This window comes from Jaculus jaculus, chromosome 2 (assembly GCF_020740685.1).
Source record: "Jaculus jaculus isolate mJacJac1 chromosome 2, mJacJac1.mat.Y.cur, whole genome shotgun sequence".
In the NCBI taxonomy this organism is placed as follows: domain Eukaryota; kingdom Metazoa; phylum Chordata; class Mammalia; order Rodentia; family Dipodidae; genus Jaculus; species Jaculus jaculus.
Window position 1 is genome coordinate 62,627,333 of NC_059103.1, and position 72,089 is coordinate 62,699,421.

A 72,089-nucleotide genomic window follows, 5' to 3' on the forward strand; every position below is an offset into this window, starting at 1 on the left:
TTGAACATAAAATTTCTGCTGAGTGAAAACATAGGCTGCAACTGCAGGTCCCGAGACAGCCTTCCCTTTGTAATGACTCTGCTCCTCCTCAAACAAAATGGACAATGGGAGCCAAGTGCTGATCAGGATGGGATGATTGTCCCTGTGGATCTCTGCTCCCCAAGTATGCAAAAACCTGGTCAGTGCAAACCTCATAGGGCCATTGCTGCAGTCTGTCTAAGTGTGCTGGTGAACCATATGCTGGGACAAAATATCTGACAAAAATCAGTTTATGTAAAGAAAGGCTTATTTTAGCCCACAGTTCCAGGTTATAGACCATTATGATGGGAAAGGCATGGTAGCAGGAAATCAAGGGAGATGGTTACATTCAGTCCAAGGTCATAAAGCAGAGAGTGATGAATACCTGTACTCAGCCAGCTCTGGCCTTTTTATTCAGTTCTGGACCCCCAGTCCATGGAATGGTGCCACCACAGTTAAAGTGGGTCTTCCCACCTTAATTACATAATCTAGGTAATGCCTCCTCATATAGGATCCTAGGTCCTATTAACTGAAATCAATATAAGCATTACAGCCAGCTTACTTGTGATCTGTCTTCTCCTCTTCTCTTTGCTTCCAGATACTTAATTCCTGAATGCATTCTCTGGGGGGTGAAAAAAAAGAGCAGGTACTGCCTATTACCTTCTACCTCAGCTTCATGAGTACTGGAATTAAAAGCATGCACCCCCACCCCTGTCAAGGACTGTTATATCTATGTCTATGCTAGATACCAATAACTACATGTACGTTCTTACAAGGCTATTGCAAGGTTTCTATCATGAATCATGCTGTCTCAATAGAATGATCTAGAGCAAGATTTCCTGCCCTCTTCATTCAATACAGCACAATTATGTTTCAAGTTTCAGTAGGATATGTTAAGAAATTTTCTTTTACTCTTGGAATTGTAATTTTTGTTCTTTCCTCTTCCTCATCTTCCTTCCTCTTGAGTTTTCTTTCTAAGTCAGTTTTTATAAAATAACTTTGGATTTTTTTTTTTACTTTTGTTTTTATTCTTTCTTTTCTATTCCATTAACTTTTGCATCTTTACTTTCTTCCTCATGGGTTTTTTGGAGATGGTTAAACTGTTCTTATTTTTCTTATTTCTCTAGCACCTTTAGGTTATGAAATTGTTTGTTTCAAGTATAAACATATAAATCTCCCCAAGCTGCATTCCACAAATTTTGATATGTTATATTCTTCTTGATAATTGATTTAAAAATACATGCTCATTCTCCTCGCAGTATCTTTCTTGTCTCATGTTGTACATCACTTCATGGTAAAACATATGGAGGCCTTCTGTCTTGTAGTATTAAATTCTAATTTTATTCTACCACATCGTGCCATTGTTCACATCAATACACTTGCTTATTTTTGTTACTATTCTGTCAGTTTCTAAGACAGGAGCATCAGGTCCCAAAGAGTGATGTGAATTCTCTTTGCTTCTTTTCTTTGTATCAGTATGCTTTCTACACTTTAAAGTACCATGTACACCCCAGAGACCACCACTGTCTCCCTGATGGGCTGATCACATGATCATTGGATGTCTCTGGTATATTTCCTACTTGGCAGTTTTCTTTTTATTCTATTTATGTAGTCATTCCTGGTTTCTTATGCTTATTTGCTAGAGCCAGAGATAATAAAATGCCAGCTATCAGGCTGGAGAGATGGCTTAGTGGTTAAGATGCTTCCCTGCAAAGCCAAAGAACCCAACTTCATTTTCCCGGGAACAATGTGAACCAGAAGAAGGTCAAGGTGGCACATGGATCTGGAGTTTGTTTGCAGTAGCTGAAAGGCCCTCTTGCACCCATTCTCCCCCCCCCACTCTCTCTCTCCTCTTTCCATATATATATATATATATATATATATATATATATATATATATATATATATATTAATACCACTGTCAAGTGGCATTGTATTTATTACTTTCTTGTTCCTGGTACAAAATACCTGACCCCTCCCCCCAAAAAAAAACAGTTTAATGGAGGAAATGTTTATTTAAGTTTATAGCTTCAGGTTATAGTCCATTATGGTGGGGAAAGCATGACAGAAGGAGGGTGCATGAAAACTGGACACATTCTGCCCACAGTGAGGAAGCAGAGTGAGGAATGTGGGGCTCACCCAGCTCTCCTCTTCTTTTACAGTCCAGGACTCCAGCCATGAAATGGTGCCATCTGAAGTTAGGATGGTACTTCCCAACTCAATTAACCTAATCAGGATAACCCAAAAGGGATTATCATGGATTTTCTGACAGTGATCTGGAGGCTGATTTGCACTTCTTCCATCAAAGATATTTTATCTGTGGAGGCTTCAAAGTGCTCAGTCTTGTCCAGAAGAGCAGAAAGCAGAGCAAAGCCTCCAAAATAAAGTTCCGGCTTTGCCTGAGATGAATGACAGAAAAGTAATGGGAAGTTAACCAAGTGATCAAAACCCTCACATTGCCCAACATGGATCAATCTAATAATGTGGTGTGATTAGTCAATATTCACCTCAAACACTTATCAGCCAAGTTTTAGGAGGTTTTTTCATAATGTTGATATATGCAAAAAGTATATGTAGCTTTTGTTTGGGATTTGAAATATAATCTTGCATTTTAATTTTCAGGGAATCAAAAGATACTTTAAATGATTTTAAAGCTGGAGGGAACTGTTTAAACTTTAGCCTTTATATCCTTATTCATTTGTTCAGGAAAAGAAAATGTTTACATGTATATTATATATATGTAGAGAGAGAGAGAAATTTGCTGAGTGACTATAGAGCCAAGCTTTTATTTCTTTTGTTCAGAACTTATTCCTTAGATTAAAATCTTCTTTTCTAAGAAGCCACCCCATAATACATTGCTACACTTATCATGTGTCTTTAATGCATTACAATTATACCAGCAGATATGATTGACTTCCCATAATTTTCCTGTGAGGTTTTCAATGTCAAACAAATGAACAAAAATCAAATGTCAGTATCAAAAATGGAGGAGAGCCTGACTCTATAAATAACTAAAAGATCATCATAGCAACCCCAAAGGCAAATGCCTTCCAGTCATCCACCTGTTACATATGCAGGGACTCCAAAGGAAAGACCACCTCTAAAGGAGGGGCCACCACAACACTGAGAATAGGGAGGGTGTGATGCTGGGAACCCCAGGAAGGCTGACTTCCCTGAGAAACTGCATAATGCATGGGTCCAGAGAACCAGAGAAAACTGTATTTAAGAGGTCATTTTGAGGTAAAAACCAACAAAGTAGGCTGAGGAGATGGATTAGCAGTTAAAGGTACTTGCTTGCAAAAGCTACTGGTCAAGTTTTAATTCTCCAATACCCATAAAAAGCCAGATGCACAAAGTGGTGCATGCACATAGAATTCATTTATAGCATCAAGGGGCCCTGGTTGGCCCATTCTCTCTCTTTTTCTCCCTTTCTGTCCACAAACATATAAATAAAAATATTTTAATACTTTTTTTAAAGGTTTTTTTTTTTGTTTTTATTTAGTTATTTGAGAGTGACAGACACGGAGAGAAAGGCATATATATATAGAGAGAGAGAATGGGAGCACCAGGGCCTCCAGCCACTGCAAACAAACTCCAAAGGCATGCACCCCCTTGTGCATCTGGCTAACGTGGGTCCTGAGGAATCGAGCCTCGAACCAGGGTCCTTAGGCTTTACGGGCAAGTGCTTAACTGCTAAGCCATCTCTCAGCCCTTTAATACTTTTTTTTTTTAAAGGAGAAAAGCAAAATTGCTTTATCAGTCCCAGGTTATAAACACACACATACAAAACAACAGTTAAGATGAACTTTTAAAAATGCAGAAATCTATGAAGAAAGCAAAAGTTTTAATAATTCAGCAGACATGTCAAAAAGAACACATTTCTTTTTTCTCAGATACTAGACAATTGCCTCCAGATGAGGAAACATGTTTTAAACAGTGGGCGTATTTGTCTGCTTACTTCTACTTTTCTATATAGTCATGACCTCTCTCGAGCTTTGAGTTCCTTCCCTCATGCCTCACACATTATAGAATTACTGAGAGTTTGAAGTTAGGAAGTAATGAATTGATCATTTACCCAAAATATTAAAGTTTAAACTACTATGAAGGATCTTATGGGTTACTTAGTCTAGAATCAAGTTCTTTGTCCTGGAAATGAGAACTGAGACCTGCACAGATCAGTTTCCTCACAGCCTAATGAAGCATGCATCTCTCCAAACTTCTTATTACTAGGAAGTATTTTTTACTGTGTGTAGAACCCACTAAGGAATCCCAATGATGACATTGATGTGATATTTATTAATAATTAGCTTGATTAATACAAATTTCCCAGTACACCAAACATTCAAATACTTCATATCAATCCGAGTGCCAAATTCATATGGTCTTTTCAAGTTTTCCTGAACACAAGGCCCTCACTCTGCAAATAGTATAAAGGCCAAGAGCTTGCTCTCTCTCTTTCTCTCCCCTCTCCATGTGCGTGTGTGTGTGTGTTGTGCATGAAGTTGTGTGCGTATATGTGTGGAGGCCATAGGACAACTTGGAATTTATTCTTAGGGACACCATACACCTTTTTTGACTCCCCCACTGATCTGAAGCTCACCAATTAGGCCTGACTAGATGGGTAGTGAGCCTACAAGTTCTACTGTCTCTGCTTCCCCAGAACTGGCTCATGCAGTCACAGTCAGCATTTTTAGGTAAGTGCTGGATTGAACTCAAGTCCTCCTTATTGGGAGGCAAGAACTTTACCCACTGAGCTATCTTCACAGGCCCCATTTTTGGATAACAAATAAATCCTCTGTGCTCAAAGATGCCCTTATGTTATGAAACAGAGACTGGAGAGATATTTCATCTGTTTTGAAGAAGTACATATTTATTTCTAAATCACTTTATATATTTTAAAAAACCCTTCTAATGATGAAATAAGTAGAGGTGATTAAAACTTGCATTTTATATCACTTTATTGGCCTTTATCCAGATGAATAAAAGGCTGATGCATTCTAGAAAAATAAATTGGAAACAGATTGGTCAGTCTGTATCCACTTTTTCCAAAGTACCATGTCTATTTGCTGGTGAGAGCTACAGTTGACAAATCTTTGAAAACCCAGTGATGAAATAGACTTCAAGGCATCAGGATGGCACTTTACCTTCTTAGAAAGCTTGTATTTCATTAACTTGGCCATACCAAAAGCAAATTCCACTAACATAAATCACATAAGTGGCATTTACCCTAATCCCTGTGCTCTTTTCACATATTAACAGCTAGAACATCTGCATCTGAAGGCAACTTACTGGAAATGGTAATTCATAATTATCCTTAGGAACCTTTTTCCCTTAGCCTTACTGATTCATAAAATCATAGGCTCTGTAAAAATTAATATCATTTTTTATGTTGCATAACCAGTGGATGGTGAGAATTCTGCAGGAGTCAGGCATTATTTGTGGGACATAATTTCTAAGTAGATAAACCTATAATTAGATCTAAGTGGCTAATAATGTTACAATGCCCGAAAATGTCTGGACCAAGAAGTAGGGGAGGGTGGGAGCTTAGATAATGACTAGTTTTCCAAGCAACTCAGCTAAGGGCCAAGTGGAGCACTTGTTGGGGAGCTATCCCACAGAGCAATGCTTCCAAGGGGAGACCTTGCAGGCTTCTGGGGCTGGGTGGGACTTGCTGGCTTAATGAGAAGCCACAGCAGTAACATTTATTAAGTTACCCAGGTTGAGTTCATCATTGAATTTCCCATTTTCTTTCTCCCAGAGCCTCCTGGGTTTTGTTTAATGTTCCAGACAGATGGTGCTGAGGAATTTCAGGTGTGTGCTGATGACTTTTTACTTTTCCTTGATATTTTTCCAAGTCCATTAAATCCTAGAGTAAATCATTTGTTTTGTTGTTGTTGTTGTTGTTTTTCCCAGCATCACAGTCTTCTTGGTTCCCTAGTACACCAACTATTTGATCCTTCAGCCACAATTATACTTCCTACCCAACCTCCAAGTCCTATCCTGCCCTGCCCTTCAAATGCCAACACCATCTGGCAAACTGATATGGGAGGGAAGTGAAAACTAGTTTCATAAATGTTGCAACTGATTAGGTATCAGGTGGTATATCATTCTTTTATCCCTGATTATGATATAATTAAGGATATCTATCATATCCCAAGCTCTACACCAGCACAGTGCATTTCCCTTTTTCAGGCAGGAAGGGCAGTGCCTTCTAGCATATATGGAAGAAGCCTGCAGGCTCCCAGCACTGCAGTTTGAACTTCAATTTGTCCCTAACAGGCTACTGATTACTGGATACTGGTCTTCTATAAAGCTTTGCATAAAACCATTTCAAACTTCTGTTTGCTCTGAAGTAGGTAGAAAGGAGAAAAGACTATGTTTGGGGTTTTTGTGTCTTCCTGGCCTCAGCCTTTCCTGTCTTACTGAATGAGCTTCAGGAAAGCTTCTGTTGCCCTCAGCTTCTGGAAAACATCCTCAAACCCTCTGCCTGAAGGGCAGGTGTCAAGTACATGATAGTGGGGTAAAGACAGGATATGCTTTTCTAGAAATTTGCTATGATGAAATCACATGGACACTTAGCTTCATCCACACTCACATAGTGTTTTGGGGGAAACAACTTGTGTTGCAGCCTGTATGGATAGATTTTTCCTGAGCAGAATTCTACATTCCATATGCCCATGTTTTGTTCATCCTTTTGCCAATTAATGGACATGTTGTTTGTCACCAATTTTTGGTTAGCCATAGTTATATTACAATGAACATTCACATGTCATTATCTGGAACCAAGAAATTATTGCTCTTTGGCAGATATCTCAGACTTGCATTGCTGAGTCATATATTATACTGTCATATACTCAAGGGACACAAAATAACCTGCCAGAGCTGTTGACCATTTTCTCTGGTCCTGGTATGTTTGAATATCTCATTCTTTCTTTCCTCCTTTTTTTTTTTTAAAGTAAGAGTTAAGCCATAGGTTTAATTCACTTCACACTTCAAGATACAGTATAAATAGTCACTACATCTTAATTGCTGCATTATGCTATAGGTCAGCAACACACATAAAGTGTCATCTCATGATATCTGTAAGGAAACCTTTAGTTATACCTCTGATCCTTATTTAGGTTTTAATTAAAATCCCATTCTTTATGATCCTTTCACCTCTGGTGTTGTGAGAATTTTTGAGAATGGTGTTGATAGAGGGTAAGATGAAAGTTGTGAGGTAATGTGGTGGTTTGATTCAGGTGTCCCCCATAAATTTAGGTGTTCTGAATGCTAGCTTCTCAGCTGATGGAGATTTGAGAATGGATGCCTCTTTGAGGGAGTGTATTGTTGGGGGCGGGCTAAGGGGCATTCTAGCCAGTGTCCCCTTGCCAGTGTGTGCCCCACTCTCCTGTCAGTGTTGTCCACCCTCTGCTCATGCCATCGTTGTCCCCTGCCATCATGGAACTTCCCCTCAAGTCTGTAAGCCAAATAACCTTTTAAATAACCTTTTGCCTTTTGTCCTTGCCTTAGAAATACAATGGTTAAGGTGAAAGTTAGGGCTGAAAGGTTAAAGTCAAAAACACTGGGAAAGAAGCATACAACCAGGTATGAGATGGCTGAGCTGACCCAGCAAGAGGGAGGACGGCTCTTTGGAAAGCAGCGGAGCCCGTCTCGGCTGGTTTTCCTTGATATCCTCTAACCTTTGCTCAGCAGTGTTTTGTGGCTTTCAGTGTAGAAACCTCACAATGTGTAATTTTCCTTGTTTAAATTGCTCTTGGTATTTATTCCTTAGGCTTTATTGTGAATAGGATTTATTTACTTTTTTTCATTGCTAGTATATAGTCACAATTTATTTTGTGTCTTGATTTCTATATACTATGAAATTGACAGATTCATCTTTTTGTAGAATTTTGGGCATCTCCTTAGGATTTTATGCAAATATTTCATGCAAATACAATACAAACAATATTTTGCTAGTGCTTCTTATAATGTTACTCAAGACATGTATTGGTTCTAGTAGCTTTTTAAAATAATTTTTTTAGTATTTTCTATACGTGTTATCACATAGTCTCTAAATAAATACCATTTCTTTCTTCTGGATTTCTTTAGCTTTTAGCCTTATTAAATTTGATAGAATTCTGGCAAAATCTTGAATAGAAGTAGTGAGAAAAGCAATCTTTATTTCAGGCTTTATGTTGAGGGGAAACATTCAATCTTACTCAGTTAAAGAAGATATTAGCCTCAGGTTCTTCAAAAACCCCTGTGTTGTTTACAAGATACTCTCTTCCTGACTTCATTTAAAAGAGGTTCTTAGTAAAGGGAAGAGAAAGGAAGGGAGGAGGATACTTAATAGGTTGATATTGTATATATGTAATTACAATGATTGTAATGGGGAGGTAATATGATGGAGAATGGAATTTCAAATGGGAAAGTGTGGGGGTGGGGAGGGAGGGAATTACCATGGGATATATTTTATAATCATGGAAAATGTTAATAAAAATTAAAAAAGAAAGAGGTTCTTAGGCTGCAGAGTTGGCTTGCCCTTAAAGCTTAATGACCTGGGTTCAATTCTCCAGAACCCATGTAAAGCCAAAAGCACTAAAGTGGTACATGCATCTGGAGTTTGTTTATCTCTCTCCCTCTCTCTGTCTGTGCTTTCAAATAAAGAAAGTGAATTGTATGGCCACATTATGTGTTGGTACCATCATTTTCCCTACCCTCTGCCCCCAATCCATTGAGGACCCACCTCAGTGGAGTTGCTGTTATTCCCCGTGGGGTTGTGGCTTATGCATTATGAGAGCAGAAGACAGTCATTAAGGCAGGGTTTGGGTATGCCCTCCCAACCTGTGGCTCTTATAATCTTTTCCTCCATCTTCTACAAAATTCTCTGAGCTATGGTTGGATGTGTTTTAAGTCTACTTCAGTGTTCAGCTCTCAGGAGTTTCTGTATTTCTGCTTTGGTAAGTTTTGAGTATCGTCAGTGTCTATCTCTGTCACCTTGGTGCAGATTGTCAGGCTCTCCATGGAAGGAGGACTCTTGTTCATCTCACCAAGTCCTTTGTGATTTCACCTGGCCCTTGACTAAAGTGAAAGGGGTGGTTTATCTCCTCAAGTCTCAATACCTTCTGTAAAAGAACAGATTCTCCAACAGAGAATGAAGTAAGCAAAGTTAGATGGCATTGTTAATTTAGAGAGGTTTTGATGGATGTAGCCCCTCTTTTGGCCAAAGACTAGAGAAAGCTTACTACTGGAGACCATAATCTTTATTTCCATGGGCTTTTGACCTGCTTCCCATTTCCAATGACAGGTTCCTTTCTACTGAGCAGATCTCTTAGCCAATCAGAAAGCGACTGGTTACCCACCAAGGCTGAGGGCCACCATTGCACTGATGCATACATCTTGTCAGGCTGGTTGTATTTGAGTAGCTGTGACCCCTGCTTGCTCACAACATTGTTGGCCACTTTTCCTTAGTAGTCCATGTAATGTTTTCTGGCACTAACTAGGCTAACCATCTCGGGACTGGTTCCCTTCCAGATTCCAGCTGGGTCACTTGCTGTTCTGTGTTGGCAGCATGTGGTGTCTTTAGGAATAGGGTCTTAACTTTTACCTCAGTGAGTAATCAAGTACTTTGACAGTAGCCATCTGATTTGGGGTATGTTGTGTGTCTCTCTGATCAATACCTCAATGTGAGTAACAACTAATTTCTGATATGGGGGTGTGATAGTTAAGGTGTTGTCAACATGATCTGTTTAGTAATCCACAGAAATCCCTGCTAGGTGGATCCTTGAGGTTGCTTCCAGGAAGGATTAACTGAATGAAGAAGTCCTTCCCCCAGAGCTAGAAGCCCTGCTCAGAGGGGGACTTCATACAAGGAAGCTCTGGGTGAAGAGAGCCCCTCCCTCCTTCCCACTTGGCTGCTGTAGCTGCTTGCTGCCTTCCAGGGTGGATTGAACCCAGCATGGACTGAAAACCAGCATGGATCGAAACCCATCGGCTCTCCTGGAAGCCTCCAGGCCTTCCCGCACCATCTGCAGTGCGGGGTCAGGACTGCTGAGGCATCTGGCCACGTGGACTGAGCAGCTACCAGGTTCCTTAATTCTTGGGCATGCAACTGCTATTGGACTACTGTAAGCTAATCCAATAAATTTCCTTTTTAAAATAATTTATTCGGGCTGGAGAGATGGCTTAGTGGTTAAGCGCTTGCCTGTGAAGCCTAAGGACCCCGGTTCGAGGCTCGATTCCCCAGGACCCACATTAGCCAGATGCATAAAAGGGGGCACATGCATCTGGAATTCATCTGCAGTGGCTGGAAGCCCTGGCGCACCCATTCTCTCTCTCTCTCTCTCTCTCTCTCTCTCTCTCTCTCTCTCTCTCTCTCTGCCTCTTTCTCTGCCTGTTGCTTTCAAATAAATAAACCAAAAAAATAAATAAATAATTTATTCTAGCAGTTCTGTTCCTCTAGAGAACCCTGACTAATACAGGGGGTTACAGGCCAGAGTCAAACATTTTAAGGTTAGGTTTCATCCCCTATCTCCAGGCCCTGCTTACCAAGTGATCCCCCTGATACTATTGCTGAAGGTTATATCTTTTAGTCTTCTATCAAGGAGAATGTTTCTATGGTACAAGCTCATTTTGGGTTTAGTTTTGTGTTTAAATAACATACTTTTTGTTCATTTTATTTATATACTTAAGAGTGACAGGCAGAGAGAAAAAAAGGCAGAGAGAGAGAGAATGGACACGTCAGGGCTTCCATCACTGCAAACGAACTCCAGACTCATAGACCCCTTGTGCATCTGGCTAACGTGGGTCCTGGGGAATCAAGTCTTGAACAGGGTCCTTAGGCTTCACAGGCAAGCACTTAATCGTTAAGCCATTTCTCCAGCCCTAAATAACATATTTTAAAGGAAGTTTTTAGCATAAATGTGTGAAGCACTTTGTCAAGTGCTCTTTACATCCACTGTGACTGTTCTTGTGATGGTTAACTTCCTGCTACTATAAGAGAAAGACATGAGAAAAATCAACTTGAAGGAGAAAATTTTTATTTTGGCTCACACTTTTCAGATTTATTCCAGGTCAGCTGCCTCTGTTGCTGTGGGCTTGAGGCAAGGCAGGACATCCTCATGTAAGGAATGTGTGGTGGACAAGGTTGCTCACTTCATGGCACCCAGGAAGCCCAGAGTCAGAGAGAAATAGGTCTAGGACAATATATACCCTTCTAAGACATGCATCCTCCAGTGAGGCCCTACCTAACTGAATTCACTGATGGATTAACATACTAAAGAGGTGAGCACTCTCAAGACCAGATAACTTCTCTGTAACACCACAAATGGGGGAGGGAGGGGGGTCAAACCTTTTAACTATTTGTAAATGGACCATTAGGGATATTTAGCATAATCATAACCATCTTAATCTATTACTAAGTATATTTGTGAATAAATTTCATGTAAACAAACTTGATAGGCCTAAAATACATCCAGCTTGTTCTGCACATCTAATTGTTTTTAAGAATTGCTGAAATTAGTTTGCTCAGTTTTTAAAAAATTAAAGATTTCATTTCTCATAAGTCAATTGATATTTTTTAATTTTTCTTGAGTCATTTCCCATAATATGACATTTTAGGATTGTTTCCCATACTTTGTCTAATTATAATCAAAAAAGAATTTCAATGTGTTCTTATGTTTTTGATTTATATAAAATAATGACCTTTCTTTCATCTCTAATTTTGGTAAATTGCAAATTTTGTCTGCTAAACACTCACTTGTTTGTACTCCTTCCCACTCCCAATTCATATATTGGAGTCTAATCCAAACTTCAATGCTATCTGTATGTGTGCCTTAATAATTAGATGTTGAGGAAGGAAGCTTTCTGAGTACAGTAAGTGCTTCCTTCAAATATGTGAGGACACCTTGAGACAGACACAGTCTGTGACCAACAGAAGGCCACAGCCTGACTATGCTGATATTCTCACTTTGGAATTTCAGTGTCAAAACTGTGATAAAGAAATATCTGCTATGAATAAGTCACAGTGTTTTAGCTACCTTAGCTGACTAAAGCATTTCTTTTTCTTAGAGTAGCTAAAGGTTTACTGAGATTTTTAAATATATATTGTCAAAAAATGAATATTTTTATTTCATTAACCTAGTATACTTTTTCTATTTTAAAAATATTTTATTTGTTTATTTAACAGAGAGAGAGAAAGACAGTGAGAGTGGAAATGGGTCTGCCAGGGCCTCTTGGCACTACAAACAAATTCCAGACACATACCTTATGCATCTGGCTCTAAGTGGTTATTGGGAAATTGAGCCCTCATCATCAGGCTTTGAAATCAAGAGCCTTTAACTGATTAACTTTCTCTCCAGCCCAAGTCCAACATCTTGAGGCTAGCCTGGGCAATGTGTTGAGACTATCTCAACAAAACCAAAGGAAGTGATGCATAACCTTCAGTATGGTTCCCAATGATTCCTATCTTTATTTCAATTTTTTGTATAGTTGCTATTTACACTGTATATACAGTTGGCCTCCATGACCAATAGAATATGGTTCAAACAATGGTGTATGACCTCAAGTCAGAAAAGCCAGTATTGTGTATGTCCTCCTTTGCTGTTTTGTATCAATCATTCTGGAATAGGTTGGCAGGGAATGTCCTGTATACATTTGTTCATTTTTTTGACATCACTACTAAAAACTTGGTTTTGTTGTTGTTGTATTCACATTAGATAGATAGATAGATAGATAGATAGATAGATAGATAGATAGAGTGTATAGAAAGAGAAAGAAACAGGTTATACTCATTTTATCCCTTTACCCTGATTCCCATTACCTTGGGGACAATCCTCTGTAGGGTTATGGTATTCACTGTGGGGTCATGAAGGCATAAGTCAGTACCTGTGAAGTAGCAGGAGGACTATGCCTCAGAATATTCCTAGCCACTCTGTGGCCTTTACAATATTTCTGCCCCTCTTCCTCAATGTTCCCTGAGCTATGGAAGGCCTGTTGGCAGCCTGATTTAGTGTTGAGTTTTTTGTAGCTTCTGGATTTCTGCTTTGATAGGCTTTGATTGATCACCATGTCTATCACCATCACCCTGGAGCTGGCTGTCAGGCTAGCAATGAGAGCAGTATTCATGTTACCACTTCCTCTGCAATTTCTCCTGAGCCCTGGCAGATGAGGTAGAGATTGTTAGTCCCACAGTGGAAATTCAGCTATCTTCTCGTCTTATCAGTGGATCTTGGCTGTCCTCCATTTTCTCTACCACCTGTAAAATAAAACAGATTTTCTAACCAAAAGTGAGAGCAGATTGGGTTAAAAAAGGCTTGCAAAGTTATTTGAGAGATTTATGGATGCACACCCACTCTTCTCCAGAGAGCAGAGGGAGCTTCTCTCTGAAGTCTGGTTTTCCTGACCATGGGACTATGACTTTGTTATCAGTACCAGATAGGAGTTCTAGCCCACTGAGTGGTCCTCATTTCTAATCAGAGGACAGTTGATTACCTGCTGTGTGCCACTATTGCACATGTGCATACTTCCTGTCTGGCTGGTTGATTTCATAGTCTGCAGGGTCCCCTGCTTATTCGTGTTGTTGGTAACTTGTCCTCTGGAAGCTCTAACAGGGCTCTCCAGCAGTACAAGGGCTAGCCAGAAGGGAGATAATTTCCCTTTTGATTCCAACATAGTATTTCAATGTCCTGTGACTTCAGATTGTGGTTTCTTCAGTAATAGGACCTTACCTTTTAGCTCTGACAAGTAATTGTTTTGACAATGGCCTACATTGTTTTAGAGACCTCCCTAGCCAACAGCTTACTGTGAGGGGCAACCCAACCCTGGACCGGGAATTTACCAGCCGAAGTCCATGGTTTTAAGGTTAACCTATTTCCTTTTTCTGTCTGGACTGTCCTCTCTCCCCACTTATTGGTGGTTATATCTTGTAGAACGCTAATTTTTTTCTCTGCTGTGATTAGAAGTCATGTCTTAATTAAATATTGACATATCAAAAGTCCTTAATTTCCCACTTGCTTGACTTTCCTTTGCCTGCTTTCTCTCTTCTCAATGGATGGTCTGCCTTAGGTCCCTTAGAGCACTTGCCTCAGTGATCTGCACTCTTCTTAACTAAGGCAACCACCTTCCCTGACTGGTTTTCAACTTCAAATCCCCACAAGACAAGGAATACAATGAACAGATCATCACAAAAGAACAATTTTAGAGGATTTCATAGGATAATACTTTCATTAATTCAAAGAAAGGCTAAAAAATAATAAACCAGTAAGGCTACAATTTTAGCATGAATCAACAAGAGAGTAATGATCTATTTAGAGGTTTACCAAAATATGTGATTGAGTCTAAGGCAGTAATGTACCTAAAAGTACAGAGAAATCCATTCAACATCTCTGTGCAAAGTTCTAAGGAATGGCCTTTGAGATTATCACACTGAAGTCACCAAGGCTGCTTTTTACAGCCTGTTTTAGAACTAGGATAACAGTTCAGGAATTTCTTAGCTTAGTGGGTGGATTACCATACCAAGAGGAATTGGAAGTATATCTCATCAGAACTGAGTTTCTTCTTTCAGGTCTTTTTAAAACCCACCCTTGCTTCTTCATGCGTGTTTACCATCTAATCTCCATGAAGAAATATGATGAGCTCTTTGCTTCTGGTTCTCCAGCTAAACCCTTTTCTCCAAGTTTTTTACATATTTTGGCTGTGACAATGACCCCCTCTGGCAGGATACCAACTGAATAGGTTAGAAAACCTTAGGAAGAAGTTGCCCAGCCTTAAAGCATAGTGGGAGGAGCTCTTTTTCAAACCTCTGCCCATTCATGGGAGGTGTGTTATTCAGCCTATGATAACTTCACAGTAACCACATTTCCATAGAGAAATAGTTTAAATGTCAGCAGCACATCAGATTTGAGTCTTTTTCCATGAGTTTCTTTCAAAACTAATTGGTCAAAATTCTTTTTGACTCTAATACTCATAAGAAAAAATTATATTACTGTACTAAGCCCAACACCCAATCTTGTTTACAAAACATTAAAAAAAATTTAAACCATGTTTGTGTCATTAATTTGCTAATAAAAGTCCACAGGTTCCTCTAAAAGTATAAGCCAGTATGGTGTTGCACACCTATAGTCCTAGCATTTGAGAGGCTAAGGCAGGCAGATAAAAAGTTTCAGTCCAACCTGGGCTATATAGTAAGACCATGTCTCAGACCTTATTTAAACCAACAGCTGGAGATATAGGTCAGTGGTAGACCACTTGCCTATTTCAAAAATAAGGGAAAGATAAAGGAAAAGAAGAAATAGCAAATTTTCTTTACATTTACATTGTTTCTCTTCATTGAATCCATCCACAACTTTAATAAAGCAGGAAAATGAGAAGGATTTTATTCAAATTGCCACTTACAGATAAAATTTATTGGCAACTATGGGCTCCCTGAAAATTTGTCCTCAATGCTTTTCATGAAATATTATTTCTTTCCCCCAGCATCCCACATTCCTTTTAGCAATTATTTTTAAAAAAATAAAACAGGGCTGGAGAGATGGCTTAGCAGTTAAGGCACTTTCCTGGAAAGCCTAAGTACCAAGGTTCAATTCCCCAGGACGTGTGTGACCCAGATGCACAAGATGGCACATGCATCTGGAATTTGTTTGCAGTGGCTAGAGGCCCTGGCATGCCCATTCTCTCTCTCCCTCTCTCTCTCTCTCTCTCTCTCTCTCTCTCTCTCTCTCTCTCTCTCTCTCTCTCAAATACATAAGTAATTTAAAATATAAATAAACCAAAAAAGTTCTTCACACCTTTAATGGGGCCATATAAACTCTAGAAGTTCAAAGACATTGATCCTATCTACTCTGTTAGCACGGCTTTAAAAGTCCAGGAGAGGTTATATGATTTTTCTCAAGGTCACACAACTGGATTAAAAACACCACAGAATTCTGGTGTTTTGACCCTGGATGTAGTTCACATTTAATTTGTAGATCTAAGAAGTTATATCCTAGAAAGATATCAGAAGCATTTGTTCTACAAGCATTGCTTAGAGACATGTCTTTATCCACTCAGGACTTCATATACCATAACTTTCAGAAAATTATGTTCAGACTCAGAGAGGTTTAACCTCCTTCACCATTGCTACCTTCACTGGTCCTGACACCTTGCAAGGTGGCTTGCCCAGAGCAGCATGGCTGGGGCCTAGGCCAGGGCATTTGTGCAGGTTTCTTGCAGCATCACTCCAACTCCTCTTTGTATACTAAGGTGTATTTTAGATGATCCATGAACTCATAGGTAGGGACATTTAAAAAATATGCATAAGACCTATCCTGTGGATTTATAGATCTGGCTTGCATTTTATCATATATACATATATGTATCATGCTTGCATAATACAAGCCGAATACAAGGTTCTTGATGCCTACATGCAGGCTGATCCCAGAATGCTTCTCTTCTTTACTAGGTTTATAGTACTTGCTCCTATTTTGAATCCAGGCACATGTATCCTCCTTCCAAAATGTTTTCCACCCCCTGACTAATGTAAATGATTATGGGATTATGGGATACTTGAGTGGGAACAGATATTATAAACTTTTCTTATTGTTTTGAACTTGCTAATAATTGTCTGGGGTCTACTCAATTTTTTAAAACTATATATTATTTTATGTTACCAGGATGAATACCACAGTATCAGAACATAGTAGAATGGCTAAGTAACCAAACGAATAACCGGAATTTCTCCATCTCGTCTCCCTTGTGATTTGATTGGTTTTAACTTGAACAAAGGAAGGGATTGTTGCTTAAAAGAAAATGCCCTTAAAAGTGAGCATATAAATTGTATCTCAAGAATCCTGCTGTTTACTGTAAAACTGAGAAAATGTGAGTGCTCATTGTTTAGGAGAATATGCTGGTGGCTTTCCTGTCTCCAGTGGCTCTCTTCCTGTAGAAGGCTGAAGAACCACATGGGGCCATTCAAGACCAGCCAAGGTCACACAGAAAAAATGTGTTGGCTTCTTCTCAGACGATCGCCAATTGAGTTGAATAAAGTTGCAACTATATACATTTGGCTCATGCAAAGCCTTTTAAAACTAAGACTCTTCAACTTCAATTATAGGACCTGTGAGCCTAGAGCTTCCCCATCCTAGGACTTTTATTTTCAGCACAGATCTGGCATGTTAAGACTCACAGGAGTCTTGAAGCAAAGGACCCTGAAGTGCATCACTGAATTAGATACTTCCTGATTCCCAGAAAGGTGCAAAATTTATTACATCCAGTTCACAGAAAAAAATAAATCCAGATAAGCATGTTAGTTTCTATTTTTGTGTCATTGCAATTCCTGCTGGTGCATTGCTAAGTTTCCAATGAGCCATATCCTCATAGTGAGTTTGTTAAGCACCTTACTAGCTCGTAGTTGGCTCGCGTTACTGAGTCATGACACAATTACTCTGTACCTGGGTGAGATTGACAGTGAGGCATGCTGGTAAGAAGCCGAGGATGATTTGGGGGATTTGTGTAGTTTCTTGTTTATTATTTAGGGAATGTCTCTAATCACAGGGGATTTTAGTTTAAATAATAGAGAAATGGAAATCTGCAGTCAGAAAGGGGAAAGAAGTTACACTGAATAGTGCCTTTAACAAAAGGATCTGTGACAACATCAAACCACACAGGAGAATCATTTATCCATGACAGGGAGACCCATGTTCCCAGAGCCTTGGATATTCCAGGATGACTAATACCTTGGGAGGACAACATGACACAGAGCTGCAGCTCCCAGGCTGGAGGTTTCTATCTCCCCAAAATAACATCAGGCCTGCAACTGCCACTTGGACCAGACCAGGGCATAGACCAAAGCAAGGGATCCAGTCTCAAGATCAGAAACAGTACAGGTATGGAGTCTTTAACCCTGACAGCTACAGATCAGAGGGGAAACAGAAAGGACCATGCAAGGTAATAAAAAACTCCTCCATTCCCCTTCAGCAGGCAGTTGGGAATATTGTGGTTGAGACTCCTCTGTAAGTCCAAGAGAGCCTTTCTGTCCATTAATTATCACTTCAGTCTTCCTGCCTTCTAATTCTTCATAGCCTCAATTATCAATAACAGAGATAGCCAGTAGAAGCAGAAGACAGATTCTATTCTTAATTCTCCACAAAGTCCCAACCACAAAAATTGTTAACCTTCTAAAATAGAAAGATATTTAGAATGCTTATGTACAGGCATAAATCTAGCTTTGATTATTTCAAAAAGTTCATATAAATATATTGAGTTGTTTTCAAGGGTCTCTTATTCTACAAAATTCTATTTGAGCCTGCATTGTCTCTAGGATTATAACTTTAAAATAAGAGAAAATAATTATGTCCTTGACATAATATCACATTAAAATTGAATGTTTTTGAACCCAACATGGCTCAGGGAAATTTGCAGAACAGGGGCAGAAAGAATGTCAGAGCCACATGTTGGGTCATGATACACAGAGACATTGACTTCTACCCATAACTGATGGCTAACCCCACAAATCACAACCCATATTCCCTAATGAGGAGGGTCCCTGCAGAGGGGAAGAGGGCAGGGAGGAGGCCAAAAAAAGAAAAAGAAAAAAGTTGAATGTTCTGCTTCTTTAAAATTTGTAGATAAGCCTTTGCACATCAAAATATTTTCAAGGAATATCCAGATTTATATTTTTACTTCCCTTTATTAAGATACAAAAGAGTTGCTCTGGAGGTTGCAGCACATGGAATGAGTAATCCAGAGATCCCAGTTCCTTCCTACTTCCCAGTTCCCTGGTTCTAGCATGTACCCCCTGCTGCTGGTTTGGAGCTTCCAGAACCCTGCTAAAGCAGGCCTTTTGCTCCTCCTTCCTGATTAACCTGCCACTGAGTCCCCAAATTCCTATTCCCATAGCCTTTTGCCTCGGGTTATACAGCTTTCCAGCTCTAGGTTCCACAATTGCTGGTTGCTGACAAGTACGCAAATGGAGTGAGTAGGCCAGAGCTCCCAGTTCCCCGCATCCAGTTTCTTCAGATACTTTTCATCTACTTGCTGTCACCACAACCTGCGGATCTGTGGTTATCACCCCACTCTACATCAATTTGGTATGCTTTTAAAACAGAAAACGTACTGAAGATCCCACAAAGACAAATGCTTGCTTCCTCCTCAATAAAATAAGACTTCTCCCCCCGATGGGTAGACTACAATGCAGGGAAAAAAATGAAGGTCAGAAAACTGAGGGATCTCCAGCAAAGATGCCTACTCAACATCAAGAATTAGACCAACTCGGGCTGGAGAGATGGCTTAGCAGTTAAGCACTTGTCTGTGAAGACAAAGGACCCCAGTTCGAGGCACGATTCCCCAGGACCCACGTTAGCCAGATGCACAAGGGACAGGGGGCACATGCATCTGGAATTCATCTGCAGTGGCTGGAAGCCCTGGCATGCCCATTCTCTCTCTCTCTCTCCCCCTCCCTCCCTCTCCCTGTTTCTCTGTCTGTCACTCTCAAATAAAGAAATAAAAATAAACCAAAAAATAAAAATAAAAATAAAAGAATTAGAACAATTCCTGGAGACTGAACAACACAATTTTACACAATAAATGGGTTGTGGAAGAAATCAAAAAATAAATTGTAAAATTTATAGAATTGAATGATAATGAAAACAAATCTTACCAAAACTTATAGGACACAATGAAGGCAGTCCTAAAAGGATAATTCATAGCACTAAATGCCTTCATAACAAAGACAGAGAGATTCCAAATTAATAATATAATCATAAAGGCTTTGGACAAACAAGAACAATCCAGCCCTAAGAGCTCAAATGGAAAGCAATAATCCAAGCCAGACATGGTGGTGCACACCTTTAATCTTAGCACTTGGGAGGCAGAGATAAGAGGATTACCATGAGTTTGAGACCACCCTGAGGCTACATAGGGAATTCCAGGTCAGCCTTGGCTACAGTAAGACCCTATCTTGAAAAACCAAAAAGGTAAAAATAAAAAAAAATAAAAATCCAGATAAGAGCAAAAATTAATGAAATGGAAACTAAATGGAACAATAAAGAAAAGCAATGAATCAAAAACCTGGTTATTTGAAAAACTAAGAATATTGATAAATCCTTGGCCAATTGGTTAACAAAAAAAAAAAAAAAAAAAAAAAAAGAAGTATTAAATTAGCAAAATCAGCAATGAAAAGGGGAAGGTCACAACAGACATCAATAAAATCAGAAGAATCATCAAGACATACTTCCAAAACTTCTATTCCACAGAACTGGATAGTCTGTAAGAAATGGATGAACTCCTAGTCACATCCCATTTACCAAAACTAAATTCAGAGTAGATTAGTCTCCTAAAGAAACCTATAACATTCATACAGATTGAAAAGGTAATCATAAACCACTTCAGAAAGAAAAGTCTAGGACCAGATGGCTTCTTGGCCAATTTCTATTAAACCTTCATTAAAGGATTGAGACAAATTTTTCTCAAACTATTTCACATAATTGGGGAACAGGAAATTAATTCCACCCAACTATTTTATTGAAGGTAGCATCTCCCTAATACCAAAACCAGACAGAGATCCAACAAGAAAAGAAAACTATAGGCCTATATCCCTGATGAACTTAATGCAAAGATCCTGAAAAAAATCCTTGCAAACCAAATTCAACAACACATCAAAAGCATTATCCACCTTGATCAAATAGGATTTATCTCAGGATGCAAGGTTGCTTCAACATATGGAAATTGATCAATATAATATGCCACTTAAACTTAATCACAAGAACCACATGATCATTTCAATAGATACAGAGAAGGACTTCAACAAAATACATCATTTCATGATCAAAACACTGGAGAAAATGGGCATGGCTAGTTAATATTTCAACACAATAAAAGACCAAATAACACTTAGTGGGGAAAGACAGAGTTCCCATTAATATTAGGACAAGATAAGGGTGTCTGAACTCACCACTGATCTTCAACATAGTACTAGAATTCCTAGCCCAAGTAATAATACAGGAGAAAGAAATAAAAGAGATAAAAATAAGAAAGAAAGAAGTCTAGTTAGCCTTATTTTCAAACAACATGATCCTATACATAATGACCCAAAAGTCTCCACCTCAGAATTCTAAGGGTGATTAATTCCTGCAGCAAAGTGACAGGATACAAAATCAGCACACAAAACTCAGTAGTCATTCCATATGAAAAGGATGAATATTCAGAAAAAGAAATCAGCAAGCTTTTTCCATTTTAATGGCCACAAAAAATTAAATACTTTGGAATAATATTAACCAAGGATGTGAAAGACATATATATTGAATAAAAACACTTAAGAAAGAAATTGAGGAAGACTTCAGACGAAGAAAGTCCGCCCATGTTCCCAGAAAGGTAGAATTAATATTGTGAAAATGGCAATTCTACCAAAAGCAATATTATTTAATGCAATACCAATAGACATCCCAGCATCATTCTTCACAGAGACAGAAAAAAAAAAGAAAAAAAAAAAGATCTCAAAATTCCTATGGAATAGCAACAGACCTCAGCTATCCAAAGAAATCCTCAGCTAAATAAACACCTCTGGAGGGATCATCATACCTGAGCTAAAGCTATACTACAAAGCCATAATAACAAAAACAGCATGGTACTTTCATAAAAACAGAAATATATATAAATAGAACAGAACTGAAGACCTTAGGTCAAGTAGCTATAGCTACTTGATCTTTGACAAAGGTACCAACAATGTAGACTGGAGAAAAGACAGTGTCTTCAACAAATGGTGTTGGACAAATTGGATAGCAACATGTAGAAAAATGAAACTAAATCCAGTCATCTTACCAAATATAAAAATTAACTCAAAATGGAATAACAACTTCAATATAGGACCTTAAACTCTTCAACTACTGGAAGAAAAAAAAAATAGGAGGAATTCTCCAATATAGGAGTGGGAAAAGACTTCCTGAGCAACATGCCATTAGCATACAAAATTAAACAATCTCTCTACCAATGGGATCTCATGAAGCTAAAAAGCATTTGTACAGACAAACCTACTATAGAAGAGCCAATATATTACCCACAGAATGTGAGAAAAAATTTACCAGCTATACCAATGATGGAGACCTAACATCTAGCATCTATAAAGAAATCAAAAATCAAAAAAACCCACTCAAAAAATGGAGTAGAAAACTGAATATGGAGTTCTTAGAGAAAGAAATAAAAATGGCTAACACACAATTAAGAAAATGTTCAAAGTCCCTAAATATCAGTAAAATGCAAATTAAAACAACATTGAGATTGGCCTTACTCCAATTAGGATGGCAATCATAATAAAGTCATACAACAACATACATTGGTGAGGGTGTGGAGAAAGAGGAACTTTCATTCACTCTTGATGGGAATGCAAACTTATATAAACAGGGCGGAAATCAATATGGTGTTTCCTGAAAAAGATGGATATAGCACTACCAAGAGACCCAGTTATTCCCTTACTGCGCATTTACCCTAAATGTTTGATGCTTCACTACAGACATAATTGCTCAACCAGGTTTATATCTGCTCAATTCATCATGGCTAAGAACTGGAATCAACCCAAGTGCCCATCACTGGATTAATGGATAAGAAAGTTGTGGTCATTTATACAATGGAATTCTACTCAGCAGTAAGAAAAATGAAACAGCAAAACTTGTAGGAAAATGGGTGGGTTTCAAACAGATTATACTCAGTGAACATACACAGTCACAGAAAGACAAACAATGCATGTTCTCACTAGTCTGTGGTTCCTACCATGGATCAGCTTGAGTTGTTGGAATACCAGATAGGCAACTGTAGGCACAGATAGTAGGGATGGAAGGACTGGGGGGAGGGGTGGGGAAGGGAGGACACAGGTTTGGAATAGACACAAAATTAACCCCAAAATGAACTGCTACCATAGGAAACTTTCTTTTTGAAGGTAGGCTAAAAGGTATAACCCTCAACAGGAATATAGGGATAGTGCCCAAAAACAAGGACCCTAGAGAAGGTGGGATGCAGCTTAACCTTTAAAAAATTTGGCTCTGACTTGTAACTTGCAGAACCAGAAATAAGCACTACTCACGTTGAGCTGTTAGTTGTAAAAATATATGAGGTCCCCCAAACAAGACAGGCTTCTGTCAAAGCACCTGCCTGAAGTAAAAGGTTAAGACCCTGTTGCTGAACACACCATATGGTGCCAGCACAGAACATGGAGAGACCTGGCTGGAATCTGGAAGCAAGCCAGTCACCAGACAGCCTGTCTAGTACTGGAAAGTGCTCCATGAACTACTGGGGAAAAGTGGCCAACAACAGAGTGAACAAGCAGGAATATAAACTATTCAAAATCAACCAGCCTGACAAGAAGTGCACACCAATGCAATGGTGATACCCAGCCATGGTAAGTAACCAATGGCTTTCTGATTGGCTAAGAGGTCTTCTCAGTGGAAAGAACTGAGAACAAGGTCTAAATCTTATGGAGAGAAAAAATTTGCTCTCCAATGTCAAGCTCCCCCTAGTCTTTAGCTAAAAGAGGGGCTACATCTATCATAATCTCCTTAAATTAATAATGCTTACCCAATTTAACCTATGCTGATTTTACTCTGTTGGAGAATCTGTTTTTGTTTTTCAGAAGGTAGTGAGACCTGAGAAGATAAACCACCCCTTGCATCTCAGTCAAAGTCCAGGCGAAACCACAGAGGAATGGAAGAGGTGACCAAGAGTGTTGCTTCCATGCTGAACTTGACAATCAGCACCAGGGTGAAGGAGACAAAGGCTGAGCATACTAAACACCTATCAAAGCAGAGAGCCCGAGGCTCCTAAGAGCTTATCACTGAAGTAGAATTAAAACACACCCAACAAGGCTCAGGGAATTTTGCAGAAGAGGGGGTGAAAAGATAAGAGTCACAAGTTGGGATTTCATGTACAGAGGCGCTACCTTCCTCCAATAACTGAATGCTGCTCCCACAATGCATAACCCACAACCCCATGGGGAATGCCAGCAATCCACTGATGAGGGATCCCAGTGGAATGGGCACAGGGAGGAGGGAAGAGATGGTACCAACTCATGTTATATCCATACAAAATATGTTCTTAGTAATAAAAATAAAATACAGACGAATTCCTTTAGATTAGAAAGAACATGTCTAGTAAATATTCTACTAAGTTTATTGCCAAGAAGAACACAAAAATCCAATATATGTCAATATAAAAAGACTAAAGGCATTATAGAGCAAGGCATGGTGGCTCATGCCTGTAATCTCAGCACTTCAGACAGAAGTGTTGAAGTTAGTTTCTTTCTGACCTACAGTACATAGTGAGGCCCTGTTTTGAAAAAAAAAAAAAACACATTTAAATATTATAGAAAAACCTTTACAGAACTTAGTCCTCATCTAATGAATTCCCCATTCTTTACAGCCCAGAACAATGACTCCAAAGGACATTAACTTGGAGAAAAGAATACTGTAGCTAGAAACCAAGGAAGCAAGGTATCATTATAAAGATGATTGTAGGGCTGAGGAAATGGCTTAGTGGTTAAGGCATTGGCCTGCAGAGCCTAAGGACACTGGTTCAATTCCCCAGGACCCATGTAAGCCAGATGCATAGGGAGCATGAGTCTGGAGTTTGTTTGCAGGGAATGGAGGCCCTGGCATGCTCATTCTCCCTTTCTATCTGCCTCTTCCTCTCTCTCTCTCTCTCTCTCTCTCTCTCTCTCTCTCTCTCTCTCTCTCAAATACATAAAGAAATAAAATAATTTTTAAAAACTTTAAAAAGATGATTGTATACCAATTTTGAGATTCATGGTATTAATGTCTTGTAGCCAGTAATAAACTAGTTTAGCAGCAGGTGAGATACAGGTATTGGACACAACATCAGGTATATAGAGATATCCCAAAGGTCTTAAGCATAGACAGATGGGGATATGAACAAGCTTCCTTGAGAAGTCTATAGATTTATAAACCCATTTCTTTTTATAATGTGAATCACACCAATAAGCAAAGTGTTCACAATATATTCTAGTAAACTCTGCTAACTCGGATGTGTTTTCTAACTTGAGAACACAATAAAGGAAATGAGAGTGATAACAAGTAATGTTTTTGTGCACTTTTGTGCCCCATGGTTTTATTTCTATGGGTCAAAAGGGCTTCATCCAATGGAAATAATGACTTGGTGTTGTAGAAAAGGGAAAGATGATGGTTGGTTTACTTTATTAAGGAATTTACGTATTCAGTATAAATAAATCTTTGTGCATGGTCACTGAGAGGGAAAGTGCAGCAAGACACATATTCAAGAAAGCATGAAAATATCAACGTGACTGCTGGACCTCTGGGAGAGTGGCTGTGGAGCTGTAGTCTTGCCCGCCTTCCTCTGTCATGTGGCTGTCATTTCAGCTTTCCATTTTCCTGAGACTTGCTGTGCTCTAGTAGACCAGTGACTCTACCTGGTACTGGGCAATCAGAGATGAAAGAGGGAAGAACTTGATCTGGGTCTTCACAGTGGGTGAGAAGGGCTGGAGTCAGGGGCTGTTTTACTCTATGGAGAGGAGCCATCCAATTTGAGTAGAGTTGGAACATTCAAAGCCTTCACTTTCATGTGAGATTCTATGAGGAAGGTTTACCACCCTGTTGTTTGCAGTATCCTATCATGTGCTTTCCTCATTTCTTCATGTATTTTCAGGATTGCATAGTGATACTGAGAAAAACTATAAATAATTTTAAAAACCAATTATTCCTAGAATCTTCCTTCTCACTATCAAACCTAGAATAAACAAGGTTTGACATGGAACACAGATAGCATATTTTAGCACCATAGAGTTGTATAAAAGAATTCCCCTAGTGTTTCAGAAAATGGTCCTTAAAAATATCATGGACAGCATTTTGGGTGGGTGCAGGTGATCAGAAATCCAATGGACTTATATGGTGTGTGTAGTCTCATGAAACAAATGCTCCCTTAAACTGGTGAGTTCTGAATGCTTGAGTCCAGCTGATGGCAATTTGGGAGGTAGGGCCTTGCTGGAGAAAGTATGTTGCTGGGAGTGGGTCTTACAGTTTACTAGCCCTATCTTGTCACGGTTAGTTTGACTAGTTCTCCTCCTGCTGTTATCTACCTGATATTAACAGGAATATGATGCTCAGCCTCTGTTCATGCTATCTTTTCCCTGCCATCATGGAGCCTCCCCTTAATACTGTAAGCCAAAATAATTTTGTAAGCTATTTTTGGTTTGGTGTTTCATTCCAGCAATGAGAAGCTACCTCCAACCAAAAACTGGTACAGAGAATGGGGTCATTGGTGATAGAAAATTGACTGTGTGGGTTTTGGCTTTTTAGACCTGATTTGTGGGAGAAACGTGAAAGTATTTAAAACCTTGGCCTAAGAGATGTTTTGTAGTGTGATAGACACAGTTTCATAAACCATTCCAGTCAGAGTTGAGAGAATTAGATACAGAAAAAAAGCATGGACTACGTAGGTTTTACTTATGAAGATAAAGAGCTATGTTCAGACTGAACTAGAAGCACCTTGTGTGAGAGGCTTGTTGCCTTCTGTCTGTATCCTGAGGATTTGTGCAAGGTTGAGTTTAGAAGAAATGAACTAGTATGAGAAAAAGAAAAAGGATACAGTACAGACAGAAATTAAAGGCAGAAGACAGAAAACATTCAGCTGCAATTGTTTGAGAGATTACAATCATTGAGATTGAGCCAATTGTTCTGCATTGGGACAGCAGAAAGAATGCTGACTCTTTTGAAAGAAAAGGGCCAAAATCATGATACTGTCTTGCTCATTAAAGTCAGCTTTATTCCCCAAGATTAATAAATTTGGTAGCCTACCTGTTACTACGAAGTATAGCAAATGCAGCTGGGGGGAGGGCCATTGGATTTTTCAATGTGTTTTATTTTCTACAAAATGGCCACTAGGCAATGTGAGGCAGCATTTTTTTTTAATGCCTGCATGGAGGTCTGTTGGAGCTATGAGGATGAACCATGGGTTGTAGTGGAGACCTCAGGAAATGCCAGGACTATGTGATAGGGTCCAATGAGAGCTTCCAGCTCAGGATGGGTTGTTCCCTGAATTGGAGGAGAGGAGCTTGAGCTCCAGGGACTTCATCACTGGTTAGAGATGTTAGATAAGGAGCTTCAGCATTTGTTGTTTGCTATGTCAGTTTTAGTTCCTGAATTGGTTTGATCCTTCCTTCTCATGCCCAATGTCATTTTTTGCATTGTTAATGTTTATTCTTTGCCACTATGTATTTTTGGGTTTACAATTTATAGTTAAGAGAACTTGGTCTATGAGGATGTTTGAACAATACTAGGATTGAAAAAATTATGGGGATTTTAAAGTTGTACTGAATGCAATGTATTCTATATCATTGATTACTGTGAGTTTATAGAGGCCTGGAGCACACTATGGTGGTTTGAACCAGATGCTCCTCATAAATATAAGTATTCTGAATTCTCAGTCCTCAGCTATTTGTAATTTGGTAAGGTAAGTCTGGGGGAGGTGTGTTGCTTAGGATGTGCCTTGAGGTTTATTAGTCCTATCTTGCCAGTGTTAGTTTGAATATCTCTCCTGCTGCTATTATCCTCTTGAGGTTGGTTCATGCCATTTCCCCTGCCATCAGAGAGCTTTACATAGAGGCTGTAAGCCAAAATAAACAAATTCTTCCCATAAACTGATTTTGGAGGTGTTTTGTCTCGGCCATATTATCTCATAAGCTGAAGCTGAGCCACTGATGCCCTGGTATGAATATTTATGAACACAGAATTGCTGCGTATAGAGACATGTGTGAAACTAAGAGCCTTCATGTGGACATCAGCAGTCCACACCACCTTATCACCCTTAGATATAAGCAGGTGATGATCTTTTTTTTTTTAATTTTTTTTGTTCACTTATTTATTTATTTATTTTAGAGCGACAGACACAGAGAGAAAGACAGATACACACAGAGAGAAAGAATGAGCACGCCCGGGCTTCCAGCTTCTGCAAACGAACTCCAGATGTGTGCACCCCCTTGTGCATCTGGCTAACATGGGTCCTGGGGAATCGAGCCTCAAACCAGGGTCCTTAGGCTTCACAGGCAAGCACTTAACCACTAAGCCATCTCTCCAGCCCACGTGATGATCTTTATTTCAGCTGTAGTCATGAGTTCCTCAACTAGTCCCAGGCCTTCTCTCTATCTTCCTTGTGTTATCATGAAATGGGCACCAACAACAAGCAGCATAAAAGACAGGCTACCTAAATATTTTAAAATATCACCAAATGCCCTCTGTATTTCTTGAAACCTCTCTTGTCCCTCATCCTGTGGGTGTCTTCTGATGACTTCCTCTTAGTTCTCCTCTAAGAACCAGTCATGGTCATGTCTAGGATAGTAGACCCTTCCCTTTGCTAAGGGCTTACTTTACAAAGACTCTGTCTGAAGAGCTTCTAACACTTTCTTACATAATCCTCATGGTACATTTAGGAACTACATTAGTATATCACATATTTTAATCCTAGTTGGCTAGTTACACATAGTTGCAGAGATCTTTTGAACAGACAAGATTGTTGATCATGAGACAGAAAGTCTTCAATCCATGGTAGGTTCATATCCAGGGCAAGAGTAAACAGAGACAAGATTGGTCAGGTCTGCCTCCTTGAAGATTTAGGCTTATGGATGTCAGCACCATGCCAGAGAAAAAAGTGCTAATCAACACAGGAGCAGTATCAGGTGGATAAACTTTCTAGCCACAAACTAAATCCCTAAAAACAATAAGAAACTCTAGAGAAACTATCCAATCTAATCTTGCTTCTTCACCAAGTTCAGTCATTTCTTCTGAGTCTTCAAAATATTGTCATCCAGTCTCAGCTTGAAAGCTGACAGCAAAGAGTTATATACTACTTCATATGGCTACCAACATTTTTGACAACTTTAATTGTTGGAATATTTATCCATCAACAGCTACTTGTTGATAGGTGATATTGGCTATAACCTGGCTCTATTAGAACTCCCTAAGCCCCTTCTGGTATTCACATCTGGAGAATCAGATGTTCCTCTATTATATTTTGAAAGATAGGGAATCCTTATCAAGCTGTTCAGGCTGGTCTTGAACTCACTACTCTGTAGTGCAGGCTAACCTCAGACTTGCAAGACTCCTGTCTCAATCTTCCAAGTACTGGGATTCCAGACATGCCACCATGTCCACACTCGTTCCTGTGTTTGCTAAAGAATAACTATCCTCTTTGTCAAATAACTATTACTGTAGTGGTATACTTTAAGAATCTTACCAGGGCTGATCCACTTAGCTAACTAACTTTGGACATGCTTCTGGCATGCATCCTGAACTAGTTTGTAGGTCTGCTAGAGGAAAATAAGAAACCTTTCATTTACATGGTAGATAAATAAGTACATAAGTAGATAAATAGATAGATAGATTCTCTATCATAATATTATTATATTATCTATATAATATTACCATAGGATATCATCTATCCTATATGATAGATAATACATGCAGGATGGCAGAGACATCAGTTAGATATTAGATAGGTATTAGATAGATTGATAATGATAGAAGATGAATGATAGATAATGGATTGCATGATAGAGAGATAGGTAACACTGCTCAGCAGAAAGCATGGTTCTATATATTTGCCTTAAAACCAGCACAGTAGACTGGTTGAGGGGGTGCATTGTAGAAATATCTAGGCTCCAATTTTGACATATTGGACAGGCAGCCATGGTAAGTGACACATTTTTCCAGTCTGTGTGGGTCAGTGATGTAAGTCATGGAGAAGGGAGTGGTATAGACAATTATGTTACGTTAGATAGTACCCATATGTGGGCAAATTTCACAAACATTGAGGTCTATAGACACAACATCTGGGTTACAGTTTTATGCCTATATTATACTGACCTCAAAACAATGACAATCCCACTATGCCTCACTGCCCTTGGTTTTAAGAGGGGGCTATTTAAAGTAATCATGGCACAAGATTTTTTTGAAGATTACATGAGATTACAGATATGATAATATTGGCATAGTACCTTACACATGAGGAAATGTTCAATAAATGTTAGCTATTTTGAGAACTTTAAGATGGGAGAGCCAAGACGGATTCTCTAGAGCCGGTTTACCAGATGGCTTTCTAACTCGGGCTTTGGCTGTTTCTTGGGAATGTGTTAAGTGAATAAAAAAATAAATTCAATAAATCAATTAACGAATATACATCAATGCTTTCTACACACACAGCAGGATGCTTCAGGGGCTGTGAACGTTTCAACAAGAATATGACAGCATCCACCCCCTCGAGGAGATCATTTAATTAAAAAGATAAAGCAAACCATGAAAAACTAGAAATGTAGTGATTGTGGGCTTTGACAGGAATAATGTCAGTTCTGTTGACTGAAGGAGCGTGGTGGGGTAGCTGTGGGCGTGTCTCTCCAGCTCATGTTGTTGGGGGCTCCCTGGCTGGTACTACCCCACTCCCTCGCAACATTAACCACCATCTCCTCCACCAAATCAAAGCAAGCTCTCTTGACATCCTTTCTCAGTAAACTGTAGGATCTCTATCCAAATCTTCGTCTCTAGAGGCTGGCAACTAGTATAAGGCTTGGATCTGCTCACATCTGGGTCCCCCTCCTGGTACCCAGCTCCAGTCAAAGCCTCCTCCACTATCCATGGACCTCCTTGCTCCTTGCTATTCTTTTCCCCAGTCCATCAGTTTCAATGACAGCCACCAGGAAAAATTCCTCAATAATGATGAGTGCTTTGCCCATCTTGAGTCCCCATCTCCTGGCATCCAGGGAAGTCATATCCCAGACACTATGGAGCTTCATGCTGTTTCCTGGTTGCCATGCATTCCCCATCTCTATGGTTCCCTCATAGTTTTTCCCCTAACCCACTCACTTCTACATCCAAACAACCCACTTTCTGGATGATGAAGGGCAGACAGAAGATGTTTCAGTCTCAAGAATTCCACTTGGGATCATCCAGTCTGGTTTGGAGGCTTCCTCCTGCACCATTGCAGCTTCCATGGCTGAACTCAATTATTTCTTCTAATTGTGTTGAGTTTGTACACAGTTATCTGACTTGATACTACATAGTGAGCTGCTTGTATAAGTTGGGGGGGATGAGCCATCCATTTCTGACTGTACTGTACACAGTCCAACATGGGGTCTCACTAAATGTCTGTTATAAATGAAATAATGTGAGAGTGAGGATATAGCTTAGTGATTAAGAGTTCAGATTCGGCAGACTTCTGGCCAAGATGGCAACCGCCTAGCTGCACTCCAGATACCAGGGAAAGAAAGATAGATGCAGATCCTAAGAAGAGAGCTGCCCCAACATACCTCAAAAGGGGCCCAACTGAAACTAAGGACAATTGGCGAAACAAGCAAGGGTGATGTTTTCCTGTGAACCAGATACCAGCACAAAGGGGAAGGAGACTAACACAGAGAAAAATCAACTCCTACCAAATCAGAGAGCCAGAGCCTCAGAGGCCCCCAACATCTCAGCACTGGAGCAGACCAAAAATGAACCCAACATGGCTCAGGGAAATTTTGCGGAAGAGGGGGCGGAAAGAATGTCAGTCACATGTTGGGTCATGATATGCAGAGACATTTATCATACCAATAACTGTGGGCTAACACCACAATGCATGACCCATTTACATCAACAAGGAGGGTCCAGTGGGAGGGGGTAGATCATAGATGAGCCTAAACAATGGTACCAAACTGCCTGAATTTGCTGAAAAGAAAACTAATAAATTAAATTTTTTTAAAAAAAGAGTTCAGATTCCCAAAACCATGTTTGTTTGTTTGTTTGTTTGTGTAGAGGAACAGGGCCAGTAGACTCAATCTGTATAATAGACAGGGTGTATTAGACCAACTTAAAAAGATGGAAAGTGCAGTACAACAATGGCTGACTGCAGGTTGCAGAGTCAGAGAACCTGGTAGCAGCTAAGTCCACAAGGCTGGATGCCTTAGCAGCCCCAATCTGAAACAGAGGACCTGAAGGATCCATGGAGAACTGCTTGGCTGATGTCCATGTTGAAAGGCTGATGAAACTGTGTCCTGATGTTTATGAAGGATAATGGCAACAGGTTAGGTGCACACACCAGAGAGAAGGAGGGACAGCCCAACAAAAGGCACTCTGTTCTCCTGGAAATTTGTTATATATAGTCCACTACTGGAAGGGCTTTCCACCCTGGGGGAAGGTCTTCCCCCCATCCATCAGTCTTCTTGGAAATGCCCTCACAGAGCCAACGAAGAATCTAAGAGATATGTCTGTCATTTGACTCCTGATTTGATTAAGTTTACAACAGAATTTAACCTTTACACCACAGAAACTCAAGACTCAGTCATCTATAATCCCAGTTCACCATAGCAAGATGGGAGGAGTGGCCAGGAGAATCCCAGAAACTGGAGGGCCAGCTAGCCTAATATATACTGCAGTGAATACACTGAGAAACCTTGTCCCAAATGTGGAAGGCAAGGAGAGAATTGAAACTCTGAGTATATGTCCTCACTTCCACATGTACACACCACCACACCCACATATGGCAGATAAATAAAATAAATAAATGAAACTAAAATACCTTTTATTGAAAGTGAAAAATAGGCCTAGAGAGAATGTTCAGTGGTTAAAGGCGCTTGCTTGCAAAGCCTGATGGCCCATTTTGGATTCCCCAGTACCCATGTAAAAACAGATGCACAAAATGGGACATCTGGAGTTCATTTATAATGGCAAGAGGCCCTAGTGTGCTCATTTTCTCCTTCCTTTCTTTAAATTTGTGGGTTTTTTTAATTTATTTGAGAGAAACAGACTGAGAAAGAGTCAAAGAGAAAGACTGAGTACAGGCACTCCAGAACCTCTAGTGAACAAATGGCAGATGTATTCAGCACATTGTGCATCTGGCTTTACTTAGGCACTGGGGAACTGAACCTATGTTATCAGGCTTTTTCAAGTAGATGTCTTTAAACACTGAGCCATCTCTCCAGCTGTCTCTCTTTATATATACATTAAAAAAATAAAAATAAAAGTGAAAGAATAGGCTGGAATGTGGCACACTGGTGAAATGTTTGCCTAGCATGCAGGAGGCACTGGGATCCATCTCTAGCATTGCATAAAACCAGGAATGTTAGTACACACCTATAATTTCAGCCCTCAGTAGGTGGGAGTAGGAGGATCAGAGGTTTGAGGCCAGATTAGATCGCATGATTTATCTCTTAAAACAAAAGAAGGAGGAAAAGGAAGGAGGAAGAGAAGAAGAGGAGAAGGAGGAAGAAGAAAGCATCTGTAAATCTAGATGACTCTTAAAGATGAATAGTTTGTTAAATTTGAGAACTTATCATAAAGTAAGTGCTTAGACAGAAGGTATGGTGACAAGAGCATATTGCAGATACATATTGAGGTTTCTGGGGACCTGTATGAAAGCAAAGAACCCCACTTACCAAGTGGTTTACCTTCAAAATACATCTATAGTCCTATTACTCTGGAATCTCAGGTGGAGGACCACTTGAGCCCAGCAGTTTGAGATAAGACCAGGCAACATAGTGGGACTCAGTCTCAATAAACTACTTAATGAATTAAGATCTATGAAATGGAAACTCTAGATGTTGTCTCTGCTTTGCCAGACCATGAATTGAGCCACTTGTCAGCACTATGAATCCACAAGCGGTCTGCTGCCTCTGCACCCCACGTTGTAGCGGAAAGTCTAGCTTGTGGTAAGTCCTCAGTCTATGGAGCAGCACTGTGCACTGTTGACATAAATTTTTATTTATTCATTTATTTGCAAGCACAGATTGGAGAAAGACAGAGGCATGCCAGGGCCTCTACCCACTGTAAATGAACTTCAGACACATGCTTTACATGGTTTGCTGGGGAACTGAACCCAGTCCTTAGGCTTTGCAGGTGAGTGCTTTAATTACTGAGCCATGTCTCCAGCCCCTCTTTGACATTTTAAGGAAGCTATGGGGAGATAACTAAGTATATACAGCCATTGCCTGACCATATGTCTCTGCATCTCCCACAAGGAATATTGCCTACAGAGAAAACCTTACAGAACCAAAGCAGGGCATGTCTAGCAGTGCACAGATAACCGAAAGAACCCTTTGAAAGAAGCCTTCTCTGTTGTAAAAGTGACCCGGCAATTGGCCAGGAAAAAAATGATATCTGTGGTATTTTTTAATACCAGTTTGATGAGATCTGGATTATAAAAAAGTCTGGTGCCATATGATTTGCAGCATAATCTCACTGTCTGTTTATCTTTCCATCCGTCCAGCCATTCATATGTATATAACCCAGGCAGGAAATCTGGTGTCTGTAGCTAGTTCATAAATCAGTGTCTGCTCTCAACAACATCTGAATACAAATGTGATTAAATTTGTTACCATGCCCATTTTTCATTTATCAGATTTCAGAATGTGGTGCCTCTCTGCAGCTGTCCTATGATAATGTGTTTTGCATTTAACCCTCTGAGTCCCAACATCCCGTCTACATGCAGAGATAACAGAAATTCATAGCAAATGTGCACTTCATACCCAAGGAATCTTTTTTCTCAACATATCAGGGGAAGAGGAGCACAGGAGAGAACTGGCAAGTGCATTGAAAAATATGCAAGACCTCTGGTATGCCTGTTTTGAGCCTCAAAACAAGCCTTAGATATCACCAAGCCCAGAGTAGTTTAGTGTCCTGTGTCCTATACTTGACCTGGGGCTTTTGATGAAGAAGAAATCTGTCTTTGGTGGGACTGAGGGGCCTCACATGACAGCTCTCAGGCCAAGCCCAGACCACAGACTGATCTAGAGGATCCCTCAAGAATGACACATCAGGTTGCCTTGGAAAAGGCCTGATGATCACAGGCAACACACAGCATGGCCAAGTTGAGGAAGCAGACCCCACAGGAAATGAAAATTCCAGAAGCTGAGATTTGATCACAGATTCTTCAATAAATGTTTTGTGACTCAACTAACCTTGATGGAAATGAAGCAATCAGAAGGGGGCCTGAGAATAATGCAGATTATCTGGTGGATATGGATCATGTAGAGGTAGGGAAACATATCATCAACCAGGATCTAGGACAGAAAGTGCCCCACTGAGCTGCCAGGAAGCTAGCTTTAGCAGGAAAAACCTGAGCAGTGTGCTATCCAGTGGGAGTGTAGCCAAGATGGGGAAAGCACACCTTCTCTTCATTGGCCCTATGAGAACATAAACACAGCAAAGACTGTATTACTTATTTTCATGTAGATGTGTGGTGGTGTGTATATGGGTTGTTGTGTATGTGTGAATGCATGTGTGTGTGTGTGCATGTGTGGATAGTAGAGGTTGACATCATGTGTTTTCCCATATCGCTTCTCCACCTTTTGTTGGAGACAGGATCTCTCATTAAACCAGAACTCACAAATTCAGCTAGTCTAGCTAGTCAGCCAGCCCCAACAAGCCTCTTGTCTCCACCTCTCCAGCACTAAGATTGTAGGCAGGCACCAACAATGCCTAGCATTTGAAGTGGGGGCTGAAAATCCAAACTCAGGTCCTCACAGTGGTGTGGCAAACACTTTACCAATTTAACTAGTTCCCATGCCTGTGACTCAGTTGTGAAGTTGTATCCTACAGAAGGGAGGTGCCTTGTCACTTATTAGGTCCATCTTGACTTAGTAAAGCTCTCCATTTTCTCAGCACAAACCAATCTATGCTTACCCCACCAGTGGCTTCCAGTTCCCCTTGAGCCCACCAAAGCATCAATTTTTCCAACCTGGAATATACCAAAAGGAAGACAATTTGAGAACCTGTCTTTCACTATTCTTTTAGACAAGCTATTGTTAAGATTTATTTCCCTCAATAATAAGATATCAACCATATAGAGGTACATGAATCTTTGAAATTTATGAATCAGCTTTAAACTCCTAAACATTAGTGCACACACTTAGTATGAGGTCCTCCTGATGAACTAATTGTCCAAAGCTCTAAGAAGCTAAACAGCACCTCATGATAAGCATGTCATCCATCTCACTATATCTCATGCTTAGGCATTTTGTATTTATCCATTATACACCATTCCAAGAGGAACAGGTACAGGCCAGGCAGGAGAATAGGTTGCACAATGAGGTTGAGATGCCCCACACAAAGCTTCACAAAGTTAGCATATGAAAAAGGTAAATTGGCAAAGAGGAAGGCTAGAAAAGCCCATCTGAGACCTCCTAAAACTAGCTGAGGTGCTGGTGCAGGCCCAGAGGCACAGTGTCTGAAAGGGTCTTGTCTCATTAAAATACTAAAAAGTTATGGCACTGTGTAGGATGTCATTGAGACACAAGAGCCATGAAGTTATATGCAGATTTACAGATAGAGAATATATGTGAAAGTCTATGCCAGACAAGTGAACCAAGAAAAGCCCAAACTATGCAGCATGAAAGCTGAAATTGTTTACACAGTGTGGCCATTAACGCTATAGACCTTGATTAGGGCTCCTCCTCTGTCCTCCTTCCCTAGGCATGTGTCTTACTTAATAAGTCCTTTCTCTTTGCTTGCTGCTCTACACATCTCTGTCTGCATATTCTGTGCTAGAAAAGAAGAATATGAAACCCTTTTGGAGGAGCCCTCTGAACCCCAATATCAGCTGATGTCACAGGTGGTATTTCATTATCATATATCATTATAATTATTCTGTTAGTTATTGTTACTGATCTCATCCTGTGCCTAACTTATAAATTAAATCAGCAGAGGAGTGTATAGGATAACTGTAACTGTGGGGTTTGGTACTATCTATAGTTCCAGGTACTCTCTGAGGCCTTATAATGAAGACTCTTCAGGTAAAGGGGAATAATTATGCCTCTATGTCTCTTGGAGGATGGAAAACACATTTACTACTTACAATAAAGGACAAAAATTTTTAAATGTAATATTTTATTACAGACATACTTTGTATGGATATATCATGTGTTGATATCATCCTCCTCCTCATCTCTGCCTCCATTCTACTGATAGTCCTCTTCCATGGGGCTGCTGAAATTCTCCATGGATTTGTGGGTTTGTGTTGTGAGAGCAGCAGTCAGATATGGGAGGGGGGCAATGTCTCTGGGTATGCCATCCTAACATGCAGCTCTTACAATCTTTCCAACCCCTCTTCCACAAAATTCCCTGAGCCATGGTGGGTGTATTTTAAGTCTACTTCAATGATGGGCTCTTAGGAGCCTTTGGATCTCTGCTTTGGTAGGTGTTGAGTATCCTCAGTATCTGTCTCCTTCACTCTGGCACTGACTGTCAGGCTTATCATGGAAGCAGCACACTTGCTCATCTCCTCAATTCCTCTGTGGCTGCAGCTAGACCTCAGCTGAGATGTGAGGGGTGGTTTATCTTTTCAGACTTCACTACCTTCTGAAAAAAAAAATGTTCCAATGGAGAGTGAAGTGAGCATAGGTTAAATGGGATAAGCATTAGTTTAGAGAGAATTCGATGGATGTAACCTCTCTCTTAGCCAAAAACTAGTGAGAGCTTATCATTAGAAAGCACAGTCTTTGCCTCCATAGGATTCTGACATGGTTCCCAGTTTCAGATATAGGTTCCTTTCCACCAAGTGAATCTCTTAACCAATCAGAAGGCCACTGGTTACCCACCAAGACTGTGCCACCATTGCACTGGTGTGTACATCTTGCTTCTGAGTAGCTTAGATACCTGTTGGTTCACATCCCTGTTAGCCACTTTCCCCCAGTAGCTCATGTAGTGCTTTCTAGCACTAGATGGGCTGCCTGGGGACTGGCTCTCTACTGGGTTCCAGCTGGGTCTCTCAGTGTTCTGTGTTGGCTGCATATGGTGTCCTCAGCAATAGGGTTTTAGCTTTTACCTCAGGTGGGTAATCAAATGATTTTATAGAAAACTGTCTTGTTTTGGGGACCTCTTAGGTCTCTCTGATTAACAGCTCATTATGGGTATCAACTTATTTCTGGTACTGGAAGTTAAAGGCCAGAAACAAAAATAACTAAGGTTAGGTTTCATTCCACCTTCTCCAGGTCCCTTCTTTTCAGGTGCTCCCCCCCCCATATTCTTATTGAGGGATAAATCTTTTAGTGTGTCTTCAAAGATAGAGGTTTTGGGCTGGAGTTATGGCTTAGCAGTTGAGCACTTGCCTGTGAAGCCTAAGGACCCCAGTTTGAGGCTTGATTCCCCAGGACCCACATTAGCCAGACACACAAAGGGGCACTCTTGTCTGGAGTTCATTTGCAGTGGCTAAAGGCCCTGGCATGCCTATTTCTCTCTCTCTCTATCTCTCTCTCTCCTTTTTTCTCTCTCTGCCTGTCACTCTCAAAAAACATTTTTTTTTTTAAATTGGCCTCACAAAAAAAAATAATAAAAAGAGGTTTCTATGGTACCAGCTCATTTTGGGCTTAGTTCTGTGTTTGTTTAACCCAACCTTCCCTTTCCCTCTCCTTAAACTCTTCCATCCCTATTATCTGGGCTTCAAGTTGCCTATCAGGTATGCCAGCAACTTGAGCTGATCCAGATTAGGTACAGCAGATCAGTGAGAACTTGTGGTGTCTTTCTGTGATTGTGTGTTGCCTGAGATACTCTGCTCCAAGTTTATTTTCCTATACATTTTATGTATTGTTTTTTCTTACTCCTGAATAGAATTCCATTGTGTGAATGTACCATAACTTTATTATCCGTTCATTCAATGATGGGCACCTAGGTTGATTCCAGTTCTTAGCTATTATGAATTAAGCAGTTATAAACATGGTTCAGCAAATATCTCTGCAGAGAAACATGGAGCAATTGGGACAAATTACCACTAAGGTCTATATTCATGTTTTGTTTTGTTTTTTTTTAGGAATCTCCATATTGATTTCTACAGACAAGCATACCATAATCATAGCCAATAGATAATTTATAAAAATGGGAGCAAATTTTTGCCAGCTATAACACTGAAAAAAGCCTAATGTCTAGAATCTATAATCTCAACAACAACAAAAATCAAACAACTCACTCAAAAATGGGGCAGAGAACTGAATATGGAGTTCCAAGAGGAAGAAATAGAAATGGATAATACACATTTAAGAAAATGTTCAGCATCCCTAACCATCAGGGAAATGCAAATTGAAACAACTATGAGAGTCCACCTTACTCCAATAAGAATGGCAATCATTAAAAGTCAAACTACAACCAATGTTGGCGAGGGTGTGGAGAATGAGTAAGCCTCATCACTGTTGGTGGGAATGCAAATTTGTACAGAATTTAAATATCTTATTATACCTTTAAATATATGAAGTTATAGAAATATGCACAGTTTGTTTGCAGAACATTCACTAGGAAAGGAGAACTGAACCCCAATATTTTAAAGGTTGACTAAGGGTGATTCCTGAATGCTTGGGTGGTTGGAGTAAAACCAGCAGCGAAATATTGTCAAATGTGCAGCCATCACCTCTGTAAAGGGCCTGGGTCATCCTCACATGAAAAGCCTGCTACAATTTTTCCCCATTATTATTTAGCACATGGATTAAGAGCCTCACAATTACTCAGCACCTGGAAGCTTCTGGCAACCTGGCCTAAGGGAATAATTAGCTATCTGTACAAAAATTAGCCCAAAGGCTCTTATTTGTAAGAGAAAGCATTTGCAAATGCATTAATACCCAAAATAGAGAATTGTTCATGCCCACATTGAAAATGTGATTTGAGTAGCTATGGAGTTACAGTCATTGCTATAAGTAGGAACAAAAGATATTCTAAGTAAAAGAAAATAATTCACAGAAAGAGAAAGCTAGAAATAAAAGTACAACGTGCTTGCTCATGTATTAACAGGAGAAAATCATACCTGTATCTATAACAGTTGTAGGACATCATATAAATGCATAGCATAATTCTTACCCAGTTATCTAAACTACTAAAAATAACCATTGATACTTCTATTAAACATCACAACTAGCAGTTGTGAATGGATGCTGAAACTTTCTTTTTTTTAATATCATTTTGTTCTGTTTTGTATTGTCCCTAGAGTCTTTTAGAGCAATAAAATACTGCTTTTGAAGACAGAAATTGTATTAATATTAATATTGGAAATGATTGTGGATAGCACATACATGTCCTTCCCAGGACTCTCTCCCCTTTTATCTGTAGCTTTAAAAAGTTACAAGATTCATGTCCTGCACTATAGCCAAGTGCCCTAGCATTCATGGGGTTAACAGCCAGCTATGCCTAGACACAATGTGATTTTGACAGGCATGTTGGCTCAGCCAATCTTTGAGCACAAAAGACCAGCATGGAATGGGGGTTGCTTACCCCATGGAGTTCCCTGATTTACAACAGAAATGAGAACAGGGAAAATTTTGCTGTTGAGAAAATCAGTGTGAGGCTTTCTCCCTCTCTTCTCCTAGCTAGCTTTTCTAGGTGGGGATTCACTCTTGCTAACAGGAGGCTGTGTGATATATGCAAGGGGTACCCCTTCTGTTGGTCCCTGAACGTCTTTCAGAGGGCCTCAAATCCATATGTCACAGTTATCAGTTTACAATTAAGCAGAGCATAGTATGCAGTGTTCGAAGCATTGGTGGAAGCTTGGGCAGCAGATGGTGGGCTACCCCAACACACGCTCTCTCCCTCCTCCCCCTTCACCTTCTCTGACTCTTCCCTGGGTTAGTTTCCAGTGGCCCTAAATCAGCAGGCTCTGGTTTGTGCACACATGTTCACTGAGTTCCTTTCTATTTATAGCTTTGTGAAAGAAACATAGAATTTACAAGAGAGCCATCTCACCTTCAAGCTTTCCTGCAAAGTAGAATTTAAATTTCTATTCAAAACAGAGTTTGTGATAATTGGGCCAAAGAATCTCCTCCCTGAGGCACTTTGAGTCAATTAATTGGGTTGTTTTGAAGTGTTGATCAGAAAAATTTTGACCTTTTCTAGGGCTTTTCATGGGAGCTATTCAAGAAAATTGTTGTGCTACTAACCAAACCAATTTTGTAGGCCACAGATCTCCCAAGAACTGTGTATGCTTAGGGTTAGATGAACTATAAATCATGACTTGTTTTTTTTCATTATATCAAGAAAATACACCTATTTGAGTAAGAGGCTTTTATACTGGTCCACAACTGTGGTGGGGTATGTGGGAGAGAATCAGAGACACAGAGGGTGACAAAAAAGATAGATACAGGAGGGGAGAAAGTAGAGCATGATTGGATTGATTGTGTGAGACTGAACTAGGCCCAAGTGCCCTGTGAACTTCAGGGTAGGAAGAAGACATTTGGAGAAATGGACTCACTTCATGTATGAATTAAAACAAGAGATGGTAAACTGTTTGGGGCTGGAGAGATGGCTCCATTGGTAAAAGGCTTGCTTTATAAGCAATGAGGAAATGAGTTTAATACCTAGAATTCACATAAATGTTGGATGTGATGACACATGCCATGTCTATTATCCCAGCACTGGGGACACAGAGACCTGAGGATCCCTGGAGCTCACTGGCCAGTATGTAGAGCATAGTTAGTGAGTTCCATGCCAATGAGAGAACTTTGTCCAAAAGAAAAAGTAAATGGCAATTCTCAGGTTGACACCTAAGGTTGTCCTCTAGCCTCCAGAACCACGCAAACACATGTATGTGCATACCTGTTCATGCTTTGGGGGAAAAAAAAAAGCAGAACAAGCAGAATGACCAACACTGTGTAGGGTCCACAGGGCACTTTTTCATTGGATAGGATGGCTATATGGCTATATAAATAAAGTGCTTGATGGAACTATAGGGAAAACTTCCATTGATTTCTCATAGATCAGAAATGGGATGATTGAATTAGGTAAATATTCTGGTAAGTAGTGAGGCTCTGTTTACCCACAATGATTTCACATTTGTAAATGAAATGTGCAACCCAAATGCACTGTGAATGGGTTTATAAACAGAACACAGTCTCACCCTTCACAGTGTGGCTCAGAATAGACACTGGGCTTATCCATTCAGAGACAGTCAGGCCAGCAACTTCTACCTGAAGAACAGTCATTTGATTGCAATGATGTGAGGAATGACTCAGAAAGCAGAAATACTTAGACATATTTCTTTATAGAGACAGGGTCATAAAAGAGAAGTGGCAAGGAAGAATAACACCTGAATTCTGAATTGGATAAATGGTGCTTGCCTGCAAAGCCTAATGACCTAGGTTTGATTCCCCAGTACCCATGTAAAGCCAGATATACAAAATTGTGCATGCATCTGGCATTCATTTATAGTGGCTGCAGGCCCTGGTGTACCCATTCTCAATCAGTCTTTCTATATCTCTCCTTGCAAATAAATAAATAAAAATATTTTACAAAACTGAATTCTAACACCTACAAAAAACCCAAAGCTAAAATCAATTATTCATGAGAAATTAGAATGTCTTCTAAGAAAATGATGAAGATGAGAATCTCCTTGATTTTTAAAGTTTATTTGTATTTATTTATTAGAGACAGAAAGAGGTAGAGAGAAAGAGTGAGAATTGGCATGCCAGGGCCTGTTAAGGAACTCCAAAACATGTGCCACCATGTGCATCTGGCTTATGTGGGACCTGGAGAATAGAACCCGGGTCCTTAGGCTTTTCAGTCATGAGCCTTAGCTGCTAAGCCATATTTCCAGCCCAAGAACACCCCTTCTTAACATTGCATTTTAGCATAGTTCTGGAAATCCCAGCTAATGTAATAAGATAAGAAAATAAAAGGAAAGAAAAGAAAAGGCTTATTTACAGGAAAGGAAGTAGTAAAACTATCTTTGTTTGCAGATGACATGAGAAAACCTCAAAGAATCAACAAAACACTCCTAGAATTGGTAAGTAACCATAGCACAGTTTTGGAGTACAAGTTAATAGGCAAAGTCAGTAAATGTCCTATATCTCAATTTAAAAAAAAGTGAAAACAGGAACCATAGCAACAAAGAATAATACTTTTTTATACATTAAAATACCTTCAAGATGGCTTCTATCTTACAATTCTAGTGGCTGGCAGGTCCAATATCCAGGTACCAACAGACAGTTTCTCATGAAACTCTATTCTATTTTGACATGGTAGAAGTGGCTAAGAGAATTCTCTAGGCCACTTTTATAAGGCCATAAATCAGGGATTTGGATATAAGTACGTGAATGTTAGAGAGACACAAAAATTTAGTTCACGGATGTATATGTGAGAAAAACCAGAAAGTTCTGATGAACCAAAGTGATATTTTAAGAAGGTATCCCATGGATAAGAAGGCTCAGTATTATCATATCAAACTTTCATAAGTGGGTCTATAAAAATCAAAACCCCAGAAAGTTATTCTATTGATAACACAATGACCCCAAAGGTTAGAAACAGAGCAATGGGAAATATTCAGAATAGATAGCCCAATGCTGTAAAAGAATAATGATACCACATTACCTAAAAACTTATTGTAAAGATATAGTAATAAAAACAGTATGGCACTGTTGAAAAAAAAAAGAATAAAAAAAAAATCAATGGAATAGAGTAGTAAGCCCAGAAATAGAGCACACACATATAGTCCAGTAATTTTTTGGCAATAAAGGCAGTACAATGAAGCAAAGATACTCTTTAACACATAAGCCAAAAACATTTTTGCATCCCCATGCAAAAATATTTAGACACAGACTTCACTTGTTTTTTTCAAAAAGACTAACTCAAAATGAATCATAGGCCTAAGTGTAAAGAAAAAACAACCTGCAAAGTTCTTAGAAGATAAAATAGGAGAAATTTGAAATGGTATTTGGAAAGGCAGTCACTTTGTAGATATATCACTGAAGGTACACAGTTTTGTTCATGAAAGAAAAACTGATGCAAAGGCCTTCAGTAGATTTGCAAACATCGAACCCATGGAAATGTCAGCAGAATAGGAAGATAAGCTGCACATTGGAGAAGTGATCTGCAAAGCATGGACATATTTTATAAGAAAAATGAGTAATATGCAAGACTGTGGACTGTGGATGATAGTTTTCTTTCAATGTAGGCTCACCTCACTGGCAACAGCAAATAAATCACTGTGAAACAGGAGTTACAAGTCAGTTCTGTGCCTTTACTTAATTATGTTGTGAACCTAATGCTGTTCTAACAACCAGGGCTCAGGACTAGAGAGATAGCTCATTCATTAAAAGGCTTGCTATGAAAACATGAGCACCTGAATTGAATCCTCAGAACCTGTGTGAAAATGTCAAGTGTTATAGTTGTCACTTGTCATCCCAGTACTGGGAAGCAGGTACAAGAGAGTCCCTAGGACTCATTGGCTAGCCAGTCTAGCCAACTTAGTCCACTCCAGGCCAATAAGAGACTTTGTTTCAAAAAAACAAAAGTGGATGGTATTCCTGAAAAGTGACACCCAGGGTTGTCCTCCAGTCTGCACACACATTCCCACACATGTACACCTGTGTCCTTAGTCCTAAACAGAGATGTGTACCCACACGCACATGCATTGCAATACTTTTAGTAGGATTTATTAAAACAACCGAATTTTCATAGACTAGAGGGGATAGTTACAATAACGAGAGGCTGCAGCAAGATATATCGAAGATCACCTGACCCTGGCATTAACATTTCTGGGACTGTTCACTACAGAGTGAGGCACAGGAAAATACAGGAATACTCACTCTAAGTTCTCAAGGAGGGTATGGCTGTGCCACCCCACCTTTTCTGGAAAGAGCATGCTTCCCTACCCAGCTGCATGCCTGTTTGTTGGGAACCAACATCATGAATGGTCACCACTATAGTGTAAGGTGCTGACCAACACGAACCCACATGTATTAAGGAACCTGACTGAGCTCTAGCTTTATCACCTATAAAAGGAAGTGATACAGCTATAGAAATGTCACAGTAGTTAAGATGTTACCTGCAAAATCTAAAATATAAGGCTCAAATCCCCTGTACCCACATTAAGCCAGATGCACAAAGTGGTGCATGTATTTGAAGTCTGTTTTCAGTGGCTTGAGGCCTTGGCATTCCCATTCTCTTGGTCCGTCTCTCTTATATCTCTCTCTGCTTGCAAATACATATTTACATTTTTTAAAAGGAGGTGACCATGCATATTTTCACCAGATAGTGGAATCATGCAAAGCACAGTGCAACAATCTGCCCTGACTCCAGCTCAGCAGCTGGCAGCCACCACTATTATAATCTGTCTGCAATCACAGCAGGGATACACAGTCCCCAGGGTTCCCCAGGTGCTGGAGTGTTTAGTTCACCAGGCAGCTGTTTGAGCAGTATCAGCCTATTGGGGAATAAGCCCCTGACCCCATCAGAACTCTTGTTCTTAAAAGGACTCTCGTTCCTTGCTTCCTCAGGCTCCTACTAGGACTTGGGACTTGGGGACTTGGTCTCCTAGTGTTGGGCCTGACAAATTCATTCCCCTAATCCTCCCATTCAGCTGTAGACTGCCAACTGAACACAGTCAGTTCTACAGAGTGCCCCAGGTAACATGATGCCTGTCTCTTTTCAGAGCTGCACTTAGACCTCAGCCTTCATGATGCATGGTAAAAATCTCCTCAGGGCTATTATTGATATTGCAGGTGTATTTCTGTCAGAGATGTGAAAACTGTTGACTTTGAAAGACTAGGAACTCACCCATGGTCACCACTGGTAAAGAGAAAAAGTAGAGTTTGAACCACATATTCCCCAGATGGTGCTCGGCCAGCGGAGGCAAGGTGTAGAAACACCAGGTACTTTTCCAGTGACCAGTGTCCCTGGCAGATTATCATTGACTCCTAATCCTCTGTGGTCCACTTCATAGAGGCTGGCCTGTGACATTCTGGCCAAGAGACACTCTTGGCATTTAGCCCAAACCAGATCTCAGGTGGCCTGTGTCAAGTTCAAAAACAGTAAAAAAAAGCAAAGAGAAGAAACAGTTATTATGAAACATCTCCCTCTTGTTTCTAATGACATGTCTATTAGCAATTCATCATGGTAGTAATTGATCATAAAACCCCATTGTTGGCTGGCCCTATGCACCTCATAATGACAACACTGGGAACATGACCAACGATGTACTTCTGCCAGCCCCATAAGTCCACTCTGTATGGCCAGAATAAGAATATCTCATAAAAGGTGGTAGCTGCAGAAGCTCAACAACAGGACACAGAGGGATAGCTCTGCTGGAAGCCACAGAATGGGGAAGGAAGACCCTGGGCACTAGGGCTATTTTTGGAATGGCTAACTAGGCAGCCTCTTGACTCTCATGCCTGTCTTCAAACAGGTCAGCAATGCAGGTGTAAAAGCAGCGTGGGCATCACAGCTTCTACCTGGGATCTGGAGTTCACAAAGCTCTAGTTTGGCCCTTCATGTTTCCAGGCTGCCTGGATCTTAGCATTGGTCTGTAATGTGGCCATGACTGACTTAGGGTGCTGACTCATAAAGCAGCACATCTTCAATGGCCACACTTGTGTCCTTTGACCCTCATTTCATTGGTGCTTAACAAAGGGAAGGAAGACATCACATGAAACAAGAAGCATGACTTCCACACATGCAAAGCAATGCAGGGAAGGTCAGAACCCATGAGGGACATAACCAACCTCCACACCATTATCCCAGTCCTGAGGTATGTGTGGACCCATGAGCACATGTGGGTTTGTGTACAAAGATGAAGGGCATAGAGGGCATATTGCTCATCCGTGTTTTGTAGAAGTTAAGATCATAGAGAACCGGTGAGAATGGAGATTTCGCAAAAAAAAAAAAAAAAAAAAAGACTGTGGATGGACTCTAACAATATCATTCTCTTTCCAAAAACTGAACTAGAACAGAACCAGAACATCCCTTAAATATCCCAGAGTAGAGTGTGACCTTCCTTTGAAACAAGAGATAAAAATCATGGCTCAAAGAGGTGCAGAGATATGTGCAGGTCAGCAGAGATGCCAATATGGTAGGTTCCTCTACGTTTATAATGCTGCTTGCTCCTACCTTAGTCATGGTCCATCTCAACAGATGCCTACCAGTGGCTCAGTATTTACTGTGAACTGAAGAGGCTCAAAAAGTAAGAATGTGTGTCTATACTCAGCAATGCCCCAGAAATGCCTCACGTACCCCTCCACCAGCTTCCCCTGAAAGACAGAGAAACCAAAGTGCTAAGCTATAAAGCATGCACAATAGATGAGTATTCAAGGAAATGGCAGAACAGCAAGCCAAGGATGAAGATGGTACAGGTGATATGAAGAAGGAAGGTCTTGAGCCCATATTTAGGGACTATTGCCAAGGTCCAGAATGGCAGATCAAGACAGAAAGATCACTGAGGACAAGTGGTCAATTGGATTGTTAGATCTGGAAAGTAGTCTACTTGCCCTATCAGGCTATCACTGCAATAAAAAACACTGATGTTGTTTTTCAACTGTGTTTTTCTATGACATTACCAGCTAAGCAAGCTGAACGGACACTGGAGGCAATCTTTTGTCTAGAAATACACTGGACAAATCAGACTCATGGAAGGCAAGGTATAGAAGTATCCAGATTGAGTAAATAAGTCTTTGCTATGCCTACAGTTTGTGCATCCCTCCAGTGGAGCTGAGAATAGCCCAGTTAGGGCATAAAGAATAGCCTATTTGGTGTAAAGCAATATGGCTTTGCCAAGGGCTAAGGGAGAGTCTGCTGGCATCAGTCACACTCCCATCCCAGGGAAGCCATTAAGCAGAAATTCAATTAAAACTCACAACTTTTATCAAATCTCTATGGCCAGTTTGAAAAGACTAATTCATACAAAGAGCTGATTGCAGCTCTATCCGGCTTTAGCAGAGCTGGTATGGTACGGCAGTAAAGAGTCTGGGGTTGTGCACCTTTAGGAACACAAGCATGGTACCATTCTGAAGCCTGGCTCTGTGGTAGCATGGGGTTTCATTGCTGTCATTTTGCTTCTCCCTCCCCTACTGCTCGTCTTCATTATCCCATCTCCTTCTACCTGCCTCAGTCTGAACAGAAATCTTCACAGAATATAGGTTTCTTCTCAGGCTGACTGACTGACAGAGCATTAGTGCCTTTTTGGGTGGAATATTGGCAAAAATAGGGGCTGGGTTTTCCTTCTTATTACCATCTCCACAAAGTAAAACCTAAACATATTGCACTGCAAACTACAGACTGGGAGTTGAAGAAAGCTGTAACTAAATGCTTAAGAAGTTAGAGAGCTACAGGCATAATTTGTTTCTTGTGGTACCTATGCAGTGTAAAAATATACCAAGCAGGAAATGTTAGAACTTGGAAAGAATTTTTGGACATCATGTAGTGAAAAAAATGGCCTATTTCATATCTAACACCAACTCCAAATTATTGGCATTGACATGACCTTCTCCGTGAAGCTCTGCATTGAGTGGGATTCTGAAGGCCTACCTGAACTCATGGATACAGACCATTATGATCACAGAAAAATGTATAAGAACAGAAGGCAAGGGCTGGGGACACGGTTCACTGGGTAAAGTGCTTGCCATGCAAGCATGAGGACCTGAGTTCAGATCCCTAATTACCAATGTCACATGCCAGGCCTTGTGGTTCATGCCTATAATCCCAGCACAGCACTGGAGAGGCAGAAACAGGGAATCTCTGGGGCTCACTGGTTAGCTAGACTAACCTAATTTGTGAGTTCTAGGTTCAGCAAGATACCTTGTCTCAAAAAATAAGTTGTGAGAGATGAAGGAAGACACTCAACATTGAACTCTGGCCTCCACACACAGTTGTACAGACAAGAAAGAAGAGAGAAAGAGAGAGAGAACATTATGTCAGGGAACTGGTATTAGCATCTCTCACTTAACCACTACTCTCACATGTAAAAGACAAGCCCAAGACTGAGAGACCAACCCATATGTCCACAGTCTTAGAGAGATGACTCAAGGGGGACAGTCCTCTGCTAAGCTTAAAGTTTATATGAATGTCCCTGTCCCAGAGGGCCCACAGTGGAGAAGCCAGCATAAACATAATAATTAGAAAGACAGAGATTCCCTACAAGCATCACAACACCTAACCTTGCACCCCAAGAGAATAAAGGGACCTGAGGATGAGTGCCTAAATGTAATTTCTGACACTTACATATCTTAAGAGTGTGCTTCTAATTTCCCAATGACTCAGAAAGGTGTTAGAGACACACATACATATGCACACACACACACACACACACACACACACACACACACACACACACATATGCACACACACATGCACCTACATAAGGATGAAAGATGTAAATAACTGACATGCCAAACTACAACCTTCTGATCTTGGTAGCTAGGTGTGGAAGGCTGAGGACAAATCAGTTCTATGACTAAAGGACTTTAATTTATTCTCATTTCTGCTATCTTTTAAAAAAATTATTAATTTGTTTTGTATTCACCAAATACAGTCAGTTTGGTACCATTATTAGGCTCATCCATGATCTACCCCTCCGTTTTGCCCCTCTTTGTTGAGGTATATGGGTCATGCATTGTGAAGTTAGCCCACAGTTATGGGTAGGATAAATGTCTCTGCATATCGTGACCCAACATGTGGCTCTGACTTTTTGCTGCCCCCTCTTCCACAAAACTTCCCTGAGCCATGTTGGGTTCATATTTGTTCTGCTTCGGTGATGAGGTGTTGGGGGCCTCTGAGTCTCTGGATCTCTGCTTTGGAAGGAGTTGATTTTTCTCTGTGTTGATCTCCTTCCCCCTTGTGCTGGTACCCAGTCCCCCAGGAAAACAGCACCCTTGCTTGTTTCACCAATTGTTCTTAGTTTCAGCTGGGACCCTTTTGAGGTATGATGGGGTGGCTCTCTCCTTAGGATATACATTTATCTGAAAAAGAGAAGCAGATTCTCCGATGGAGAGTAAGTTAGCACAAGGACAAATGAGATAACCCTTACTTTTTAATAGAGAATTTAATAGGTGTAGGCCCTCTTGTACCCCACGATTGATGGTACCTTGATAATAGAGAGTGGTTTATGTTTGGATATGGTTCTCACTTGTTTCGAGCTTCAGCAATGGGTCGCGTACCACTGAGGGGATCAGTTAGGTAAATCAAGAGCAGTTGATTCCCCACCATGGCTGTGTGCCACTATTGCACTTGTGTGGGCACCACAACAGGTTATTTGCTGCTAAGTAGGTTAGATGATGAGTTTCTTGGACATATATTGGTCATTTTTCCCCAGTCGCCCATGTAGCACCTTCTGGCACTAGATGCACTGACTGTCTGGGGACTGACTCTCTTCCAGCTTCCAGCCATGCCATTCCATTTTATGTGGTGACCATATTAGGTGTCTTCAGCAGTAGGGTCGTACCACTAACCATTGGTGGGTCATCAAGGACTCAGACGGAAATCTGTTTTTCTTTTAGGAAACCTTTTAGGTCTCTTTGATCAAAAGCTCATTGTGGATGATAGCCCCATGCTGGTACTGGGAATTACAGGTCAGTGCCCACTAAGAAAAGGAGGAAAAAGATAACTAATATACAAGAGTTATAGAGAAGAGAGAGAGAGAGAGAGAGAGAGAGAGAGAGAGAGAGAGAGAGAGGGAGGGAGAGGGAGGGAGAGAAGCTATAGAAGATTAAGGTTAGTCTTTATCATATACTCTCCAATGTCTTGTGGGTCAGGTGTTCCCTCTAAGGGCCTGGTGAAGGTTCAGCCATTTGGTCTGCCTTTTAGGAAGTAGAATTTTATGGTACCATTGCTGTTTGGGTCTAGATTTGTATTTCCCACCCTTCCATTGCCCTGCCCTCCATCCCCACCCATTCTTTTGTCTAGCCCAGGAGATGATTGCTGGATGTGTAAAGCATTTTGGGTAGATTCAGGTTAAGTGCTGTAGATGAGTAAGACTATGTGGCAATTTTTTTTTTTTTTTTCTGTGATTGGGTAAATTCACTGAGAATGATCTGTTCCAGGTTCAACCACTTTTCCTCAAATTTCATTTTGTCATTTGTTCTTACTGCTGTATAGAATTCCATTGTGTAGATATACCATATCTTAGTTATCCATTCTTCTAGTGATGGACATCTGGGTTGATTCCAGCTCTTAGCTATTACAAATTGAGCCGCTACAAACATAGTTGAGCAAATCTCTCTGGCTTGTGGTTTGAAGGTTTTAGGGTAGATGCCCAGTAAGGGCATAACTGGGTGTTTTGGTATCTCTATAGTCAGCTTTTTTAGGAGTCTTAATATTGCTTTCCAAAGTTGTTGTACCATCTTACATTCCCACCAACAGTGTATGAGTGTTCCTACTTCTCCACATCCTTGCCAGCATTGCTTTTCATGTGATTTTTTGCTGTTTGTAATCCTTATTGGGGTAAAGTGGAATCTCATAGTTGTTTTATTTTCCATTTTCCTGATGATTAGGGATGATGAACATTTTCTTAATTGTGTGTTCACCATTTGTTGTTCTTCCTCTGTAAACTGCCTATTCAGCTCTATTCACCCCATATTGTGAGTGAAGTGTGTGACTTTTCACTATTTACATTTTTGAGTTCTTTGTAGATTCTAGAGATTAGGCCTCTGTGAGTTGGATAACCCACAAATATTTTCTCCCATTTTGTGGGCAATCTATTGGCTTGGCTTATTGTATGCTTGTCTATAAAGAAACTCTTCAGCTTCATGTGATCACATTGGTTGGGTGACTGTTTAAGATCGTGAGCTACTGGGGTTTTGTTCAGGAAGTCTTTTCCATTCCTATATCATGAAAAGACTTCCTAAATTTTCTTCCAGTAGTAGTCTAGTTTCTGGTCTTACGTTGAGGTCTTTGATACATTTAAACTTGAGTGTAGTACATGGAAAAATGTGTGGATCAAGTTTCAATTTCCTGCATATGGTTATCCAGTTTGTCCAGCACCATTTGTTGAATATGCCATGACTTCTCCAGCCTATATTGTTAGGGCCTTTGTAGAATATCAAGTAGCTATAGTTGCTTGACCCAAAGTCTGGGTCCTCAAGTTAATTCCATTGGTCTATACACCTTTCTTTATGCCAGTACCATGCTGTTTTTATTACTATGGCTTTGTAATATATCTTTACATCATGTGTGGTGATGCCTCCAGAGGTATTTCTTTTGCTGAGGATATGTTGGATATATGAGGCCTTCTGCCTTTCCATATGAAATTTTAGATCATTTTTCTATCTCTGTGAAGAACACTGTAGAAGTTTTAATTGGAATTGTGTTAACTCTATATATTGCCTTTTGTAGGATTGCCATCATCACAATTTTAATTCTGCCTATCCAGGAACATGGGAGCTGTTTCCATTTTCTCAAGTCTTCCTCAATTTCTTTTTTCAGTGTTTTTATGTTTTCATTGTATAGATCTTTCACTTCCTTGGTTAATGTTATTCCAAGGTATTTCATTTTGTTGTTGTTGTTGCTATTGAAAATGGGACTATGTCCCTTATTTCTTTCTCTGTATCTTTGTCATTTGCATATAGAAAGGCTACTGAATTTTGTACATTGATTTAGTATCCTGCTACTTTGCTATAGGAGTTAATCACCTTCAGGAGTTTTGGGATGGAGTCTCTTGGGTCTCTTACATATACAATCATGTCATCAGTGAATAGGGCTAACTTAACATCTTCCTTTCCAAATTGTATCCCTTTTATTTCCTTCTCCTTTCTTCTTGCTTGGGCTAGGACTTCCAGTACTATATTGAAAAGCAGAGGTGAGAGAGGACAACACTGTCTTGTTCCTGGTCGTCATGGGAATTCCTCCAGTCTCTCTCCATTAAGTATTATTTGGGCCTTCAGAGCTTTGTATATTGCCTTTATTATGTTAAGATATGAACAAACCATGCCAATTCTCTCCAATGTTTTGATCATGAAGTGATGTTCTATCTTGTCAAAGGCCTTTTCTGCATCTATGGAACTTATCATGTAGTTTTTATGTTTAACCTTGTTTATGTGGTGTATTACATTGACAGATTTCCTTGTGTTGAACCACTCTTGTGTTCCTGGGATGAATCCCACTTGGCCAAGGAGGATAATGCTTTGGATGTGTTGTTGGATTCAGTTTGGAGGATTTTGTTCAAGATCTTTTCATCTAAGTTCATCAGGGAAATAGGCTGGTAGTTTTCTTTTCTTGTGGCATCTCTGCCTGGTTTTGGAATTAGGGTGATACTAGCATCATAAAAGGAGGTGGATAGCTTTCCCTGTTCTGGCGTTTTGATCAAGAAGTCTTTTTCCATTCCTATATCATGTTAAGTACTTCCTAAATTTGTTGTGTAGACAGTTTGAGTAAGATTGCTTTCAGTTCTTCCATGAGGGCTTGATAGAATTCAGCTGAGAAGCCATCTGGTCCTGGACTTTTCTTTTTGAGGAGGTTTTTTATTACTTTTTCAATCACTGTGAGTGTGATGGGATCATTGAGGTGATTAATCTGCTCTGAGTTTAGCTTTGATAGATGGTATGCATCCAGGAATTTATCCATCTCCTCCACATTATCCAGTTTTGTGGAGTAGAGGTTTTTGAAATAAGTCCTGATGAATCTCTCAATTTCACTTATGTCTGTTATGATCTCTCCTTTTTCATTTTGAATTTTGTTAATTTGAGTCTTCTCCCTCTTTTTTTTTTTTTTTTTTTCTTGATCAAATTGGCCAGGAGTTTGTCAATCTTGTTTATTTTTTCAAAGAGCAAGCTCTTTGTTTTGTCATTTATCTTAATTATTCCTTGGTTTCCAATTCATTAATTTCTGCTCTGATTTTAATTATTTCTTTCCTTCTGGAGCTCTTTGGGTTGGATTTTTCTTGCTTTCCAGTGCCTTTAGATGGATTCTTAGGTTACTGATTTGCAATCTCTTTGTCTTTTTTATGAAGTAATTGAGTGCTATGAATTTTCCTCTGAAGACCACCTTCATTTGTCACTCATTTCTAGAAATTTTGTGATTTCATTTTTTATTTAATCCAATATTCATTTATTGTTTAAAAGTGTGCTGTTCAGTTTCCAGGTGCCGTTGGGATTCTTGGTGGGTCTTTTGTGGTTGATTTCTAGCAATATACTATTGTGATCTGTTATCAGGCAGGGAATTATGTCAATCTTCCTAAATATGTGGAGGCAGTCTTTGTGACTTTATTTTAGAGAATGTTCCATGGGCTGCTGAGAAGAATGTGTAGTCTATGGATTTGGGGTGGAAAGTTCTGTAGATGTCTGTTAGTTCTAAGTGATCTATGGTTTTGTTGATCCCTCTTACTTCCCTGTTGAGTTTCTGTTTGGATGATCTGTCTTACTGATAATGGTATATTGAAGTCCACAGCTATGATGGTGTTGGTGGTTATTTCTGTTTCATTGTCAAGTAGGTTTTATTTTATGAATTGTCCTGTATATATCTGTTAGGTCCATTCCTTGTATGACCTCATTTAGTCCAGATGCCTCTCTGTTTATTTTTTTGCCAGGATGGCCTGTCAATTGATGAGAGTGGGGTGTCAAAGTCACCCACCACCACCGTGTTTGGTGTTAACTGTGACCTTAGTTCTAATAGTGTTTGTTTGATGAATTTGGGAGCCATGTTAGGTGCATATATGTTTAGGATTGTAATGTCCTCCTGTTGGAGTGTGCCCTTAATCAACATAAAGTGACCTTCCTTATGTTTCTTGACTAACTTTGGACTGAAGTCTACCTTGTCAGATATTAGGATAGCAACCCCTGCTTGTTTTCTAGGCCCATTTGCTTGAAACAGCATTTTCCAACCTTTCACCCTAAGATAATGTCTATCCTTTGTAGAAAGATGAGTTTCTTGGAGACAACAAATTGTAGGATCCTGCTTTTTAAACCAGTCTGCAAACCTATGTCTTTTGGTTGGGTCATTGAGGCCATTGACATTAAGAGATATTATTGAAAGGTGTGTATTTATGTTTGCCACTTTTTTGTGTGTGTGTGGTTCCAATTCTACCTTTGCTTTCTTGTGTTAACTAGTATTTGAGTATTGCTTGTTTTTTCCAGGTTCCTTATATGTGTGCTTTTCCTTTTCTTCAGCATGTAGGATTCTTTCAAGTATTTTCTGTACAGCTGGTTTTGTCTTCAAGTACTCCTTTAAGCTGCTTCTGCCATGGAATGTCCTTATTTCTCCATCTATTTCAATGGATAGCTTTGCAAGATAAAGTAACCTTGGTTGATAATTGTTATCTTTCAGAACTTGGAATATATCACTCCAAGCCTTTCTGGCTTTTAAAGTTTGTGTTGAATAATCTGCTGTAATCCTGATGGGCTTGTCTTTGTAGGTAACTTGAATTTTCTCTCTAACTGCTTTCAATAGTTTTTAGTTGCCATGATTTTGTATATGCTCTATAGCCTTTCTTGCTACTGATTTGTAGTTTAATTCCATTGTGGTCAGATAGAATGCAAGGAATTATTTAAATTTTCCTGAATTTGTTAAGATTTGCTTTGTGTCCTAATATATGCTCTATTTTAGAGAATGTTCCATGTGCTGCTGAAAAGAATGTATATTCTGCAGCCTTTGGATGAAATGTCCTGTATATATCTGTTAGGTCCATTCCTTCTATGACCTTATTTAGTCCAGATGCCTCTCTGCTTATTTTTTTCCCGGAATGACCTGTCAATTGATGTGAGTGGGGTGTTAAAGTCACCTACCACCACTGTGTTTGGGGTTATCTGTGACCTTAGTTCTAATAGTGTTTGTTTGATGAATTCGGGAGCCCCCATGGTAGGTGCATATATGTTTAGGATTGTAATGTCCTTCTGTTGGAGTGTGCTCTTAATCAACATAAAGTGACCTTCCTTATCTTTCTTGACTAACATTGGACTAAAGTCTACCTTGTCAGATATTAGGATAGCAACCCTGCTTGTTTTCTAGGCCCATTTCCTTAAAACACTGTCTTCCTACCTTTCACCCTAAGATAATGAAAGGTGTGTATTTATGTTTGCCATTTGTGTGTGTGTGTGTGTGTGTGTGTGTGTGTGTGTGTGTGTGTGGTTCTGGTTCTACCTGTGCTCTCTTGTGTTAACTAGTATTTGAGTATTATATTATTGAGTAATATATCACTCCAAGCCTTTCTGGCTTTTAAAGTTTGTGCTGAATAATCTGCTGTAATCCTGATGGGCTTACTTTTGTAGGTAACTTGATTTTTCTCTCTAACTGCTTTCAATATTTTTTCTTTGGATTGTGTGTTTGGAAGTTTGATTATAATATGGCGAAGAGAGGTTCTTTCCAGGTTTTGTCTGGCTGGGGTTCTAAAGGATTCCTGTGTCTGCATTGGCACCTCTTTCCCAATTTGGGGGAAATTTTCTTCTATGATTTTGTTGAAGACACCTACTATGCCTTTGGAGTGGAATTCTTCTCCTTCTACTATGCCCTGAATTCTTATATTTAATCTTTTCATAGTGTCCTGAATATCTTGAAATTCCCACTCATACTTTTCTATAAGTTTGTCTTTCTCTTTGTTGCCCTGTATTGATCTGCTACCTGGTCTTCTAGCTTAGATATTCTGTCCTCTTCTTCATCCATTCTACTGGTGAGATTTTTCTACAGAGTTTTTTAGTTCATTAACTGTGTTCTTCATTGCTAGTAATTCTAACTGGTTTTTCTTTATTATTTCAATTTCCTTATGTATGTCTTGTATTGCCTTCTTTATTTCATGAAATTGGTGTCCTGCATCTTCTTTGATTACTTTGATTTCCTCTTTGAGTTCCTCTTTGACTCCTTTGATTTGTTCTCTGACTTCTTTGAACATTTTTACTATCATTCTTTTCAAATCTTTCTCAGGCATTTCCTCTAACTAGTTCTCACTGGAAGTCATTTCTGATGCATTAATACTTTTAGGTGGCTTTATATTGTCTTGCTTTTCAGTGTTTGCTGTGTTATAATGTACATATTTTTGCATCTTGGATTAAGTTAATGCTTGGAGTTTCTAGCTAGCTGGGTGTTCTTAGCTGTATCAATTGATTTGATGTTATATATTTTCAGCTTAGGAGCTTAAGGTGTTAGGTGTGGCTCTTAGGACTCTCAGAGTGTCTACAAAGGTGTTCCTAGGGGTTTAGTTTTCCTGCTATGGGAGTATTCAAGTAGGCTGAGTGGAATAAAATACAGGTGGATTTTAAATTTAACTAAACACTGTACCCATTCAGTCAAAACAGCCCCAAGTATGTATGCAAGAGTAGTTACTATAACAACCAGATCCTCTGTCAACAAAGAGGTTAAGATTTCTGGTCTGTTGAGGGATCCAAGTCAGCTTGTGTCCAAGTGAGACTCTTCCCTCGTGCAATCCCAGTTACCTTGGATGATATTGGTCTCAGTCAAGTTGCTGCCTGGGTCGTTGGGCTGCTGCTCTGATTTCTGGATCTGGGCACTGGCTTTTCCTGCAGGGCAAACCAAGCCTGGTAACTGTGGCCCTGCAGATGAGCATCTGCTGGAACTGCTGCTGTTAAAGCTGCCACTGCTGGAGCCACCACTACTGCTGAAGCTGCTGCTGCTGGGTCCACCGCTGCTGCTGCCATTGAATCTGCTGCTCTTGGGTCTGCCACTGCTGCCTCAGAAGCTGCTGCTGCTGGGTCTGCTGCTGCTGCTGGGTCTGCTGCTGCTGCCACTACTGGATTTGCCGCTGCTGGGGCCGCTGTTACCGGTGCCGGAGCCGCTGATGTTGCTGCTGGACTCTGCTCCTGCTTGGTTCCCGCTGTCAGCTCAAGTTGGAGTGGCTGGGTCCTGGGACTGCTGCTCTGTTTGCTGGAGCTGGGCTCAGGCAGTGGGGAAGGGGAGGGAGCCGCAGCTGCTCTGGTTCTCTCGCTGGTCCACATGTTCTTCTACCTTGTGGTCTGCTCCTCCATTGCTCACTGCCACTCTCCCTTCACGTTTCTTGAGTTGCAGAGAGCTCTGGTGTGAGTGGAAGATCCCTGCACCTGGCTTTTCCTGAGGCTCAAGCTGAGAATGGCAGCTTTCTGGTATGCCGCTGCTGCAATTGGCGGAGCTGCCAGGGCCACTTTTGCTGGCCTGTGCTGGCTCTGGATGCTCTGGATTTCTTCTACTTCTCCGCTGCTGCTTCAATTTCCCATACACCTCACTTTTTAGTAAAAGTGTGTATTTTGCTGAGATTTTTTGGTCTTTTCCCCCCTAGGCTGCTTTGGCATGGTACCTACGCCACCATCTTAACCAGAAGTTTTTGATGTTATTTCTTTTGCACCAAAGTTGCCTGATAATGTGCCAAACCTGCCTGCATTTTAGCTAAGAGGGACACTGAGGCACCAAGCACTGAAGCATCCCAAACTCTGGCACAGTAACACTGGGACCAGAAGCTGTCTGCACTCCCCTGCCATAGGACAATGATGGATGGCTGGAATGGCAGATATGCAGGGGATGGCACCTGAGCTGCGCAAGCAACAGACACAGTCTGAGCTTGTGTGGAAGTTACTGTGGGCCTGGACTCTCTGAACATTTGGTGGCCGGAGCAGTAGTTGGGGGCGTAGGCAGAGCAGTCTAAGCTTCCACAGTCAGGGATCAATTGGGATAAGGTGGCTACTTGGGGGGAGGGGTGGGCTACCCACCTGCGAGGGGATCCGCGATTCCCTGTTTTTCTCCCCTCTGTGCCCTCCCACTGGCAATCTATTGGAGATTGCTCTCCCCTTAAAGAACCAGTGAACCCATAATGTCTTGCCTTGTTCCCGGGATTTGCAGCACAGCTTGGCGGTTGCCATCTTGGTGCAATTCTCTGTCTTTAATAGCAAAAGTAAAGATGTACTATCTTCTTAGTGCATATATAATCAGTGAAAAATCAGAGTCTACTTTGTAGGGTCATGCATCACTTACTAAGACCTGTAAAAGCTTATGTGTTTCTTAGACATTAGCAGAAGGGTGGCATATCAGAAGTGGGCACACTGCAATAGGAGGAACTTAAGTGCACGGGCACTCAACCATCACATTTTGAAGGGTATGAGCAGGTAAGACATGATGACAATAGTTCTGCATTGGGGAAGCCATAATTATGTGTACTAGGCTACATGCATGCAGTTTCACAAAGGCAGAGTAACTAGCTTTAATGGATGTTACTTTAAAATAAGCAGGTGGTAAAAAATTGTAAATGAAAAAATAAAACTAACCAGGTGGGTGATTAGAGTTAGCTCTGTGATTTATATAAGCTTATGTCACAAATTGAGGATTGGAAGCAAAATACCCTATGGGCCACAGTGAAAGGATTTGGGTTTTCTAAAGATGAATGCAACATCTGTTCTCCTCTTATTGGATACTGAAAGCTTGTGAGTATCAGAAATACACAAAAAGGCAGCCCTGAGAATGGAACTGTGCTTGAATGAATGGGTGTGTTAGCTGGACTTCACATTCTTCTGAGTGTAACTCCTTGACATTGGTCTGGTCTCTGCACAGAAGGATGCATATTCTGAAATTGAGCTGGGGGATCCTTTCTTAGGGTCTCCTAGAAGCACTGAGAGACACCTTAATCTGTATATGTCAGCAAATGAGATGCAGTTACAGAAAGTGTAACTGGGTTATCTTCATGTTTCATATACCTAATGATATACCCTATGCTCAGGGACTCATGATAGGAGCATGGGTATTCCTGGAGGAGTGACAGAAAATCACAGATTCAACCTTTACTATTGAAGTCACAGGGGTGTGTGTGTGTGTGTGTGTGTGTGTGTGTGTGTGTGTGTGTGAGAGAGAGAGAGAGAGAGAGAGAGAGAGCGCCACACACACATACAGAGAGAGAGCACTTTTCAAAGGTACTAGTCATTAAGTAGGAGAGCTTTAAGATCTGCCAATGAGCATAATGGCTTTCAAACCTTCTGACATTAAAATGTTCTATAATCACCTTCCATTAGTAAAACCAGAAAAAAAGCCAAGCTTTGGTGTAATGCACACATACATGTGTCTGCCTTCCACCCCTCAATGTCCTTGTGCCTAAAATATTCCAGACTCTTGTTCTCTTAAGAAAGTAAATCAGTGTGTTTTTTGTCCCCCTAAGGGAAAAAAAGGTCCAGTTTTTATTATGGCTATATTTGGAAAACATCTAAGTTTTCCATAAATTAGTTACATAATTAAAACTTAAAAAGAAGAAAATAATAAGCAACAACCCACCCTATTCTGAGTCTCCATGAAAAGGCTGGGCCCATTCTCTTCTGTCTAGGCCAAAGTGAATCTAGAATCGAGACTCACTTCTGATCACCAGATGGTATGAGAAGTAAACAGGCTGACAGATGAGAAAGCTTAGAAAGTCTGAGATGTTCAGAGACAAACAATAAGGCAGGAGGAAGAAATTACATGTGTCTTCGTGAATCCCAAGGATTTCCCAGTAGAAAAGGAAGATGGGGGATTTGTTCTTGGTAGCTTCACAGAGCAGAGGGAGAACCGATAGCATTTTTGCCAGGAAAGCAGATCTAGGCTTTACTTAATGCTGCAGCTCAGAGTTCCTGAAAGTCTTTGGCAGAAACAATGGTTACCAGGTGTATAATGTGTTCTATGAAAAAACATCAGGGCTGGAGAGATTGCTCAGTGGTTAAGGCCTTTGCATGCAAAATCTAACAACCCAGGTTCAATTCCCTAGTACCCATGTAAAGCCAGGTGCACAATGAGGTACATGCATTTGGAGTTCATTTGCAGGGGCAAGAGGCCCTAGCATGCAAATACTTTCAGTGTGTGTGTGTGTGTGTGTGTGTGCGCGCGTGTGTGTGTGTCTGTCTCAATCTGTCCTTATCTCCCTGCTTGCAAATAAATAAATATAATTTTTTAAAAGTCAGTCATCTCAGTAGGTTGAAACAGGAGGATTACAAGTTAAAGTCAGTCTGGACAACATAGTGAGATCTTGTCACGAGATCTTACACACACACACACATACACACATTCTCCCCAATGATGTCAAAATTGCTCTAGAGCCTGTTTATTCCTTACCTTTTTGTCACAATGGCTTTGACCTAGTGTCACAATAAATATTTGGAAACTGAAATATAAGAAAAAAAAGTCCAAATATTTAATGCTGACATTCAAAACTCAAAATGTCTTGGGCTGGAGAGATGGCTTAGCGGTTAAGCGCTTGCCTGTGAAGCCTAAGGACCCCAGTTCAAGGCTCAGTTCCCCAGGTCCCACGTTAGCCAGATGCACAAGGGGGCACACACGTCTGGAGTTCGTTTGCAGAGGCTGGAAGCCCTGGCGCGCCGATTCTCTCTCTCCCTCTATCTGTCTTTCTCTCTGTGTCTGTTGCCCTCAAATAAATAAATAAAAAATTAAAAAAAAAATGTCTTGGTGTCTGACCTGTGGACCCTTCTTGCCTACGATTCTGTGATGTCCAACATTAGCCACTCTGCTATAAATACACCCTCTGTGAATCTTGGGATCTCAGAATATCAGACCTTGCCTTACTATCTCCATGTACATAAATCTAGTTCTACTCTTCACTTCAGAAACAGTTCTTGTGGATTTGTAGTTTAGACACAGAAAGGTTCAGCAATTTCTTCTCCTTCACATAATTGGCAAAAGTTTAGGCATTTTAAACCACATTTATCTAACTCTAATGTGCAATCATATCCAGCATACTTCTCTCCCCACCTAGGAGAGAATACATGTTCAAAAACTAGCTCCCATAGCTCCTCAAGGCCCAGCTATACAGAAGAACCAGTCCTCATAGCTCCTCAAGGCAGGGCTATACACAGGAACCAGTCCTCATAGCTCCTCAAGACACAGCTATACACAGGAACCAGTCCTCATGGCTACTCAAGGCACAGCTAAACAGAGGAACCAAGTCCTCTGCCTTCTCAAGGCACAGCTACACACAGTAACCCAGTCCTCATGGATCTTCAAGGCACAGCTACACACAAGAACCCAGTCCTCATGGCTCTCCAAGTCACAGCTATACACCGAAACTAGTCCTCATGGCTCATCAAGGCACAGCTAAAAAAGGAACCAAGTCCTCTGCCTACTCAAGGCACAACAACACACAGGAACCCAGTCCTCATGGATCCTCAAGGAACAACTATACACAGGAAACCAGTCCTCATGGCTCCTCAAGGCACAGCTAAACAGAGGAACCAAGTCCTCTGCCTACTGAAGGCACAGCTATACAATGGAACCCACTCCTCATGGCTCCTGAAGTCAAAGATATATACAGGAACTGAGTCCTCATAATTCCTCAAGGCCCAGCTATAAAAAGAAACCCAGGCCACTTAGCTCCTCAAGGCCAACCTATACACAGGAACCCAGGCCTCATGGCTCCTCAAGGCACAGCTACAGACAGGAATCTAGTACTCATGGCTAATCCAGAAACAGCTATACACAGGAACCCAGTCCTCATGGCTCCTCAAAGCACAGCTATACACAGGAAACAAGTTCTCATGGCTACTCAGGGCACAGCTATACAAAGAAAGCCAGTAGGCATGGCTCATCAAGGCCCAGCTATACACAAAAACAGACTCCTCAAGGCACAGCTATACACAGGAACCAAGTTCTAATAACTCCTCAAGACATAATTATACACAGGAACACAGACCTCATACCTCCTCGAGGCACAGCTATACACAGGAACCCAGACCTATGGATCCTCAAGGCAAAGATCTTCACAGGAATCCACTGCTCATGGCTCTGCATTACACAGCTATCCATAGGAATCCAGTCCCTATGGCTCCTCAAGGCATGGCTATACAAAGGAACGCAGTACTCATGGCTCCTCAAGGCACAGCTATACATAGGAACCCAGTCCTCATGGCTCCTGAAGGCACAGCTATACACAGGAAACCAGTCCAACATACCCCTTCAAGCACAACTGTACATATGAACTGAACCCTTTTGGCTCCGCAAGGCACCACTATACAAGTGACCGAGTCATACTAGCTCCTCAAGGCACAACTATACACAGGAATCCAGTTCCCATAGCTCCTCAAGGCACAAGTATAAACAAGACCACAGTCCTCATGGATCCTCAAGGCACAGTTATTCACAGGAATAAGGTGCTTGCTCATGCCTCCGCATTACACAGCTATTGAGAGGAATCCAGTCCTCATGGCTCCTCAAGGCATGGCTATACAAAGGAACACAGTACTCATGGCTCCTGAAGGCATAGTTATGCACAGGAAACCAGTTCTCATGGCTCTTCATGGCACATCTAAACACACAAGAACAGTCCTCATGGCTCCTCAAGGCACAACTATACACAGGAACTCAGTCCTCATAGCTCCTCAAGACACAGCTAAACACAGAAAACAAGTCCTCATGGCTCCTCAATGCACAGCTATACACAGGAACCCAGACCTCACAGCTACTCAAGGCATAGCTTACACAGAAACCCAGTCTTCATACCTCCTCAAGGCACAGATACACACAGGAACCGAGTCCTCTTGGCTCCTCAAGGCACAGCTATACACAGGAACCCAGACCTCATGGCTCTTCAATGCACAACTATACAGAGCAACACAGTCCTCATGCCTCCTCAAGGCACAGATATACACAGGAACCCAGTCCTCATGGCTCCTCAAGGCAGAGCTCTACACAGGAACCAAGTCCTCATGGCTCCCAAAGACACAGCTATACACAGGAGACCAGTCCTCCTGGCTCCTCAGGGAAGAGCTATACAAAGCAAGCCAGTCCTCATACCACCTTAAGGCACAACTATACACAGGATTCCCATCTTCATGGCTCCTGAAGGCACAGCTAAACACAGGAACCAAGCCACATGGCTCCTCAAGACACAGAGATACACTAGAATTGAGTTCTCATAATTCCTCAAGGCAGAGAAATACAAAGAAATCCAGTCCACATAGCTCCTCAGGGGTCAGCTATACACAGAAACCCAGTCCTCATGGCTCCTCAAGGCACAACTATACACAGGAACCCATGCCTCATGGCTCCTCAATGCACAGCTATAGACAGGAAACTACTAATCATGGCTCCTCCAGAAACAGCTATTCACAGGAACCCATGCCTCATGGCTCCTCAAGGCACAGCTATACACAGGAACCATGTTCTCAAGACACACCTATACATGGGTACCCAGTCCTCATGGCTCTTCAAGGGACAGCTATACACAAGAAACTAGTCCTCAAGGGACTGCTATACACAGGAACCCAGTCTCATGTCTAAATGCACAGATATACACAGGAACCCAGTCCTCATACCTCCTCAAGGCACAATTATGCACAGGAATCCAGTACTGGTGGCTCCACAAGGCACAGCTAAACACAGGAAACAAGTCCTCATGGCTCCTCAGGGCACACCTATACACAGGAACCCAGACCTGATGGCTCCTGAATTCACAGATATACACAGGAACCGATTCCTCATTCTTCCTCAAGACACAGCAATACACAGAAACCCAGTCCACATAGCTCTTCAAGGCACAGCTATCCACAGGAACCCAGGACTCATGGATCCTCAAGGCACAGCTATACACAGGAAGCCAGTACTCCTTTCTCCTCAAGAAACAACTATACACAGGAACCCAGGTCTCATGGCTCCTCAAGGCACCGCTATACCCAGGAACCCTGGCCTCATGGCTCCTCATGTCACAGTTATACACAGGAACTGAGTCCTCATACTTCCTCAATGCACAGCTATACACAGATACACAGTCCACATAGGTCATCAAGGCCTAACTATACACAGGAACCCAGTCGTCATGGCTCCTCAAGGCACAGCTATGCACAGGAACACAGTCCTCATGGCTCCTCAAGGCTCAGCTATATAAGGGAACCCAGTCTTCATGGCACCTCAATGCACAGCTATACATAGGAAACTAGTCCTGATGATTCCTCATGGCTCAGCTATACACAATAACACAGTCCACTTGGATTCTTAAGGAACAGCTATACCCAGAAACCCAGTCCTCATGGTTCCTCAAGGCACAGCTATACATAGGAACCTAGTACTCATGGCTCCTCAAGGCCCAGCAATGGACAGGAACTGAATCGTCACTGCTAATCCAGGTACAGCTATACACAGGAACCAAGTTCTCAAGGCACAGCAATACAAGGGAACCCAGGCCTCATAGCTCCTCAAGGCACAGATATACACAGGAACCGAGTCCGCATATCACCTCAAGACACAGGTATACAAAGGCACCAAGTCCTCATGCTCCATAAGGCAGAGCTATACACAGGAACTCAGTCTTAATGGCTCCTTAAGGCACAGCTATACAAAGGAACCCAGTCCACATAGCTCCACATGGCACAGCTATACACAGGAATCCAGTTCTCATAGCTCCACAAGGCACATCTAAACACAGGAACCCAGTCTTCATGGCACATCCAGGCACAGCTATCCACAGAAAGGCAGTCCTCATGTGTCTTGAAGGCACAGATACACACAGAAACCCATGACTCATGGCTCCCCAAGGCATAGCTATACACAGAAACCAGTCCTAATGGCTCCTCAAGGGACAGCTATACACAGGAACACAGCACTCAAGGCTCCTCAAGGCACAGCTATACACAGGAACCCAGTCCTCATAGCTTCAAAAGGCACAACTGTACATAAGAACCCAGTGCTCATACCTCCTCAAGGCACAACTATACACAGGAACTGAGTCCTCATAACCCGTGAAGACACAGAATACACCGGAACACAGATCTCATGGTTGCTCAAGGAACAGCTATACACAGGAGGCCAGTCCTCATGCCTCCTCAAGGTACAGCTGTACACAGGAACCGAGTCCTCATGGCTCCTCAAGGCACAGCTATACAGAGGAACCCAGTCCTAATGGCTCTTTAGGGCATAGCTATACACGGGAAGCCAGTGCTTATACAGCCTCATGGCACAGCTATACACAGGAACTCAGTCCTCATGGCTCCTCAAGTCTCAGCCATATATGGGAACCCAGTCTTCATGGCACCTCAAGGCACAGCTATACACAGGAACCCAGTCCCCATAGCTCCTCAAGGCACAGCTACACATAGCAACCCAGACCTCATGGTTTCACAAGGCACACATACACAGAAACCCAGTCCTATTGGCTCCTCAAGGCACATCTATACACAGGAATCCAGTCCATATGGGTCCTCAAGGCAAAGCTGTACACAGGAACAGACATCTCATACCTCCTTAGTCCACACCTATACACAGAATACCAGACCTCAAAGCTCCTCAAGGCACAGATATACACAGGAACCCAGTCCTCATGGCTCCTCAATGCACAGCTATACACAGAAACCAAGTCCTCATAGCTCTTCAAGGCCTAGCTACACAGAGGAACCCAGTCACATGGATCCACAATGCACAGCTATGCACAGGAACCCAGTCCTCATGCCTCCTCAAGGCACAGATATACACAGGAACACAGTTCTCATGGCTTCTCAAGGCATAGCTATACACATTAACCAAGTCCCCATAGCTCCTCATGGCACAGTTATACACAAGAACCCAGTGCTCATGTCTCTTCAAGCACAGCTATACACAGGAACCAAGTTGTCGTAGCTACACTAGGCACAGCTATACACAGGAACCCAGTCCTCATAACTCCACAAGGCACAGCTATACACAGGAACCAATTCCAAATAGCTCCTCAAGGCACATCTATACAGAGGAACACAGTCCTACTGGCTCCTTAAGGCAGCTATACACAGGAAGCTAGTGCTCATAGAGCCTCTTGGCACACCTATACCCAGGAAGTCAGTCCTCATGGCTGCTCATTGCACAGCTATATATGGGAAATCAGTCTTCATGCCACCTCAAGGTCCAGCTATACACAGGATACCAGTCCTGATGATACCACACGGCTCAGCTATACACAGGAACCCAGTCCACTTGGATTCTCAAGGAACAGCTATACCCAGGAACACAGTCCTCATGGTTCCTCAAGGCACAGCTACACCCAGGAACCCAGTACTCATGGCTCCTCAAGGCCCAGCTATGGACAGGATCCGAGTAGTCATTGCTAATCTAGGAACAGCTAGACACAGGAAGCCAACCCTCTTGTGTTTTATAGGCACAGCTATACACAGGAACTGAGTCCTCAAGGCACAGCTATAAACAGGAACCCAGTCGCCATGGCTCCTTCAAGCACAGCTATATAGAGGAACCCAGTCACATTGATCCACAATACACAGCTATACACAGGAATTCAAGCCTCATAGATCCTCAAGGCTGAGCTATACACAAGAACCCAGTTCTCATGGCTCCTCAAACCACAGCTATATACAGGAACCCAGTCCACATAGCTCCTCAAGGCACAGCTACACACAGGAACCCAGACCTCATGGCTTTGCAAGGCACAAATATGCACAGGAACCCAGTCCTATTGGCTCCTCAAGGCACATCTATACACAGGAATCCAGTCCTGATAGGTCCTCAAGGCAAAACTATGCACAGAAACCGAGAACTCATACCTCCTCAATGCCCACCTATACACAGAAACCCAGGCCTCACAGCCCCTCAAGGCACAGATATACACAGGAACCAAGTCCTCATGGATCCATAAGGCACAGCTATACACAGGAACTCAGTCCTAATGGCTCCTTAAGGCACAGCTATACAAAGGAACCCAGTCCTCATAACTCATCATGGCACAGCTCTACACAGGAACCCAGTCCTTGTAGCTCAACATGGCACAACTAAACACAGGAACCCAGTCTTTGTGGTACATCCAGGCACAGCTATACACAGGAAGGCAGTCCTCATAGCTCCTGAAGGCCCAGATACACACAGAAACCCAGGACTCATGGCTCCTCAAGGCACAGCTATATACAGATACCCAGTCTTAATGGCTCCTCAAGACACAGCTATACACAGGAACCAGTCCTCATAGCTCCTCAAGGGATAGCTATACACAGGAACACAGTCCTCATGGTTCCTCAAGGCACAGCTACACACAGGAACCCAGTCCTCATAGCTTCAAAAAGCACAAATATACATAGGAACCCAGTGCTCATACCTCCTCAAGGCACAACTATACACAGGAAATGAGTCCTCATAAACCCCGAGGTCACAGAATACACAGGAATGCAAACCTCATGGTTCCTCAATGCACAGCTATACACAGGAAGCCAGTCCTCATAGCTTCAAAAGGCACAACTATACATAGGAACCCAGTGCTCATACCTCCTCAAGGCACAACTATACACAGGAAATGAGTCCTCATAAACCCCGAGGTCACAGAATACACAGGAATGCAGACCTCATGGTTCCTCAATGCATAGCTATACACATGAAACCAGTCCTCATGCCTCATCAAAGCACAGCTATACAGAGGAGTCCAGTCCTACTGGCTCCTTAAGGCATAGCTATACACGGAAACCCAGTTTTCATAGAGCCTCATGGCACACCTATACACAGGAAGCCAGTTCTCATGGCTCCTCAAGGCACAGCTATACACAGGAAACCAGACCTCATAGCTCATGGCACAAGTATACAAGGGAATTCAGTACTCACAGCTCCTCAAGGCACAGCTGTAAACACAGAAACCCAGTTCTCATGGCTTCTCAAGGCACAGCTGTACACATTAACATAGTCTCCATAGCTCCTCAAGGCACAGTTATATACAAGAAACCAGTGCTCATGGCTCTTCAAGGCCCAGCTATACACAGGAACCCAATCCTTATAGTTCCTCCAGGCACAGCTATACAAAGGAACCAAGTCCTCATGGCTCCTCAAGGCACAGCTATACAGAGGAACCCAGTCCTACTGGCTCCTTAATGCACAGCTATACATGGGAACCCAGTGCTCATAGGGCTTTATGGCACAACTATACACAGGAACTCAGTCCTCATGGCTCCTCAAGGTTCAGCTATACTAGGGAACCCAGTCTTCATGGCACTTCAAGGCACAGCTATACACTGGAACCCAGTCCACTTAGATCCTCCCGGAACAGATATACCCAGGAACCCAGTCCTCATGGTTGTTCAAGGCACAGCTCTTCACAGGAACCTAGTACTCATGGCTCTAAGGTCCAGCCATGGACAGGAACTGAATCATCATTGCTAATCCAGGCACAGCTATACACAGGAACCGAGTCCTCAAGGCACAGCTATACACAGGAACCCAGTCCTCATGGCTCCTTAAGGCACAGCTATATGAAGGAACACAGTAGTCCTCATGGATCTTACAGGCACAGCTATACACAAGAATCCAGTCCACTTGGATCCTCAAGGAACAGTCATACCCAGGAACCCAGTCCTCATGGCTCCTCAAGGCACAGCTATAAACAGCAACCCAGTCCTCATACCTCCTCAATGCATAACTGTACACAGGAACCCAGTCCATATGGCTCCTCAAGGCACAGCTATACACAGGAAGCCAGGACTCATGGCTCCTCAAGCACAGCTATACACAGGAACCAAGTCCTCATGGCTCCAAAAGGCAGAACAATATACAGGAACCCTGGCATAATAGCACCTCAATTCACAGATATACACAGGAACCGAGTCCTCATACTTCCTCAAGGCACAGCTATACACAGAAACACAGTCCACATAGGTCCTCAAGGCCCAGCTGTACACTGGAACCCAGTACTCATGGTTACTCCAGAAAAAGCTATACACAGGAACCCAGTCCTTATGGCTCCTCAAGGCATAGCTATTCACAGGAACCCAGTCCACAAGGCTCCCCAAGGCATAGGTATACAAAAGAACTGAGTACTCATGGCTCCTCAAGGCACAGCTACACAAAGGACTGCAGTCCTCATGGCTTCTGAAGGCACAGCTATACACAGGAACCTAGTCCTCATAGCTCCTCAAGGGATAGCTGTACACAGGAACTCAGTCCTCATGGCTCCACATGCACAGCTACACAAAGGATTCTAGTCCTCATGTCTCCTTAAGGCACAGCTATACACAGGAACCTAGTTCTCGTGGCCCATCAAGGAACAGCTATATACAGAAACCCAGTCCACATAGCTCCTCAAGGCCCAGCTATACACAGCAACCCAGTCCTCATGGCTCCTCAAGGCTCAGCTATACACAAGAACCCAGTCCACATGGCACATCAAGCACAGCTATACACAGGAAGTCAGACCTCATACCTCTTCAAGGCACAGCTATACACAGGAGCTGTGTCCTGATGGATCCTCAATGCACCACTTTGCACAGGAATCCAATCCTCATGGGTTCTCAGGACTCTTGGCTTCATGGTACCTCAAGTCACAGCTATACACAGGAACCCAGACCTCATGGCTCCTCAAGGCACAGCTATACACAGAAACAGAGCTCTCATAGCTCTTAATGCACAGCTATACAAGTAACCCAGTTCTTTTGGCTCCTTAAGGCACAGCTATACACAGGAACCAGTCCTCATGGCTCAACAAAGCACAACTATAAACAGGAACCCAAGCCTCATACCTCCTGCAGGCACAGCTATACACAGGAACCTAGTCCTCATAACCCCTCAAGGCACAGCTATACACAGGAACCCAGTCCTCATAGCTCTTCAAGGCACATTCCTCATGGCTCCACAAGACACAGATATACACAGGAACCAACTCCTCATGGCTCCATAAGGCACAGCTATACACAGGAACTACGTCCTAATGGCTGCTTAAGGCACAGCTATACAAAGGAACTCAGTCTTCATAGTTCCTCATGGCACATCTATACACAGGAAGACTGTCATTATAGTCCACAAGGCACATCTATACACAGGAGCCAGTCTTCATAGCTCCTCAAGGCACAGCTATACACAGAAAGACAGTCCTCAAGGCTCCTCAAGCCACAGCTATACACAGGAACCCAGTGCTCATACCTCCTCAAGGCACAATACACAGGAACGCAAACCTCATGGTTCCTCAAGGCATAGCTATACACAGGAACCCAGACCTAATAGTTCCTTATGGCACAGGTATACAAAGGAATTCAGTCCTCACAGCTCCTCAAGGCACAGCTATAAACACAGAAACTCAATTCTCATGGCTCCTCAAGGCACATCTATACATATTAACTGAGTCCCCATAGCTCTTTAAGGCACAGTTAATTACAGGAAACCAGTCCTCACACCTCTTCAAGGCACAGCTGTACACAGGGACCGAGTTGTCATAGCTACACAGGGCACAGCTATACACAGGAACTCAGTCCTCATAGCGCCTCAAGGCATAGCTATACACAGGAGCCCAGTACTCATGGCTCCTCCAGACACAGCTATACACAGGAACCTAGTCCTCCTGGATCCTCAAGGCACAGCTATAAAGATGAACCCAGTGCTCATAGAGCCTCATGGCACAACTATACACAGGAAATAAGTCCTCATGGCTCCTCAAGGCATAGCTATACACGCAAACCCACTCTTCATGGCACCTCAAAGCACAACTATACACAGGAACCCAGTCCTCATGGTTCCTAAAGGTTCAGGTATACACAGGAACCCAGTCCACCTGGATCCTCAAAGAACAGCTATACCCATGAACCCAGTCCTCATGGTACCTCAAGGCACAGCTATACACAGGAATACAGTACTCATGGCTCCTCATAGCTACTCATGCCTCAGCTATACACAGGAATTCAGTCCTCATTGCTACAAGAAGGACACCTATAGACAGGAACCCAGTCCTCATGGCTCCTCAATGCCCAGATATACACAGGAACTGAATTATCATGGCTCCTCAAGGCACTACTATACACAGGTACCCAGTCCTCATAACTCATCAAGGCACAGCTATACACAGTAACCGAGTCCTCATTGTTCTTCAAGGCGAGCTACACTCAGGAACCCAGTCTATGGCTCCTCAAGGCCCAGCTATACACAGGAACCAACTGCACAAGGCACAGCTATACACAGGAAATAAGTCTTGAAAGTGCAGCTATACACCGGAAATCAGTCCTCATGGCTCTTCAAGACACAGCTAGACACAGGAACCTAGTCCTCAAGGGACAGCTATACAGAGGAACCAGGTCTCATGGCTACTCAAAGCACAGCTGTACACACGTACCCAGTCCTCATAGGTCCTGAGCACTCAGCTATATACAGAAACCCAGTCCTCATGGTTCCTAAAGGCACTCATATACACAGTATCGAGTCCTCATGGCTCCTCAAGTCACAGATATGCAAAAGCACCGAGTCCTCATACATCTTCAAGAAACAGCTATACACAGAAACCTACTCCTCATAGCTCAAGACTCAGTTATACACAGGAACCCAGTCTTCATTGCTCTTTATGGCAGAGCTACACAGGAATTCAGTCCTCATACCTACTCAAGTCACAGCTATACACAAAAGCCCAGTCAACATGGCTCCTCAATGCACAGATATACACAGCAACTGAGTCATCATGGCTCCTCAAGGCACCACTACACACAGGAACCCAGTCTTATGGCTCTTTAAGGCACAGCTATAAACAGGAACCTAGTCATCAATGCACAGCTATACACAGGAACCTAGTCCTCGTGGCTCATCAAGGCACAGCTATACACAGTAACT